This window comes from Erythrolamprus reginae, chromosome 3, assembly GCF_031021105.1.
Source record: "Erythrolamprus reginae isolate rEryReg1 chromosome 3, rEryReg1.hap1, whole genome shotgun sequence".
Classification (NCBI taxonomy): domain Eukaryota; kingdom Metazoa; phylum Chordata; class Lepidosauria; order Squamata; family Dipsadidae; genus Erythrolamprus; species Erythrolamprus reginae.
Window position 1 is genome coordinate 62262893 of NC_091952.1, and position 72089 is coordinate 62334981.

The window sequence follows — 72089 nt, forward strand, 5'->3', positions numbered from 1 at the left end:
ACATTTCCCACAGAAAATACCAGGAGCCACAAATCCACTCCATCGTGGCTGGAGAGGTTACTATTACTATTTAATACTACACCATTTGGTTCAGAATACTTTTTTCCTTGTTTTCCTTCTCTAAAATCTAGGTGTGTCTTATATTCTCAGATCTGATGTTGTTTTAAACATTAAAATAAATATTCTTTGTTGTGTGTATCATGCTACTTCAATGAATGTACTGTATTTTTCGTTCTGCTTTCAACGGGTAAGAAAATATGTAACTCAGGATTGAGCTGTTGGTTCTTGATTGTTTTCTTTCAGACAGGTAACATAATTAGTATGCACTTTTGTAAGAAAGCAACCCAACAGATCCTTCTGTCTTTCACATGAAGGTCTCCAAGTTTACTTGTCTGGGTATTTCTGCCAGTCTTGTTTTGCTGCCCAAAACTGTACAAATAGAGGAGTTCAAGTAACTAGTTAAAATAATCTTATTTTCATAAATGTATTATTTATAACTTTCCCTGTATCAATAAATGGCAAAGCAGAGGGGGGGGGGACTTGGAGAGCAAATCAGAAGCAAGTATAAAATGCTAAAACAATTTGATAAACTATATGCTTCACGGACCACAGATTGTAAAAAAAACTGAAATAGGCAATATGTCAAAAAAGAGAAAATGATAATTTGAATTTTGAGTATGATGATTTCTGCTAAAGATGGAACTTGGGTGTATTTTGTATGATTGTGTCAATCATATTCTAAAAGTCACAAAGTAAGCCAGATAAATAAAATGTCAAAGAATACTTCTTAGACTGCGTATATAGCAGCATGTTCATACTACAGCTAATCTATCTGGGGTTGATGCCAACATACTGAAAATTTGTGACCTTCAAGAGGACTGAATAAGAATCTATTTTAACAAGTTTTATCACACCATAACATATTATAAAGGACTTATTACTTTCTAATCTCCACAATATCAGGGATATATAACATCTTTCTGAACATCAAGGTCAGAAAGCACATTGTTAACAAAAGCACTTATGACAACTGAACAAAAGGCCATTTCTCTTACAAGGCCCATCACTTTGTTAATGAACCAATGCATTAAAGTACACCTGTTTCCAAGATTTATAGACATTTCAGGTATCCATTAAAGGTTTACAGACTTATTGGTTGGGTAGCTCTTTGGTATTTTGAATCTAAGTTGCAGCTGATCTAACTACATTTCTAGTGTAAAAAGGAATATACGGCAATGCTTGATTCACCAATTAGCAAGGAAAAATATATTCTAATGAATTCCTGGTGGGAAGAAGAAAAGTGCTCTCATATTCAAGCAATCCTAACTGAACAGAAGTGAAAAGGACAGGGATAACTAAGTTGTAGCTATTTTTATACCAAAGGTCAGTGAGTTGATATAACTCCTTCATCCCTGGAGTCACTTAGCATCAGGCTTGTGAGTTCTCCATTGATTTTTATCTATAGGTAGCCTTTAAAAGCTGTGATAGTGAGGCCCACATAACGGGCTTTCAAGCTATAAATATAGGTTAGAATTGAAAATAACTCTAGGGTGAGCTATGGATTATAGTGAAGTGGTTGAACATTGGCCATTTTGTTCTCTATTTGTACTTCCCTTTTTGGGAGAAAAAGGAAATAGAATAATAGAATAATGTTTTTTTTTTAATTTCAGTTATTGGATACTCAGTATAAATATTAAATGTAAGTACAGTAGTATCATTCACATGAGCACATACTTCTATGCCCCCTAAATTATTACTTTTTATATTTGCTATTGTACTCCAATAATCCTTTGGCATTTTTTCTTTTCTGTTCCCTCCTATTATTATTGAATTTTAGAGAAAAATATTTTATAAAAGAATGTTTTCACCACAACAGTTTACAAAGGAACAGTCTTTTTGTTACCAATTATCTCTTGGCTTAGGACCTTTACGTATAATATGTGGATAATAGCATGATCCACTTTATAGCACAGATAACATGGCACAATGTTTTTATTTTAGAAAAAAAGAGAGAGAAAACCACATAACCATGTAACGTTCCCTTTGCTCTCTTTTTAAAAAGAATCTGTGAAAGGAAGATAACATTTTTCATTCTCTGTTTGGTAATTTCAGTTTCAATGGACACATATTTTTCTTTAACTTAATAAATAAAAACTGGAAAATGGAAGGGATGATATATGAGGTATTTAAGATCTTGTTTTCCTTTGTATCAAATTCTATGCTGCCACTTATTAAACAATTCAAAAAGCTAAAAGTATGACCTAGCTAGTAGATCGCCATAAAACATCAGCCTTGGAGAAAGAAAGAACATCACAGATAAAATCAGTGGCAAAGCTCTTCAATGTTTTTGCCAAAGCTACACAGATACATTCTTGAAGTTATCTAAAGTCTTGAAGCCAAGCTACTATTAAAAAACAATATTTTACATGGGTGGAGGATGGGAGGATTTGGCAAATCATGGGGGAGGACAATGTTTAATAATAGACACTTTGGCATGGAAAAGAGGGAGCAGGAGTTACATAATAGACCATCAATTTCCCAGATCTACGGAGATATTTCATTCATCAAAATCAAAGATAAAGCCAAGGTGTTGTCATTAATTCTACCAAGAGGATCTATTCCAATAAAATAAAAATAACTTCTGGCATTGCCAGAGTGATCTGGTCTCTGTTACAAAGTTAATTCTGTTAACAGACTGAATGATGGCTCCCCAATAGAAGATCTTTGGTAAGCAAACATTCTAGTACAGCGATTCTCAACCTGTGGGTTGCAACCCCATTGGGGCACAAATGACCCTTTAACAGGGGTTGCCTAAGATCATCAGAAAAAACATATTTCCAATGGTCTTATGAACTGAGACACAGCTCCTCTATCCATCTTCAGGCGAGTCCACCCACATAAAAATAGACTACTGCAAAAAAAAAATCTGTACCATAAGAACTTCTGAGCATGTGCAGAGGCCAAATTTCTAACACTGTACATGTGTTGCCATCTTGTTTTTGGCTTCTTTTTTTTTGCAATTTTTTTAAAAAGAACTTTGGCATTGCGCATATGTGCATGTGCCAAGTGCATGCACACCCACGAGGCATGACCACGCAGCGCAGGAGCAAGTGAACTGGCAGCGAGATATGTTAGAACCTGCCCCTTAGTTTTCCAATAATTTTATTATTTTATGGTTGAGGGTCACCACAACATGAGGAACTTTATTAAATGGTCGTGGCATTAGGAAGGTTGGAAAGCACTGTACTAGTAAATGCTAAAGAAACTTTTCAGCATTCCTGGAAATTATGTTGGTAGGGAATTCTGGAAATTTAAATCTACATATCTTAAATTTGCCAAATTTGTATTAAAGGGAATGGGTTGGGAAGAATTTGCTTGAATACAAGGCAATAACATGCTTTTCCAGGATGCTCTTTCCAGGAAGCCAAGTGTATCGGTGGTCATTGAAATGGATGTTCAAGTGCCACCTCTATGTTGGTTGAGGAAGGCAGAAATGATACCCTTGGGTATCATTTGTTGGGGATCAATTGAAAAATTTTATATGAAAGTTTTCCAGGTGATAAAAGTAAAGGAGGCAGCAGTTTGTTAGATGATTACCAAATGTAAATATGAATTTTATTGATTTTATTTATTGATTTTGTCCATTGCATAACGAGAATTATATTGGGTATACATATAGTAAATATATAATGAAGGTTATAGAGGATATATTCATAGTAAAATATATCTAAGAAACAATAGAAGAGAAGAAATAGGAATAAAATATATCAGTGAAAGAATAGAATGAATATAAGAAAGAAGAATGGTATAGGAGATATAGGAGAGCAATAGGACAGGGCACGGAAGGCACTCTAGTGCACTTATGCACACCCCTTATATTCATTATATTGTATTGAAGATTGAAGGTATATGATACTGCACTGTCTACAAGTGGAGAAAAATAAATGTTTTATCTGAAGGAGCACTATGAAATTTAATTGGCTGCCTTCATTGTAACTATTTATGGGGGAAAGCAGAGGTCTATAGTATTTTTTTTATTCAGCAATTCCCTACTATTTCTACTGTAAAGTGCACATTTCACACATTGCAAATACTGCATGCTTCCTACATGGCACACACCCCCCCACACACAAACACATTGATTTGTCTCCCATGGAACTTCATTATATGAACTTTATCCTAAGGTCATATAAGGTTATATAATAGTAAGCAGCTCATAAGCATTGGTCATCTCATTTTACTGCTTAATAATGATGACAATCACATTTTTTTTTAATCTCCCCATAATTAAACCATAATTTCAAATGCTCCATTTGAGAAACAGGCCTCCCATTCAGTAGAGCGTTGCAGAATTGCAGTGCCCTGAACCACAGTGATCTTTTGGCCAAAACAATCAGAGGCTCATCAGAGCTTCTTCCAAGAGACTATTAAATGTGCTAATGGGAACAAGGTGTTTAAATTCATAACTCAGAAGGATTATCCAGAGTGAGATATGTTAACGCTGATGCCTCAGTTCCTATGAAAATCTCAAGTGGATGAGAATAAACAGTGGGGGGGGGGGGGAGAAGTAATACCTTTGAAGCTTCACTTTTAAAGAATATTTACATCTCCAGCCAGTGAAATATTTAACTCTTGAGAATGTTGTGCTTCTTAATATTATTATTAATAATAAATATTAAGATTTATAAACAATACAATGTAGTAAACTCAAACTCAACCCTGACAAGATGGAGTGGCTGTGGGTTTTGCCTCCCAAGGCCAATCCCATCTGTCCGTCCATTACTCTGAGGGGGAATTATTGACCCCCTCGGAGAGGGTCCGCAACTTGAGCGTCCTCTTCCATCCACAGCTAACATTGGAACATCATATTTCGGCTGTGGCGAGGAGGGCGTTTGCACAGGTTTGCCTGGTGCACCAGTTGCGGCCCTATTTGGACAGGGAGTCATTACTCACAGTCACTCATGCCCTCATCACCTCGAGATTCGACTACTGCAACGCTCTCTACATGGGGCTACCTTTGAAAAGTGTTCGGAAACTCCAGTTCGTGCAGAATGTGGCCGCGAGAGCTATCGTGGGGCTACCTAAATTCGCCCACATCTCTCCAACACTCCATGGCCTGCATTGACTGCCAATTAATTTCTGGTCAAAATTCAAAGTGTTGGTAATGACCTATAAAGCCCTACATGGTATTGGGCCAGAATACCTCCGGAGCCGTCTTCTGCCACACGAATCCCAGCAGCCGATAAGGTCCAACAGAGTTGGCCTTCTCTGGGTTCTGCCAACAAAACAATGTCACCTGGCGGGCCCCAGGGGAAGAGCCTTCTTCGTGGTGGCCCCAGCACTCTGAAATAAACTCATCCCAGATATTAGAACTGCCCCCACCCTCCTTGTCTTTCGTAAATTGCTGTATTGCCAGGCATGGGGGAATTGAGACACTTCCCCCAGGCTTATGTAGTTTATGTATGGTATGCTTGTGTTGTATGGTTTTAATGAGGGGTTTTAGATGTTTTTTAAAAAATATTAGATTTATTATATTGTATTATTGTTGTTGTGAGCTGCCCCAAGTCTGCAGAGAGGGGCGGCATACAAATCTAATAAATTATTAATTATAATTATTATTATTATTAAATAATAATTTAATATAATTACTATAATTTATAATTATGATAAATTATTCATTCTAATTTAAATACTCCACATGGAGCTGATCTAGCTAAACCTAATCACAGGATACAAGGTATTGTATAATAAATTCACCCTGCTAATATTGATTCACTTATTTTCTTGTATGGGGCATCTGTAGGGAATGTTTAAAAATTCAAAATGGCCACAGGCCAAAGTGACCATAGTCACATATCATACGTAATATAGGGCAGGATTCAATCATTTAGTCACAGCCATCATTTGGACATTTTTGACTCCACATGTGGACATCTGATTTTTGCTTCCTTCCTTGCTTATATATATATTCTATTTTAAAATCAACCTTAAAAATGTAGTTTATACAACATTTGTCCCACAAATATAAAGTGAAGTATATTTAAACTTAAGATATCATTGAGCTTACCAGAAAATAAGCATTACAAAACAATCATTATGGTAATTTAAAAAACCTGAATAATTTAAAGTAAATATTGGGAAAATGAATACCTGGCATCATTAAATAAGTTTTTCTCCCCTGTTACTGGAAAGATATCACAATCTGTCATCTCACACATTCCATTGGGGGCACCTGAACTAAAGCACCTGAAAATTTAATTGAAATGGCATAGGCCAAAACAGCTGGGAGAAATCTTCATATTCCCCATTGAAATTAAATGGGATTTAAATAAATGCTGTGTTAATATTTGTTTTGTAACGGCTCAGTTGATTCCTTCAGTAGAACAGAAGCTTTTATGTTCTACCTTTCTCACTGTTCTTGAGAAATGCTTTTGCATTTTACCTTGGTAGCATTTTCTTCTTTATAGCTTTAGGTATTAATATATTGCTTTCAGATTAAAAAGAAAAAGGGGAAAGAAAGGTAACAAGCATATCGAATACTTATGGATAAATTAATTCACCCCAATATTTAAATATGTTGTTACCTGGTCAAAAGATAATGCAAACCAGTTTACATATTATAACAATAGAATAGTGTTTTATATACAAAAAAAAAGGAAATTATATAATCAATCCACAATTAGAATCAAGAAAAATCACAAGAAAGAAAAGAAAGAGGGGAGGGAGGGAGCGAGAGGGAGAGAGAATGAGAAAGAAAGAAAGGAAGGAAGGAGGGAGGGAGGGAAGGAAGGAAGGAAGGAAGAAAGAAAGAAAGAAAGAAAAAGGGAGGGAGAGAGGGAGATGGATGGGTGGAAGAACTTCAAGGACCTTTCTTCTCAGTGTACTTTCTTTAAAAAATGAACGTGACTGAGCTGGTGTATTTTTATATTGTGTACATTTTTCAGAACAACTGCTCTACCAGTCTCTTAAAGTAGGCAAACAATCCAAAGGCTCTGAAAACATGTATCCCAGCCAGATATTATCAGGAGGTTTTAGTATTGTATATGTTACTACTCATCAGATGATGATTCCATTATACCACTAACATTATTATAGCTGCCATCTCAAACAGTTCAGTGCGGTTTTATGACCACTAAGGATCTCAGCCATTAATCATAAAATTTATGTTTTTAATGGTCAGGTTTAGAATAGTTGCAACAAGGGGAGATTTATGTTTCTTAGCTTTTCAGACAGTTAAGCAAACCCAACCTCTGGTAGCAGTAAACATGGTTATCCTTGTAGCGTTTGATTTTAAATCATTCTCAGTCCAGCAATATGGTCCAAAAAGATGTATAAATAAATACATGGAGAAAAATAGTGTTCCCATTTATCACTTGCAGGAAGTCAGTTTTGTGTGTCTTTGCTTCCTCTCACCCTTCTAATAAATAAAATATTATGACAAAGAAAGAGATTTACAAACAAATCATCACTATATTTGGCTAAATCTTCAATGGCAGTGAAAGAAAATAGCTCTGTTACTCAATAAGCTGCTTTATATACATATACACAAATGCATACAAATGATTGCAGCTGTTGTTATCACAACTTTTGAAGTAAATGCAGATGGCATGAAATAATATATGAAAGCAGCCAACAGAATTTTAATGTTCTTTGAAAGGAAATAAAATGGAAAGTATTGCTTTTGCCAGATATGTGAAAGGTATGCTTGTCTCTGCAGCCTGAGTTTGAAGAGATGAGTTGAGTTCCACATTTGCATATATTTATGCAGGCAGATTCCCCTTGTGCCCATTATTTATGTAAGGTATAAATAGCAATGGCAATCTACAAAATATTCGACAACGCGTCTGCCTAAAATAGGAAGTTTGCATTATGCAAATGTCATTTATGATGAATGAAATGCGCCAACCATCTTGAAGAGTCACAGATGTTAAGCATGCCAGAAACATGGAAAGAAGCAAAGATTGTGAGTTAATTGATGTTCACGTTACAACCCAGTTGTATAAATACAAGCAATCAGGCAGCAATGCACATTGCTAATGTTAGCTTTCCTATTAATTTTAAAAGGCTATCCATCACCTCTGTCTGGATTTGCTAAGAAGCAAGACAACAGTACAAGTCATTGTTACATGTGGATGATCAGAACTAAATCTTCTCTTAACCATTCACACCATCTTTATAAATTGGAAGATAAAACAAACCCACACATTACATCTGCAGTCAGTATATTTTCAGTATCTAATATACTGGATATTGCTTTCATCACTTGCATTTTATAAGCAAAGAAGAGAAATGTAACACTAGTAGAATATGGGGAAAAATCCATAAGTTTCCAATAAGCTATATACTACTACTACTACTACTTTGTTTTTGCCATCTTCTGCTAAAGTGTTAATTTGTTCTGAGGTTCAATGGAAAACTGTGATCTTCTCAGATAATGTGAATACTCATTATGCCTTTCAACATGCCTTATCCATTCTCCAAAGCTGTACAATTAGTCCTTGATTTACAACTACAATTGAACTCCAAATTTCTGTTGGCATTTGTTGAGTAAGTTTTGCCCCATTTTATGACCTTTCTTAAGGTCACTGTTAAGTGAATCACTGCAGTTACTTATTTTATTTATTTTATTTGTCATACAAATATAGTATTGTAGTATGTTTAAAATCATATAAATATAAAGTAGAGATAGAAAAGATAAAAAAAACATTAGGACAGGAATGGTAGGCATGAAAGTGTACTTATGCACGCCCTTTACAGACTTCTTAGAAAAGGGGAGAGGTCTATTGTAGATAATGTAAGGTTGTTATGTTAATGTAGATAATGTAACCGGGCTGTTAAGTGAATCTGGCTACCCCATTGACTTTGCTTGTTAGAAGGTTGCAAAAAGTAATCACATGCCCCAGCATGCAACAGAGGTCATAAATATGAATCTGTTGCCAAGCATCTGAATTTTGATTACATGATTGTGAGATGCTGCAAAAGTTATAACTTTGAAAACTTTTTTCATTGTCAGTTGTAAATATGAACCATCACTAAATGAACTGTTGCAAGTCAAGGACTACCTGTAAAACAAAATATTCTAAACCACAAATGTTTTAGAAAAGAGAGACAAAAATAAAAGCTCAAGATATTTCCCTTCACAAAAGACCACCATAATTGAGTTAAAAGCAATACTTTTAAAAAATAATGAAAAAAATGGGATATAGGGTGTCAGGGTAGAACAGTTTTCAACCTTTCCTGGTGATTTATCCACTTTTGATCCTCACTTGTCATTCAGTTCTCACTTGTGGCTCCTCATAGCTGTTGGCATGAGACAATTTCCACAATGTCAGTCTTGATATTTAGATATTAAAACCAAAATTTTCCTCTTTCAGCAATTTTTCTTCAGTTCATACTTATGGGTCTCTTTCCCTAGATCTAACCAAATAGGAAGGAAATCCTCAGCAGAAATTGTCAAGTATCCCGCAGACCTGGTTAAAATACTCTATCAGGAACTATCAGGAGGTTTTTAGCATGCGTGCTTAAAAAACCAACAAATGTATTATTAAATGTTTTTAAAACATTTTTGATAATTTATTTCTTTACAACATTTCTCTATTGGTATATACAGTATACACTTAACTATACATATGTTTCTGTTACTTTATTTCTATACATATCATTAATTTGTTTCTATTACATATTACTATATTTATATACAAAATTACGATCCTTCATTATGTGTCAATTTCCATTGTCCAAGTTAAGTTAAGCTAATTTTTAACCTTTTTTCCTTCTTCCACATAGAGTGGAAGGTACACACAATATCTTCCTTATCCACCTATCTTCTAACCATTTATACCAATCATTCCATATCATTCTCCTTTATCTCTCTCTGTGTGTGTGTGCGTATGTGTATGTGAATCTCTGCACACTCTAAAACTTTCCTAAACACTATTTTCCTCTGATGGTATATTGTTATTCTTCCAGTTCTGTCCGTATATTATTCTTTCTGCATTGTAATGTGTAAAATTATATATTGAGTTTCGTATGTGTGCATGTGTGCTTTATTTGAGTTGATTAAGTAGGAGTTCTATAGTAATGTAATAATAATATGTGACTTTTCTGCCATATGAGAAAATTCAGCACATTATCCATCTATCCATCCATCCATCTATCCTCCACCCATCTATCCTTACAACCATCCTTCCATCCAACCAACCATCTATCCCAAAGCATATTTTCCTTTGTATCATATTCAGATGATTAGAACTTCTTTAATTATCTAAGAGACTGAGTTTCACTCTAGGCAGAACAAAGATGCTCTCTAGTGCTTGTGGAGGTTTTGGGGGAATTGTGAATGCCGTCTAATTAATGCACAGAAAGTGTTGCAGAGAAGAAAACTGCTGAGTAGAGTTATTAGTTTCTTTCTCCCTCCTTCCCAGTTAATGTAGAATGACTCCCCATTGTCTATTCCTGCAACTCTTCAGTCATTTATTTATGTTCTCTATTTTTTAATTGAGGGAGACCTTTGCTGTTTCTGGGAGCCTAGGTCCAACAGACTTTGCTGACCCATCTCTAATATTCCACTTCTGTTTCTTGCTTGTGTATTTTCAAATCATTTATCACTGCCCCCCTGCATGTGAGATATTCACATTTGGCTAAGAATTAATAATTGATATTAAAGCATATAACCACCATAATTTCTTTGTCCAGAGTGTAAGATTTTGCTTTGCACTTGGGCCTCACTCACTCCTGGTGATTTGTGCTATAGCTTTTCCTTAATGCATCTGGGTATTGGTGGATTTATAATCCTTCTGTACCAAAAGAAAACCTAAATGCATCATTCTCTCTTGCCTCCTGAGAGCAGATATTTTTTTCCCTTCCTACTACATTACATAGATATTAAACACATTATTTTAAGGGAATGATTTCTAATCAAATTAAATTTCCATACTGAAACTTCATCTTTCCATCAGTGCTTCCAGAAATTGTCTTGGGAAAGAGTTTGTGGGTGGGTGGGGGAGAAGGTTAAGTGAAGGATGGAAAAGAGAGCTAACATAAAACAAAAAGGCATTATCATAGCCACCAATGGATAGCCCCCATTTCTTCTTTATTAGCAGTATTATGCCAAACATGATAAATTTGAGCATCAGCAGTGCAAATTTCAACATCTGTTCTGTCTGTACCCCACAGACGTGTTGACAGGTGTACTCTCTTATTCTGCATTGCTTTGGAAATGACAGATGGACTGCCAGTAAGTAAAGGATGAAAATCCACAGCTTGACAATGGGGGAGGAGGAGGTGCTCCTTAACCTTTTCATGCATTTTTGTTCATTTGGGTTTAATACTTCCCACTTCTACTAAGTTCCATCCTGCATCAAAGGTGAGATTCTATTCATTTTGGTAACTGGATATCTCCTTTTGCTCTCTGGCCTGTTTTCCCCATCCCCCTTTTATTCCTTTTCCCTTGCAATGCATAAGCTAAATGATTTTAATCTGTCAAATGTGTTTCATCATTAAGAATGCAGTAAAAATTAACATAATGTTCATCAGAAATCAACCGCTAAAGCAAATGAGGTTAAAGGTAAATTAAGAAAGCCAGCTGAATTTCTCTGGGTTTTAAAAATAATAAACTGAGGCAAGATATATACATTCTGCACTAAAATGCTTACTCTTTGGAACTGTAATTATCCAAACCTTCTTGTTAAAGGTCACAGGGCATTTTATTTGCAAACTTTATGTTAATGTGAATGTGCCTACTTACAAAAAATCTCATCTTATTCCATTGTTCAAAAAATGCTTCAGGCTGGCCAGTGAAATGCTGTAATCCAGTCATGCCCAAAGGTACTGTCATTGTATAGATAACATAATAAATCAATGTCAATTTGCAAAAAGCCCGGAATATCACAACCTCCATTACAAACTCACTGTAGCAATGTATAAAATGTTTTTAACTTTAGTGAATAACTTATTCCATTCTATTTCTAATGTTAGCGATGTAACAATAAATATGCATTCTGTTTTCATTGGAATAACATCATATCTCTAATAAGAGATATGTAACATTGGGTCAATTCCATTCTTTGTCAGTCTTAAGTAAATGCAAATCAACTGAATTTATATAGGAAAGTACAAGATGTTCCATCTGTGATGGATAGCCAAAACACTTCACACTCCTGGCCCTTTGTTATTCATATAGTAGCCTTATGGAAATTGCTTTACTTTGCACAATCTTTATTGCACTATCCTTGAATGTTTATTAAAAAAATAAGTTCCAGGCTGTTCAGTAGGGCTAATTCTCTAATAAGCATTTCTGGACAACATACATTTATGGGGGGGGGGGGGGGGCGCACAGATTCTATTTCATTCAGTTGAATATAATTTCCACTGCAGTGACCATTCAGCTGTAACTACTTACTAATTCTTACTAGGAAGGTAATAACCAAATAACTGTAGCTAATTTTATTCAAACATGATTTTATCCATTTTTCTTGAACAGCAGACATTGAAAGCAGAATTGGCACATATGTTTATTTATTTTTTATTTATTGTTAGAGTTGAAAGGGACCATGCAGGTCATCAAGTCCAACCCCCTGCCTGAGCAGGAATCCTAAAGCACCCCAGCCAAATGGCAGTCCAATCTCCTCTTGAAAGTGTCCAGAGTTGGGGAGTTCACAACCTCCCCAGGCAGGTTGTTCCACTGGTTGATCGCTCTGACTGTCAGGAAGTTCTTCCTTACTTCTAGGTTGAATCTCTCCTTGGTCAGCTTCCAGCCATTGTTCCTCGTCCAGCCCTCTGATGCTCTGGAGAATAGAGTGGTCCCCTCCTCTCTGTGGCAACCCCTCATATACCTATTTACAGCTATAATGTCCCCTCTGCCCCTCCTTTTCTCTAGGCTATCCATGCCCAGTTCCCACAATCTCTCTTCGTAAGTCTTGGTTTCAAGTCTCCTAATCATTTTGGTTGCTCTTTTCTGCACCTTCTCCAGAGTTTCAATGTCTCTTTTGAAGTGTGGTGACCAGAACAGTATGCAATGCTCCAGATGTGGTCTGACCAGGGCGTAGTAGAGTGGTATTAATACTTCCATGGTCTTGGAGTGTATCCCCCTGTTGATGCAGCTTAGGATAGTGTTGGCTTTTTTGGCCGCTGCTGCACTTTGCTGACTCATGTTTAGTTGATTATCCACCAAGACTCCAAGATTTCTTTTGCAGTCACTACTGCTAAGCGGGGTTTCTCCTAGGCTGTATGTGTGTCTAGGGTTTTTTTTACCAAGGTGAAGGACTTTGCTCTTGTCGATGTTGAACATCATGTTGTTATTGTGGGCCCATAGTGTTAATCTGTCTAGATCTTTCTTTGTATGTAGCTGACACCTCATTCATAATTAGCAACAGAGTTGGGTTCCTCCCAGTTCAGACAAAACTGGTAGCGATCCACTGGTGATGTCATGATGATGTCACAGAACCAGTTTGGCTAGTACTGGTCCATGGGAAACACCAACTGTTTTTTTTTAAATGCTTTCCAAAATTATTTTTTTAAATATTTTTTTTCAGGAATTTTTTTCTGGTTTTTTTTCTCTCTTGCACATGTACAGAAGCTGAATTTCTGGCAAAAGTTGAATTTTTGTTTTTGGCTTTTTTGGGGGGGTATTTTTTGCCATTGCGCATATGTGCACCCATGAGAAATGCCCATGTGACATGGGAGGAAGCGAATTGGCAATGAGGTAAGTGAGAACCCACCCCTGATCAGCGGATTAGACCTGATATAATTTTTGACCCTCAGTATGATCATTTTCAAATGATCTATTGTTCAGAGTAATTAGAGTTTTTAATAAGCTTTTATTACAAAAATAATTAAAATTATTAAAATCACACTGCTTTGGTCTGAGCCAAGTTAGAAATTTGAATTTCTAACTGGGCTCAGACCAAGAATGAAACTTTATTCTTTTTATGCATGAAAATGAAGAGATTCTTCCTATATCACTTAGCCAATCTATAGTATTTATTTCCATTACAGAGAATGGAAAACTAATAATGTTTGAAGTAGTATGTCTCTTATAATAGACTGCTGAATTGCCAATAGTACCAGAAGCCATTTTTTTTCCTGAACTTTCTTATTAAGTAACACTTCTATTCAATTTGGATTTCTATACACATAAGCCAATGTAATCTGCTCTCGTCTTAATGCCAACCTTTATTCTTCACCCAAAGCACACCTGTGAAGCTCTTCAGCTGTGTTTCGGCTTGTAATGTGGTCCTGAGCATGTGGAGAAGTGGTGGAACACGTATGCATCGGTAGCAAAATTCAACTGAAAACCGCCCCTGACATAAGCAGCTTTAAATCAAGACTGAATGAAGAGCAAGCTAGTTTAAAAAATCAACCCCATATTAAATTCTCCATAGTAGGTGGATCTGGTCTCTAAGAATGGGAAAAATACAGCTCTTTGCCAATCAGGACTGAGTCTGAAAAAGATATGAATAGCATTTTAATACCTCAGTTCCTCCTCTTTCGACTCAGTCCTGAGTTCCTCCTCTTTCGACTCAGTCCTGAGTTCCTCCTCTTTCGACTCAGTCCTGAGTTCCTCCTCTTTCGACTCAGTCCTGAGTTCCTCCTCTTTCGACTCAGTCCTGAGTTCCTCCTCTTTCGACTCAGTCCTGAGTTCCTCCTCTTTCGACTCAGTCCTGAGTTCCTCCTCTTTCGACTCAGTCCTGAGTTCCTCCTCTTTCGACTCAGTCCTGAGTTCCTCCTCTTTCGACTCAGTCCTGAGTTCCTCCTCTTTCGACTCAGTCCTGAGTTCCTCCTCTTTCGACTCAGTCCTGAGTTCCTCCTCTTTCGACTCAGTCCTGAGTTCCTCCTCTTTCGACTCAGTCCTGAGTTCCTCCTCTTTCGACTCAGTCCTGAGTTCCTCCTCTTTCGACTCAGTCCTGAGTTCCTCCTCTTTCGACTCAGTCCTGAGTTCCTCCTCTTTCGACTCAGTCCTGAGTTCCTCCTCTTTCGACTCAGTCCTGAGCCAGGGACACTTGCCTTACTTATCTTGCATTCAATACAGTAGTGAAAATATTTGTTTTCAATTAAAAGGCAGTAAGTGTTGGGGCCCCTTTTAACTGTTTATTCCCTGAACATGACCCCCCCCCCCCAAGCCAAGTCTTGGGTTCAAGGCAGCCAGGGCGTTAGCCCTGCTGCTACTCACCTCCCCAGCGAGTGGGAAGGATCTCCAAAACACTTTATATTTCAATTCCTGAGATTATTCATTATTTTTCAACTGACTACGGAGCATTAACAAAACAGCTACTCATCTCTTGAAATGGTGATCATTTACATTATAGACTTGTGGCTTAATTGTAGAGCCATTATTCAGTGGATATTAATTTTCCTTCTTTTATTTGTACAGATTAACAGTCCAGGCAATATAAAAATCTAAAGGCATGGAAATTCCATTTGTCTACTCTGATTAAAATAACATTTAAATCTCAATCTTTCTTTACATATTTACTCAGGTCTCTCCATATATTTATAGCAAAAGTGAGCAGAACTGTTCTGCTGACCCTAAAGACAATGTCAGTCTGCCCTGCCAGCTGTACTGCTGACCTTCACATTAGAAGGTCTGACAAGGTTCACCTGGACATAATTGTGCATACAATGCACTTTGGCCCTGCCACATTCTGGTGGCTTCCTTGAAGGCAGTTGTAATCTAATAAAGCTGGAAGGCATCAAAATAGGAAGAACTGAACTGGGCAATTGGAAAACCAGGCACACAACTGAACCATTTGGTTCTGTACCTGAAGGTCAAGAGTTCAGCCTGTGCTACATTGCAATACTAAGGATAATAACAACAGCAAAGTCAAACAAAAATATGGACTAAAAGGTATTTGGGTTTTAAAGATTCTCAGATGTTGGTGAAAGAGGCTGAGTTCAACAGTATACGTGGGTCTCAAGCGTTTGCCACCATGTTCAATACAGGTAGTCCCTGACTTATGATCATAATTGAAACAAAATTCATGTTGCTAAAGGAGTCATTTGTTAAGTGATTTTCTCCATTTTACAACTTTTCTTGCCACAGTTGATAAGTGAATCACTGGAGTTCTTAAAATAGTAGCTTGGTTGTTAAATCAATCTGGCTTTCCCATCAACTTTGCTTGTCAGAAAGCTGCAAAAGGTGATCACATGACCTGGGATGTCATAAATATGAGTCAGTTGCCAAACACCTGTATTTTATTTAAATGATCCTGGGGATGTTGCAGTGATAAGTATGAAAAACAGTCATAAGTCACTTTTTTTAGTGCTGTTGTAACTGAGCAGTCACTAAATATATTGTTATGAGTAATATATTGTTGTGAGTGACTTTACAAGTAGGACCCTTCTTTCCTCCTTCCTTCCTTCCTTCCTTCCTTCCCTCCCTCCCTCCCTTCCTTCTTTTCATCCGTCCTCCCTCCCTCCCTCTATATTTATCTTGTACTTTACAATCCTTGGAACCAACAAGAAAATTTGCTTTCACTATATATGTATTAAGATTTCTTGAAAATTTTGTATCTATGATTTTTATGTGGTTTGGTTCCCTATGTCAATAAAGATGCCTGCCTACCACAACATTTCTTGATCTTGTTCTATGCAGCAATATTTGATTGCACATGGACATGGAAATTCTTCCAAAACTGATAGATGTTATGAAACAGTAGTACTCATTTGCACTTCTGTAATTTGTGCAATCCTGTTTTTCAATTAAAAATGTTTTTCATGAAAATGTATTGTGTTATTGAAGTGGAGCTACTTAGAAATATGCATTTTATCAAATTTATGTGTAAAATGTGTAAAATGCACCCATTTTTGTAATGAAAAGGGAAAGGAAGTGGGGGAAAAGTGAAATATTGATAGAACAAAACTCTACATTTAAAATTCATCAAAATATAAAATGTCAGGAAAGGCTCTAATGCTGGAAAAGGTAAGAGGACGGAAAAGAAGAGAATTACCAGAAGTAAGGTAGATAGGCATAATTACGCTGTTGAACGGATGCACCATTAGAAGTCCTGAAGGATCAGATTAGGAACAGAATGTCATGAAGAAAAAATAAGCTATATGAGTACTAATTCTATATCTGTTTGATGGCATGTAATCTACCTGAGAATATGAGCTAAAATTAAAGGGGAGTAAAATCAAACAAATGGTTTTAAGGACTAGAAAGCATAAATTTGCTTCATTTTATTTTCCTTCATTAAATGCAAATCACACAAGCATAGAAGAAATAAGGATTGCATAAATGTCTTCTTGCTTTAATGATATACAATATCTGAAAGACAATTTACGGCATAACTGGTTAATAGTGTAATCGTTCAACAGGTAATCTATTCATTCTAAGAAATAACGTGGCAGATGAGTTCCTATAAAGAAGTACCTGTTTTATTTTTTCATTTTGTTTTATGTGAATTGAGATGGAAAGCATCCCTGCATGTTTTCCTACTTTAACATGTTTAATTCAAAGGAACACAATGATTATTTATTTATTTATTTATTTATTGGATTTGTATGCCGCCCCTCTCCAGAGACTCGGGGCGGCTAACAGCGACAATCAAACAGTGTACAATAGTAATTTGGTATTGATGATTAAAAATCAATTAATATAAAAACCAAACATACATACATACATACCATGCATAGAATTGTAAAGGCCTAGGGGGAAAGAGGATCTCAATTCCCCCATTGCCTGGCGGCAGAGGTGGGTTTTAAGTTGTTTACGAAAGGCAAGGAGGGTGGGGGCAGTTCTAATCTCTGGGGGGAGTTGGTTCCAGAGGGCTGGGGCCACCACAGAGAAGGCTCTTCCCCTGGGTCCCGCCAGGCGACATTGCTTAGTTGACGGGACCCGGAGAAGATCCACTCTGTGGGACCTAACTGGTCACTGGGATTCATGCAGCAGAAGGCGGTCCCTGAGATAATCTGGTCCGGTGCCCTGAAGGGCTTTATAGGTCATAACCAACACTTTGAATTGTGACCGGAAACTGATCGGCAACCAATGCAGACTGCGGAGTGTTGGTGTAACATGGGCATATTTGGGAAAGCCCATGATTGCTCTCGCAGCTGCATTCTGCACGATCTGAAGTTTCCGAACATTTTTCAAAGGTAGCCCCATGTAGAGAGCGTTACAGTAGTCAAGCCTCGAGGTGATGAGGGCATGAGTGACTGTGAGCAGTGACTCCCGGTCCAAGTAGGGTCGCAACTGGTGCACAAGGCGAACCTGGGCAAACGTCCCCCTCGCCACAGCTGAAAGATGTTTCTCTAATGTCTAGCTTTCATATCCAATCTGATATTAAGCCTGAAAAAACCCCAAAGTGGGTTATATGACTTAACTGCATGCAGTAAAGCTCCTTGTGGCCCCGTCATGGCAGAGTTATGAAAGAGCTGTTACCCTGTCATGGTGGTACTGTGCAGAGCAAAGGGCCCCTGTATTTGCCTTTGGGTGGCAACAGCATTCCAATTTCATTGTGCATTTGTTGTGGTCTCCAGCAAAGAGGGTTGGGAAAAAACAGCAGAGGTGGATCTTGGGGAGTGGGACCCATTATCCTAAACCTGTCCTTCCTCCACCCTCATCTGCGAGGCAAAAAGAAAGAAGTGTCGTGATTTGTGAGTGTCAAGTGTCTTTGGGGGCACCCGGGGATTATATTTTCTGGCCACTTTGGACCAAGTTTCAGGATGTGTATGCATGCCTGTGTGAGTGTGCAGCTGCTTGGGATGATGCTTTTCTGAAGTGCATGCAGTGATCTAAGGCAGCAATCTTTTGGCACTGTGATGAAACAGCTTGAATGTCACTCCTTTTACAACACAAAGTTTACTTTTGCAGAAACAGAGAGAACATGGCTGAATTTCCTTGCAACTATTCTCTGGGTGAGTGGGTTGGGAAGCATAGTTCCCTCTAAACTGAGCAGTGAGCAATCGCTCACTTAAAAATCATCATCAACTCAGAGTTTTCCAAACCTGCCCAGAAGCCGAGAGGGAAAGAGTGAGAGGGAAGGAGAGAGAGAGGAAGAGAGGAAGAGAGAGAAACAGATAGAAAAAAGAGAGGAAGGAAAAGAGAAAGAAAAAGAATGGGAGTAAGGAAGAGAGAAAGAAAATCAAAATCTAGTTTGAAACTAGCTCAACTATTTAAGTGGCATTTTGATATTGATAGAGTTTGCCTATTATGAGCTCACTGTTATAGACACACAGTATTTATTTATTTATTTATTTATTTTTTTCTGTGCCGCCCAGTCCTGAAGGGACTGCTGCTCAGACACTATACTTTTCTGCCCACCCCCCAAAAAAATTAGAGGGAACACTTTTGGGAAGTAGAGGTGGGGAGTGGGGGAGATGGAGGAAGGGGGGGGAGAGAAAAGAGAGAGGAAGGAAGGAAGGAACAGACAGAAAGAGAGATAAGAGAGAAAGAGGGAAAGAGAGAGATATGAGAGAGTGGGGAGGTAGGGAGATAAAGAAGGAGAAAGAGAGAGGAAAAAGAGACATGGGGGAGAAGGGGGTAGGGAAAGAAAGAGTGAGAGAAAGAGAGATGAGAAAGGGAAAGAGTTGAGAGGGAGGGAGAGAAAGGAAGAGAAAGAGAAAAATGAGAGAAAGAGATAAATGACTGGGAGAGAGGAAAATAGAAGGAAATAAAGATGAGAGAGAGAGAAAACGAGATGACAGGGGTGGAGGGAGGGAGGGAGAGGGAGGGAGAAAGGGAGAGAGGGATTAAAAGAAAGACAGGGACAGATGAGTGGAAGAGAGAGAGAAAGAGATGACAGGGAGGGAGAGGGAGAAAGGGAGAGGGGGGAGGGGGGAGAAATAGGAATCACAAAACCTGGGTAGGCATAGCTGGGAGGGGGGGGTCATGTGAATGAGTGGGATTGAGTGACATCAAGTTGGTCATGCCCACCCAGGTTTTGTGGCTCCATGTGTTTTGTTATCTGGGGGAAATGGATCCAAATGGCTCTTTGGTTGCAGACCCCTGGCTTAGATAAATGGTTAAATAGTAGGATGGCTGGCAGGTGGGGATATCTGACTCTCCTTAATAAATTCCCTGGGTTTTAGGAGAAGACAATAAGTTACAAAAATTGTTTATACGTTTTGATGGAGGTAGGTAGTTTCTTTCTTTCTTTCTTTCTTTCTTTCTTTCTTTCTTTCTTTCTTTCTTTCTTTCTTTCTTTCTTTCCTTTCCTTTCCTTTTCCTTCCTTCCTTCCTTCCTTCCTTCCTATCTATCTATCTATCTATCTATCTATCTATCTATCTATCTATCTATATCTTTGTATACCACCAATACATGCTCGACAAAACAAATAAATAAATTAAATAAAAACATCTTCCTTTTTTATCATATATATGTATGTGTGTGTCATATATATGTGTGTGTGCATGTATGTACATACCCACAAATTCTTTACTATGTTCTTTTTTTCCTTTAATTTCTATTTCTTTTTCTATCTTTTCTTGTTTTCCTCCTTTTCTGCTTCCAATCTTTCTGTTTATTCTTTGATTTTTTTAAATTTGTTGTAATTGCTATTGTTATAATCTTAAAACAATTACTAAAAATCCCAGGGGATGTTAATAATAGGAGCACTTTGTATTCCAAATGTTCCTACTCTTATTTTCACTCACCCAAAAGTGCAACTATCATGCCAATAAGCGGATGTTTCCATTGGGAGTGATTTGGGGCCTCCCCCCCCCCTTTAAAAAAAATTCATCTGGAAATTGCTTGGGTCGGAAAATGCTGGCACAGTGAGATGAGTGCAATAAGTGAATTCAGTCAATGCATTATTTTATTCCCTATTTTTTTGTGGAAAAGCACAATAATGGAATAATTTTAATCTAGTTTATAGACAGTTTAATTGCTTTTTGGCTCACTATAAATATGTGTTGTCAATCATTAGAATTGACCTTGGCTTTGCTATATTTTATGTTCTCTCCAGTGAAAAACATCTTCAGAATTAAACCATTTTGCCCACTGACTTTAAGCTGTAGTCATTTTTTTTCTTGAAACACCACATTATGACTTAATACACCATAATGCTTCAATGTAACCACTATTTGAATAGTATTTAGAATAGGTAGGTCATTCCATTTATATTTTCTCTCACCTTATTTTTTTATATTTCCTCTTTTTTATTATTATTATTATTATTATTATTATTATTATTATTATTATTATTAATTGGATTTGTATGCCGCCCCCTCTCCGCAGACTTGGGGCGGCTAACAACAATGATGGATATCTTGGATATTTTTATTTGTAATTGGATTTATTTTAAAACAAAAGTAAAATAAATCTATTTTAATTATTATATTGCTATACTTTCAGTTAAACTTAGCTTAAATTATTTAGCCTTGAAGCCCTTTGAAGTGGACAAAAATTCATAGTTTACTATTCTGTTAAAACAAATGTGCAGCAACATTCCTCGGGGTTTATTTCTAATGATAAATATATATTATACTAGTACAATAAAATCTTGCTTTGTCTATGTACCATATTCAATGGCGCTTATTTCTGAGAAATTAGGAAATAACAATTTTCTTTATAATGTGAGCTTTAATGTTAAATTATACGTTGGTGGCTTGTAACCTACAGATATTTTGGATGGAGGAGAGGAGAGATTTGGGTGGGAGAAAAGGTGAGTAGATTCATCCAAGGAAAATTTCATAACTAAAGTTTGTGTGCAAGCAGAAATAATCCTTCCTAGACCCCAGTCCTAAGAAGCTACTTTTCTTGGAGCCGGCTGTGACAAGAATAAAGATACACAAGAAGGGTCAACTCCATATGTTGCATATCCAACAGTTTGATGGAGTGAAATTGTAATTTACAGGGGAAGTATTAACAATTCATTTTCTTTATGCCAGTCCTCCCATGAATATGTGGCTGTTATTATGCATTTTGGAGTGCTTTTAGGAATAAGAATGATTGGTCTGTATGTGTCTGGGTCAGCTTTGACTATTGTGTCTATGAAAATGGGGGTTGAAATGGATTGGCAAGGAGATAACAAGGTTGGATAAGGAGATGCCAAGTGGTTTCCCCACAGTCTAATCCTCGCTCATGGTCAGATTGTTAATGATTCCCAACATAGTATTTCCATCCATCCTCTGTGTTAAAGCCAATATAAAATTCAGGGAAATTCAGATAAACTCTCAAGAATAGAATATGCTATGTTTTCAAATAAATAGTTCTAAGTTAGCCTAGAGATAATGTGTTGTGCTGATGAAGATGATTATGATATAAAAAATAAGAATCCTTCCAGTTGAATTTGATTCTTGGAACTGCCATATATTTTTCTTGCCAATAAGATGGAAGCCATTTCCTATTGCCTTCATCCAAAGTACTGTGCTTTTAAATTTTCGCCAGCCTCTAATATTCAGATTTGTTAACTTCAATAAAGATCAGTTAGGTACTGTTCTTTTTTCTACAGATAAATAAATGGATGCCACTGCCAATATTTATCCCATTTCTTGTGTTTTAAAGACTACTGTAGAAGAGCAACTGATCTACCTGTCTCTGGATCAAAAAAACAAGAGGAAATCCTTGTAAAAGCATCAATACTTCTTGCTTCTGATAATTGCATATTTATCATTCATGTACACAGCGACAGGCCACCATTCCCAGCACCACTGGAATGGGGACAGGAGTGCATGTGCATGGTGCTGGATTCAGCTTCTGTGCATGCGCAAAAACCAAATTTCTGCCATTTCCAGCTCTTTTTTTGCTTCTGCAAAGGCACAGAAGCAAAAAAGCCGAAGACAGCAAAAATCAGATAAGTTACACCCACCACTTGCCCTCCCCATTTGCCCACACACCGTGAGAGACCCTAGTGCTCCCCCCTGCCGCCTACCTTACCTTTCTCTCCAGTGCTTGCATGACAGCTTCTCCCTCACCGTGCTGAGAAGATGGCATGTGGCATGGGGAGGAGGCTGGATGGCGCCAAGCTCCAGCCACGTGGCCTGTTCTGTTCTCTTCCACACTGTTCCCAAAGACTCACTCGGGCCGCCATCGCTGCGCCGAGAAATGCCTGCAGTGGAGAAGAACAGAAAGCAGGCCATGCGGACAGAGCTTGGACAAGCCACTGTTGCTGCTGGCCCGAGCTGGCACTCTAGGTGCCGCATTGAGATTTGGCTGTTTCGCATGTGCAGCAGCTGAAATCTCATGTGGACGTCCTTCTGACAGCAAGATTTGGGCAAAAATTGCTGGTAATTTTTACCGGAATTGTACCAATTGCACTTTCACAGCGCATGCATGCCTGGTGGCAATGAAGCTAGGCTATGTACTCAATTTCCACCACCGGAACAGCATTCCTGCCATTTAAGGGCCTCTACAGCAGAAATAGGAAAATGTGACTTCTGTGCCCATGTATCTTACCGGGGAATTAGGAGAAACCTGTATTTGACATATGAACATGTTTTTCAAATCTCCAAACATTTATATTCTCTTGTCCTATCTAACACTGCTTTCCTATGAATTCCCGTTACTCTTTACATGTCCCTTATAGAATAGAATAGAGCAGAACAGAACAGAACGGAACAGAACAGAACCGAATAGCATTCTTTATTGGCAAGTGTGATTGGACATACAAGGAATTTGTCTTTGGTGCATACGCTCTCATTGTATATATAAATGTACTCATGGTTTAGTCCCTCCTCTTCCGCCTATATTTCTGGACCATTCCAATTTCTATTTTGCCTTTTACATAGATATTATAAAATGACGCACTTTCCATATCATGCCCATATGCTCAGCCATTTACTGTGGCTTTTCCTTACTTTATTTCAACTCAACTCAATCTTTCCCTCCTACCTTCACATGCTGCTTTTTTCCAGTTTCCTCCTTCCTTTATCTGCAGAAAGGCAGTATATTTTCCATCCATTCTCAAAAGGGATGGTAAGGGAAACAGGGAAGGAACCTTGAAGCAAGTTTATTTTTCTTTTCTTTAGACAAGGGAGCTGTGATATGGTGATCTGTTTCTTATTTGTACCCGGACTATCATTAAGTGTTTACCTTATGATTCTTGACAATCTTATCATTTATTTTATGAACAGAGAGCATATGCACCAAAGACAAATTCCTTATGTGTCCAATCACACTTGGCCAATAAAATTCTATTCTATTCTGTTCTTTTATAGTCAGAAAGAAAGCAGAAGCTGTATTTCCCTTCCTTTTTAGAACAGATGGAAAAAACAATTTACTTTACTTTTTTTTTAAAAAAACAATACTTCTTTCATCAGAAAAAGAGGCTCTGAAATAGAGTCTCTGTGTCATATTTATTTATTTATTTTATTTATTTATTGGATTTGTATGCCGCCCCTCTCCGGAGACTCAGGGAGGCTAACAACAGTAATAAAACAATGTACAATAATAATCCAATAAATACTAAAAATGATTTAAAAACCCATTAATATAAAAAACCAAACATACATACAGACATACCACACATGAAATTGTAAAGGCCCAGGGGGAAAGAGCATCTCAATTCCCCCATGCCTGGCAGCAGAGGTGGGTTTTAAGGAGCTTACGAAAGGCAAGGAGGGTGGGGGCAATTCTAATCTCTTTTCAGATTAAGAAATAGCTAGAATCCCACCTCACTACTAATCCTATTAAAAAAATTGTCTTACATAAGAAATATTCATTTTTTTAAAAAAAATCTCATTATGTCTGGTTTTAGAAATAATTTTAAGGAAAGAAGATTGTCTGTTAATGTTATGCATAGTTTACAAATATTTTCATTTACATCAGTATCATTTTTTTAAAATATCCCAATTAATAAAAACAAGTGCATGGAGATGGGAAGGGAGGTGTTGTATTGTTTCCTTCCTCACAAACATCCTTATATCTAGAAATTTCTGTTCAATCTGATAGGCATAATCAGCATAATCAACATTTTGTGATTGTTGAAAATGTACTGTTACACCTAGAATTTTGGATCTGTTAGAAGTTCAACGTAAACTAGTCTATGATTCGTTTTTTCAAAAGAAGATATTATCATCATCATCATCATCATCATCATCATCATCATCATCATCATCGCTATCTGTAGAAGGAAAAAGAAGCTGATTAGCATTGCTAAACATAGAAACATAGAAACATAGATGTCTGATGGCAGAAAACGACCTCATGGTCCATCTAGTCTGCCCTTATACTATTTTCTGTATTTTATCTTAGGATGAATATATGTTTATCCCAGGCATGTTTAAATTCAGTTACTGTGGATTTATCTATCACGTCTGCTGGAAGTTTATTCCAAGGATCTACTACTCTTTCAGTAAAATAATATTTTCTCATGTTGCTTTTAATCTTTCCCCCAATTAACTTCAGATTGTGTCCCCTTGTTCTTGTGTTCACTTTCCTACTAAAAACATTTCCCTCCTGGACCTTATTTAACCCTTTAATATATTTAAATGTTTCGATCATGTCCCCCCCTTTTCCTTCTGTCCTCCAGACTATATGACACTGGATAGGCCTCCATATGAGAACTGTGCAGTTCAGTTTAAAGATAAGGAAGGGGGAGAAAATGAGGGCACGAGTGTCTCAGCAGATTCACAGGTCAACGGGTCTTAATCTCCTCCATTATAGTAGGAGGTATTTTCTTTCTCTCTAAATGATAATCATTATTTCTCAATGTGCTTCTATCCATATAGATTAATTTATGCTCATTGGATGCAAATCTGTATCCTTTTCTCCTTTTTGTGTGCAATGCATGTCCTTGTTTTTGGCACTGCATAAATAGCCATGGTAATCTCAACTGGCACTCTTGCAAGCTGTCTCAGGAGAGCCTTTGCCCTTATAGTTGGCTTACAAATGTTTGAAATAAATCAATTAAATTAGTTTCTGAAAGGGGAAGGAAATTATATTGTGTTTCATGCTGCCACTAATCCTTCTGTTCTTCTAATGCTTTTAAGAGCAGTTTTCTATTTTATGCAAGTCAGTGATTATTGAATTTCTACTTCTTTGGCTCTGCACATAATTTTTATTGTGTTATTTTATAATATACTTGTGTGGGTGGTAAATACACACTCATAAACATTCAGAATTATACACATTCACACACACACACACACAGAGCGTCTTTAACTTAGGAACATAAGCCTACAAATACAAACATATGCATTTAAATGAATGAAATTATTTTCAGAAGAAAACCTGAGGCAATATCACTTGGTATAAAGCTGGTATAAAACTAATGGTCCCTGGTTCGATATCCACGGCTGATAGTTAAGCACTGGATTATATCTTTCAAGTGAAAGGATGACTACAATAGCTAAATATGTGTATGTTATATAACTATCACACAGACCAAAATATTTTCTCAGTCAGAAGAGATAGGGTCACCTTCTGAATATTTATCCCTACTACAATACAATGTTCTTTGGAAAGCTCCAGAGCCAATATTAACCCATGCTGACCCTGCTCAGCTTGTGGGATCTGTCAAAATCACAACACTACAGGGCACATCTGAAGTCTGAAAAATAGGCATTTTGTCAAGATGTCAACAACACACATGTCAATGAAAAGACCACTCTTTCCATTGGAAAATCTGAATTCATTGATATGGCTCATTTTGTTACTTTTATTTCTATGGGATAAGCTTGAGCGCAGTTATAAAGAGTTGGGTTTTCAAACAATATAAAAGCTCCTAAAAGGGATTAGGATTACTTATTTTGAGAGTTGCACAAATGTAAGCAAAGAGCCTTTTCATATTACTCTGTAACCTATTGCTTAAAAAGGGGAAACAAATATCAGAATGGAAATATATAATTTAAACCATACAAAGAAGTTCTGATCTTTGGAAACTGTTGTTCTGAAAAGAGATTCTTAAAATAGTTTATTAGATCTTGAAAACAATGACTAATACTCTTTCTTTATACCTGTACAATTAGCACAGCCACTCTCCCCAAGGCTGTGTACTCTCACCACTTCTTTTCTTTCCATATACCAATGACTGCATTTCAAATAATCCATCTGTTAAACTACCAAAGTTTGCAGATGATAGTGATTGGTCTCGTTCGAGACAATGATGAAACTACATACAGACGGGAGCTTGAACAACTGGCCTTGTGGTGCGACCAGAACAATCTAGAACTGAACACATTCAGAACCATAGAAATGGTGGCAGACTTTAGGAGAAACCCTTCCATCCGTCCACCTTTCTCATTACTAGACAACACAGTATCAACAGTAGAGACCTCCAATTTTCTAGGTTTTATCATATCTCAAGTCCTAACATCAAAAACGTCATCAAAAAAGCACAACAAAGAATGTTCTTTCTGCACCAACTCAGGAAGCTTAAACTGCCCAAGGAACTGCTGATACAGTTCTACAGAGGTATCATTAAGCCTGTCATCTGCACCTCTATAATTGTTTGGTTCTGCAACCCAACAAGACTAACACAGACTTCAGAGGATAATCAGAACTGCAGAAAAAGCAATTGCTGTCAACCTGCCTTCCATTGAGGATCTGTATACTGCATGAGTCAAAAAGAAGGCTGTAAAAATATTTACTGACCCCATGCATCCTGGAGATAAACTGTTTCAACTCTTATCCTCAAAATGTCACTATAGACCACTGTACACCAAGACAACTAGACACAAGAACAGTTAGTTTCCAAACGCCATCATTCTGCTAAACAAATAATCCCCTCAACACTGTCAAACTATTTACTAAGTCTGCACTACCTTATTGCTAGTTCTTTCTCATCATTCCTATCACCCGTCTCCTCCCACTTATGACTGCATGACTGTAACTTGTTGCTTGTATCCTTACGATTTCTATTAATATTGATTGTTTCTTCATTTCTTATTTGACCCCATGATAATCATTGTCTCATGATTTTTGACAAAGGGATATTTTCATTTATGTACGCTGACAGCATATGCACCAAAGACAAATTGATTGTGTGTCCAATCACACTTGGCCAATAAGGAATTCTATTCTATTCTATTCCATTCTATTCTATTCTACTCTATTCTAATTCTAATTCTATATATTTGTGAATACTGACATCTCCTCTAATTAGCCTTGCCCAGGAGTCAGTTCTCAATTACCTCATTGCCAGTTTTGCTGAATCTTCGGAGATGGGTGGCATACAAGTCTAATAAATTATTATTATTATTAATTATTATTATTATTGCTTCCTCCTGCACTGCATGGCTGCACACACATTGTGTGCTGTGTGGCTGCTTCAAGCATGCACAGTGCCAAAATCTTGGCTTCTGTGCATGCCTTAGGCACCACCATTACAGGCAGTTCAGAGGTGTGGCCAGCTGGCAATTGCTCCCAGTTCGGCGAGCAGGGGGAAATTCCCACTACTGATTCTATAAAACCAGTCCAAACCAGGAACAACTCGCCTCTGCCTCATATAAAACTCTCAAATTCTAGAATAGAATGTTTGCCTCTGCCTTATGCCTCTGCCTTATATAAAACTCTCAAATTCTTTCCCGTACCTACATCAGTGCTTCTAAAAAGCTTTTCCCTTGATCACACCGTATGTGGCATATGTTTTTTTCATTTTGTTTCTTGAAATAACATATAAAATATTTCACTGAGCACATGTAGTATATCCATAATTCAACTTTCTCCTAATGGCAGAAAATGCATCCCATGACAACTGCAATGGCCTGAGTATAAGATTTATTAAAATTGATTAGTGGACACAGAAGTAAGTTCAGAAAATATCATTATTAGGCAACTACATTATCCTACAAACCTCTAAAGAGTGCCCTCTTCTAAGAGTTTCTGGATCCTGCTGCCTAACTTCATTGCTATCATTTTAGGACAAACTATGTATTTTATTTAATCAAACATATGAATAATGATCGGAGTAAGGAACTGAAACATAGTCAATTACATGTCATGTTCTAATGCCTGATCAGAAACTTGCTTGCTTCTGTTGCCTCCTATGTTTCTCATGAATATCTTTATCTGATGGATTCTTCCTTAGACAGCCACAAAAAATGCCTATGCATGATGATTCCCTTAGCATAAAATTTCAGCACCAAATGCATCAGCAAAATGTGAACCATTTACTCATTAAACCTTTTATTCTAAAGACCAGACCAGATACCTGCAGGTGGTCAGAAATATGTGGAGGTTTCTGAGGAAGAGAAATAGTTGTCCTGCCTCCCATTGCCAGTAATCTTGATCTGTTCCCAGGCACAAATTTCTCATTCCTTTGTAAGATGTTTGCCCTTCAGGGCATGCATGGACTGGCTACAGAACAAATGATCAAGTAACTTTTCAGTTTTTACCATAATAAAAAGATGAAACCTCTACAGGCACCTTTTCAATGAACTCTCAAAACCTAAGGCAATATGCCTTTGAAACATGGTCAATCTATTAAATGCAATTTTTCAATTCTGGAATTTGCATATTTTGAGAGGATGCATATTGTAGATTCTTTTCCTGGCAAAGCAGAGTGATGTTACCTTTTGTTAAGGAGCGTGCAGAATGACCTTTGAGTTATCAAGGACATGCACAGAGGAAATATGGAATTCCAGTAGATATCCAGGAGATTTGAGTCACACAAAACAGATACATTAGAGTTCCATTAGTGTTTACTTTAGAAATAGCATAGTCAAATTAAACAGTCTGATCATACCCCTTCAAATCAGTCAATATCTCTCAATACAATAATAATATTACAAACCTGTCTTTGTCTTACATATCATTACAGCTTAGAAATACATCAAACTATCATCGAACACACAGACCTTACTATAGCAGTCACAGTGAACCAGCAGAAAGAGCAGAGAGAGCAGACAATCATGCTTTCTGGCTCCCCCTTATGGCAATCTGCAACACTACCATTTAAAGCAATAGTACTTCAATACATACAGTGAAACCATCCATTGTTAGCTTGTTTATATATTGCAAATCCAAGTGCCTTGTACAGAGTACTAACACCTTGCAAAGCTTCAAGTAAATTCAGGTACAAGCAGATAAACGAGCAGTCGATTACAACATGCTGACTATATAAGAATCCTGTATTAACATGTATGCAACTTGAAAGTGAAGAGAAAATGTGTTCTGGAGATTTGTGTCAGCATAGACTGAGCATAAAATAAGGCTGCATATTAACTTAGAATTTTGTTTACACCATAAGAGTACTTTATGACTGATCTGCACATGGTTTGTATATAAATCCTACAGTGCAAAAAGCACATACACATTTTTAGAGACAATGAACAGCAAACAGAAATTAATTTTAATTAATTTCTTGTCAAAAGATTACCGTGATGGAAAATGATATGCTTTCCAATAGATCATCATTGTCATCATCATCCGCCTATGCTAAATCTATAATGTTTGCAATATTGTGTTACCATGAAAATTCATTTTAACAGACTGAGAGAATAAGTCCATTCTTTGAAAAACTCAAAGCATGCATCAACAAAACATTACAGGAATAACTGTTGCTAATTGCAAGTTGTTGTTGAGAAACATGGAAAAGTAATGGAAGAGAGATCAGATTAAACAATTAAGAGACAAAAAGCCCATTGGCAGCTTATCTTACCCATGTCAATTTAGCCCAGTTGTCAAAAAGAAATCTAGGAAAAAATATTCCACATTATCCAGAAAAATTATATCTTGATGAACTTACTATAAATGTGTCAACAAAAGACATTTCTCTTGAAGTGTCCAAGAAATTAAGCATAGTACTATAATTAAAGATATTGTACTGAAATCACCAATGGCCAGTAGTCTATAAAACCACCAAACATTTCCAATTCATTTCAGCCATAAACTAGGGGTAAATAGTTTTTGCCTAATTGCCTAATATCCTATCCTTATTTAAATTCAATTATCACATACCTGGAATGCATACATTCCTGTAGTAATGTTTTACCCTAAATTTCAAATGTTAGTTAGGTACAGAAGGACACTTTTTAGAGGGGGAAAACTATATTTATATATTTTACCAGGCCCAAGCAATGACCTTAATGAAAGCCTGAAGGTAATGCTGTTGTGGAGTTAAATGATAATAAATGGTTCTTGCTTGGTTACCCAGTGAGTAACAATTAATAATATTTGAGTTCCTGCTGGCTCCTATCCCCAGGAGATTAATGTTATTTCCACCTCCTGCCATGCATTTTGTAATATTAACATAAAGTTTCTATTGAATAGAAGTTTGATCTATTTCTGTTTATTTTATTCTTATGTTCTGACAAAAAGGAGTCAGAAAATGTACATAATTAATGACTTGAGTTTAATGCCTCTCCTGAAATCCCTGAACTATTCAGATGAGCTAATTACATCAATAGCTGTACCAGCCAGGTAAAACACTTAGTGAACTTTCTGAGCCAACATTATTCACCTTGTAGGTTGGTATTTTTTTAACTCTAGTCACTTATGGGGACCAGACTAAACTTAGGTCAGATGGAATACAGGAGGGAATATGTTCCAGGCCTTCAGTTAGTGGTAGAACAATGCTATGATTGCTATGCAATATAATAACAAATAACAAATTGTGTTCAATTTTTGCATATAATACCATTCATTATTATACAATTTCTGTAACACTTTTAAATTATCAGTGCATAACTATAAGGATAGCCATCATCCAAACAATCTTATGAACAGTGTGTTTGTGTTTCTTATCTATTTCTAATCATCTATCTGTCTTGGGTGAGGAAACTAAAAATTATACTCTACTAAAAATTATACTCTACCTAAAAAAAAACCAAGCTCAACAATCAATACATTGGAGTATTTGTGATCTCATCCTTTAGTCTGCCCAGTGAAAATTATGCCTGATTTAATTTTTCTTCTTCTATTATTAATTGTCACATTTGAAATGAATCTTATTTATTTTAATTATTATTTTATTAGGTACAGTTAATTCAAATGGTTTGCACTCAGTAAATTATACAGAAATAAAAGCATAGTAATAACAATAAAATATTAAACTAGGAAAGACAAATGAAAAAGAGAATAAGCAAATAATATACCTTATAATATATTTTTAAAAAATTCATGACCAAAGGTTCTATAAAATATATTGTTCATTGATTTACTAATTATTCAAATAAAAATTGAGAAAATCATATAATATTTTTGAAGTCAAAAGTTCAAAAAATGGCATCTATTTTCCAAATGCAAGTAATCTGCCATAGGGGGCAAAAAAGAAGAGGCAAATACAATTGAATACTACAAAAAAAAAAACCAACAAAAGACTAAATTATAGGCATCAACCATTCAACCCTAGATTTTAAATAGCTATGAACTCTCTATAGGTGAACTCTTTTTTTTCTAATTGATTATTTTTTCTTTTTAAAATACTTTCTGTCACAAAATCCTATCTTACTATTTGGTAGAATTATTTCCACTTTCATTTCTATGGCAGAGAACTTAGATTATTGGTATGATAAAGACATGTTTTAGGAAATATTCTAAAAGAGCTTTACCTGCACTTCTTTATTGTGAAAATTCCTTACCTAGCTCTCCAAAGCTAGGTAAGGAATGAAACATTGTTAAGCATATTCTATTTGCATGAATTGTTGAAGAATGCTGTATTTGCCTCTCTTATCATAACACAAAGGGCATAGAGATTGTTGATGAAAGTGAAAACAGGCATAGCAAAACCTGAATCATGATAACACTTTCATATAAAGTTTATTGCAAGAAGAGAATAATAGAACAGACCTTGGGGAAACATTTCTGGTTGCGTATAATGTGAGGTAGAATGAGAGATTCAACTTAACATATGAAAATATGCATAATTGCGATAGATACTATATAAACAGCAGCACAAAAGTAACTACATTTATAGCCTACTAATTCATCTCTGCTGTCTTGCATTGCAGAGCAAGATTTTAATAAGGGAAGCTGTTCGCCATTATATTTTCACTGAGGCTTCCACTGGTGAATGTAAATAATGTTAAGTTTTAGGAAGTTGATAGCTATAAAGCCTATTCTTTAAATAGAAAGTATTCTTTTTTTATTCAGAAAGTTAAAATACAAATTCAAAAGCAAACAAACAAACAAAAAAAGATAAAATATGAAACATGTTTTTCATTTAAAAGGACAAAAACCATAAACATATATATATAAATGGAAAAGTATTCTTAATATACTTTAAAGTGGCCTAACCAACCTTACTTTTTATATTTTAGGGTTTTGGGGGGTGGCGATGGAGGGAGCCCATTCACCTAGATTTCTATTTAAAGTCTTGTTTTTAATTTCTTAAAAGAATCTTACATACATAATTGGGCTGCCTTTTCAGTATTTAATTAAACGCAATTACATCCAACATGATACTCCAATGCAAGAGTTGTTATATATGTTCTCTGAATTTGATCAAATTTCAAAACTTAAAAGAGCCCAAAATCCAATGTTATACAATGCAGATGAAGATGCATGGATGGATGAAAATAAAGAAATGATCAAAACACAAACTGAACATGATCATCACCATCTACAGTTTATCAACTGTAACTATTATAGTGCTGTTAATGACTTATTTTCTTTTTTTTTCTTCCCTGGGATTTTTTTAATTGGCAAGAGACTCTTGGCAGTGAGATAGATTTTCCCTCGGATAAAGTAAACTTGTAATTTCTAATATAAGAACAATACTGTTTGCCAACGCAGAAGAAATTTGTTTAATAAGGGCTAATCAGATTCTACATTAATGAGAGAAAAAGACGATGCTAATCAACATCTAGGCAACTCTCTAGGTTGCAGGCCTATTAAACTTCATAAAAATATAATGACTAAAAGAGCAAAACTGTTTATAAGGAGTCTCCAGCGGCAAAGGCAGGGTCTTGAGCACTACTCAAATCTCATTACACTGAATTAGCCTCACCTCAAACAGAAACTTAGTGAGATGTTTTTTTCCTACCAGGCCTTGCATCTTTCTGCTCGAAAGTCTCTTCAGAGTATTTCTTTGCTGCCCTGCTTTTTAGACTCCCTTCTTACTTTATTTTCATCTTGACTGGTTCAATGTTAATTAATGAAATTGGTTTTCTTTAAAAGCTTTTGGGAAATACCAATGCATTTTGAGGTCTTCATTGGTTTAAGACAAGGTTCCTGTGTACACTTAGCAGAAACTATTTTGTAATAAACTATGGCCAGTATAAAAGCAAGTTCTGCTATAAACTACAATATGTTGTAGTTTTTAGATAGTGTGCTTTTAAAAACCTACAGCCATGGTTGGTTGCAGTGCAAAGCAATTTGTGAAACTTTGATTTGGTTATAAATTTTAAAGATGCATAACGTGGAATTTGTAATAAAGATTGTTGGATTTATTCAAAACAAAAAAGTAGATGACAAAACAGAAACAGAATTAAAATTATCCTTTTCTAAGGTAAATTGCATTGGTTATACTTTTTTCTCAACCTTTTCTTAGAATCCATTTTTAATGTTAATATGATATTTGTTCCTTTAATAGCATCCAGTGCAAGAAATGTTTCAAAGGTCAGCTTTGTCAACTGTTACTTCAAGTAGTTCGGTTCAGAATTCTTTGTAGGCATAATTGGTATAGGTTTTGGAATAAAAAGTCTAATCTTTTTTGATGGAAATTGAATTATGTATTTATAACAAAGTTCCATATTATTCTTAATTACCAAAGATTCCCACAGACAATATGGTTTGGAAACTTAGCTATATTAATATATCATTTCAATTATCATACTTTTGACACATTATGAAATGATCCAGCTCTTTGAAAAGTCTGTAATGATGGTGGGAAAATGGAACAAAAGAAAAGAACAGCAATAGTGACAATGGGTGGACTGTTAGAAGACCTGAAACACCAAGTTGAGGACAGAACCTTCTGAAGAAAATCCATCTATATAGTTTCCACCAACTTAATAGCACATAATAAAATATGTCACCTCAGGAAACTAATTTGCTCTCTCAAGCATATTATTTTCCAAAAGCCTGTACCAGCAGTACTTTTCAAATAAATATTAATTGCTAAGTTTCATTCTCTTGCTCCCAACTTCTCAGGGAAGGACTGGCTGAGTTATGCTTTTTAAACAATGTAGAATTGTTCTTTTTGCTTTTGAAAATCCAAATACTTAACAGACATATCAGAATGAGTTAATATGCTACATTCTGATGGCCACACTATTCAAATTTATCTATCTATCTATCTATCTATCTATCTATCTATCTATCTATCTATCTATCATCTATCTATCTATCTATCTATCATCTATCTATCTATCTATCTATCTATCTATCTATCTATCTATCTATCTATCATCTATCTATTTATTTGACTTGTATGACCTCTCAAATGGAGTAGCAATTATGAGAGTCAAATCTGAAGAATACCCAGGTTAGACAACCCTGGAGTGGAATGTCTTAAATAAAGATTAAATTCATTTCTACGGTGCTTAAAATCACATTCATAATTAAATATTTTGGTATAGTTCTTTAATTAATTCCTAATCAGTTTAGCAGTTTAGTCTATTTTTTACTATCATCCTCCGTCTGTTTTCTTCATGTTCTTTTGAACCTTTGCCCCCCTATTAAGAAAGCATTTGTTGTTGTTTTTTCCAAATCTGTATTTATATTATAAAATTCTGGACTATAGCCACAAAGAATGTGATGCATGCTAATAAGGTAGGATTGTATAGGATCAGGTAGGTAGATAACACTGAATTGAACCATTTCATTTATTTTTATATATCTCCGGGACCGCCTTCTGCCGCACGAATCCCAGCGACCGATTAAGTTCCACAGAGTTGGCCTTCTCCAGGTCCCGTTGATTAAACAATGTCAGCTGGTGGGTCCCAGGGGAAGAGCCTTCTCTGTGGTGGTCCTGACCCTATGGAACCAGTTCCCCCCTGAGATTAGAATTGCCTCCACCCTCCTTGCCTTTCGTAAACTCCTTAAAACCCACCTCTGCCATCAGGCATGTGGAAACTGAAATAACTTCCCCAGGCCTATATTTTTTATGTATGGTGTGTTGTGTGCATGTTGTTAAATTATGGGTTTTTAATTTAAATTATTAGATTTGTATTACATATTGTTTTGCTACTATTGTTGTGAGCCACCCCGAGTCTACGGAGAGAGGCGGCATACAAATTTAATTATTATTATTAATAATAATAATAATAATAATAATAATAACAACAACAACAACAACAACAATTGTAATGTCTAGATCAGTGATTCCCAACCATATTTTGCCCATGCCCCACCTAAGCATCTCTAAAATCCTGATGCCCCCCCCCCCGAGATATCATTCTTACTATTCAAAAAGTGAACTCCTACTCATGTGGAGGAAGCCTAAAATGTCATTAACTTGGTTTAAACAAGGTTCCAATTGCCCCCATTAAAATCAAATTTCCCCCTCTGTTGGGCATAGGTGCCACATTGGTAACCAGTGGTGTAGATTTAGTCTGATTTTTGCCCCACTCTATTTTCTTCAGTTGCTTGTTATTATGGTCATTCTTTAGACTGGCATTTAAATAGTTGAATAAGTATAGTGGGGCTTTTTTGTATATTGCTAAATGGTAGCAAAATTACTTATTCTGTTTAAAAACGTAAACTCAGATGCTGTTTGCAAAATGATCCACGGCTTAGCATGATGAATAAACCCACTCACTGAAGAATCTCATGTAATATTTGGATAAAATTAATCCATGGAAAGCTTTCTGGGGGCCATATCCATACATATCAATTTTCTGGCACTCTAGTCATTATTTGGATGACAGAAGAAATTGTGTAATCATCAAAAATACACATATTCCCCCTCCCCTTAAACAGCTGATCCCCCCCTTTCTCTTCCCCATAGGAATGGTACTCTTATAGGATTGTACATATAGTGAAAACAATTGTCAGAATTGGCAATGATACATCTTCAGTTGGGAACCTATTTCCATATAACTTCCTGGCTGCCTACACTCCCAAAGCAGTAAATCCTTAAATAAATAAGGGACATGGGATACCAGCTCCTCAATAATGGACTTCGAGTCTGCAACAACTAGACTGCCTCTCTCAAGGAAAAAAAATGTTATAGATACTTGATAGCCGTCAGTCCATTTAATACATTAATTACTCTATGCTCCACAGAGTGGTTGCTGTATCTTATCAGAAGCTTTCTAAGAAATTAATTCTTTCTCATTTCCCCTCCAATTTTAAACAGCACCAGATAAGACTGCCTATGACCTTGGATATCCTTGCAGCATATCTATATTGCCAAATAGCTCTTAACTCTTTGTTTTGAAAATACCAGATGTGTGGGTGCACATTTAATTGGCATGTATAATTTATCAGAAGTAAAAAGATTGCTGAATTAACACTAATGTAAGATCTACATTTGCAACCAAAGGGATATCTACACAGGAAATTAAGTCAGTATAAAAGTTTGGGATGCTTTCTCAAGAAAGAAAGAAAAAATAATAATTGAGTTTCCAAACACTTGTATTCCCACAAAGCAAGAATTCCCAACTTCTGAGGACAATTCATAGCCTTAAACTGTTATATGATTGCCAGTAAATATTACATTATCTAGAAAGTCTTTGTATGGTGGTTGAAGCTACCAAATCTAGCTCTATAATAAGTTGAGGTATGTCACAAAGGAAACTCAAACTTATCAACATTAGGTATTTTATTTATTTTCTCACCTGCAGAAATTCCAGTGACTACACAATGTAATGTTTCTATATCTTTTCACTTCTATCTGGCAGATATCCAGATTGTTGCATCTTAGATCTGTCACCCCTTAACAGGCTGAAATAATATGCACTATACATCCTGGGTGTATTTCTATAATGTATCACGAGGCCATTATCTGAATTCACATAATATGTTGAACTATACACTAATGAAATGAGCTGGGTTTGCATCATACACAAAGCCAAAAGCAACAACAAAATAATTTTAACAAGCTCTCAAGATTAGCAGATTGTGGGAATAATGTTTAACCTAGATAAGTATATGTATGTTGCATGATCATATTCTTTGAAATGTTTAAATATATTTATACTATGTAAATATATTTATATATTGATCTGCAAATATTGTACAGCTAGTTGGAATGTTGATAATTACTGGAACATGGTTATGAAGAAATTACATTATTTTTCTAAGTGAAATAATATTTATGTTGCTGGTTCTATCTTTAACACTTTAAAGTTGCACTAGAAAGCTTGGAGAGATGTTATTATGAGCCTATGCATCATGGTTTTAATTGTGGTTTGTTAAATAAACCACAATGACTGCATGGTAAGAACACTATATTGTATTTATTTTATTTACTTATTTATTGGATTTGTATGCCGCCCCTCTCTGAGGACTTGGAGCGGCTCAGAATCTTAGCATGATATATCATTCCAATCATTGAAGCAACAAATTCTACAATTTCTGTATATAAAATTATTCATCATATTTCATCTCAGCCTACTGTCTTGCAATGTGAAAATGACTAAAAAATCCACCCCCAAAAAATAATTATTTCAGTTAAATAAGGGTCATTTTATTAAATTAACATAAATTTAAATAACGTAACTTTAAATACGTAAATTTAAATATTTAAATTCAACATAACTAAGGACCTGCAGAGGCCAAAACTAATGGGGCGGAAATTCCTACCAGAAACTTCCTTGGCAACATTGGGCAAAAAATCCTTGCTGAACCAGGTGAAGGTAGCCACCTTCACCTGTATCCCAAGCCACGCCCCTTAGTCATGTGGGAGGAGCTCACCCTCCAATCCCTGTGGGAAATTGGATCTGGTGATTCCCATGGACATCTCTCTCCAATCCCCAACGTTGTTCCAACCTCTAGTTCCTGGAGAGAGGCGGTGCAGATCCGGGCATCGGATGAAGCCACTGAGTGGGGGAACCTTCCTTCAAAACAGCCTATGGCCAATGATGCTAAAGGTCATGTACCAAACATGATGAATTTTATCCCATGTTTTGATAATCTTCTAAAAAGCCAGGATTGTGGGACACTGCTAAATCACCAGCTTTATGGATGGTGCTCCATACAGTAAAGGAAACCATGTGAAAGAGAAGGGACCTGGACCATGTCTACCCTATCTGATTTGACAGGATGAACAGTGGTTCTATTATTTGGTGAGGATGGAGGATTTATGCTGGGAACAATTACAAAAATATTTTCATCATTCCAGAACCAGAAAATGAAAAGGCGATCTATTCCATTAACTGTTATCAATGTAGTCTATTTCTCCAATTCACCCCTTTTCTATTTCTTCTGACACTGAACTCTTGGAGAGATAAAGGGCATGGAACTTTCTAAGGACTGGGGAAGAGAATTTCCAAAACTGATTCTGTGAATTTGGACTTCTCCTCTGTGGTCTCTGTGGAAAGATTCTAAAAATGTAGTGTACTGTATAAACCACTGATTTCAGTAGATATTTATGCTGCAAAGACTTGAATTACAAAATGCAAACAGAGATTGCATAACTTCTGTTACCATAAAGCAGTGTAAATGCCATGTGGTTTGAAGAAAAAAGAGGGTTACATACATCTCAGCTACTATGTTTATAGAGAATAAAATATTAAAGCAAATCTTAAAGATTCCTACCTTGAACTTTGCAAGTCCAAAGTGAGCTATGTGATATTCCAAGGTTCCTGTTTGCTGTCTGCTACACATGAAAACAAATCTACTGTTTTGGGGGTCCCTTTTGTTATTTATAATGAAGTGATGATCTGAGTTCAGACTTTATTTCAAAATAAGCTAAAATATATTTGGAATAGAAAATGTGGCTTGAGCCTTGGGTCAGATCAGCATTTTCATAGAAACACTAACACCATCTTTTCTCCTTGTATAGGATTTATCTTGTATTCTGCTGGGTTAAAAGTATTAATGAAAAACAAACACCAGGATGAAAGGAATATGAAATGTGGAATGCGGAATATAGAATATAGAATATAAACTAGACTAGACTAGAACAGAAGAGGGCAGAACAGAACAGAATAGATTGTGGGCACTTTTGATAACTATGCAGCAAATTTTAAAAATAAAAGTAAAAACATATTTTTTTTTAAACAGTACATACATTTTAATGTCTTAAATTTAGAACTAAGAAGCAGGATTTAGCTATTTGCATAGAACTACTCTAATAGCTATAAGCAACTTTTGGTTGTATGGAGAAAGTCTTAGCATCTTAACCACAAGATGAAGAAACAATTTATTTCCTTTCTATGCTTTATTCTTTTGAATATATGTTCAAATTAAATTGCTAAGTGAGAGAGAAATCAGTTTTTAAACTTTGGAATTTGTGCATGTAATAATAAAGAGATAAATATTGATGTCTTGCTAGATTTTCTGATGCATATTCTACTTTTGGCATATTCCTATTTTCTCAGCCAAAGGATCTGGATACCAACTATAGCATGCATAGAAATAAAAGAATCCAATTCAACTGGTTATTTCTGTGAGTTCCAACCAGTAATGGACTGCTACCCCACGGGGGGGGGGGGGGGATGCAGTGTGGATAGTAAGTTTATGCACTATTTATTGAATACTTAATAGTTTTTTTATTGTCATTTCTTCTCTAGGACCTAGCATGATCCTTAATTACTTTTAAAATGGGAAATAATTAAATAGTATGTTTTTACCCATAAATGCTTTAATCATCTTAATCATTATCTAGAACTGAACTTTTATAGCAATTAAAGAAAATTGAGATACCTGCCTAATCTGTTATCACACTGAACCTTATGGATTCAGTACAAAATCTTAAAATGTTACTGTGCTCCTCAACAAATCATTTGTCCTTTTTGGGGCTATCTAAATAATGTGTCTTAATCAACTTAAAAAGAGTCCAGGTACCTATTGGAAAAGTTATCTTGGTCGGTAAGCCACTCCCACGCAATCACATGACCTTTAAGCAACTCCCGAGTCACATGATTGTCAATCCACTCCTACCCAGTCACATGACCATCAAACCACACACACAAAATAAGCCACGCTCACAGTGTGGCAGTAAAATTTTGGGCAGCCCATCACTGGTTCCAATGGCCCAAAGAAAATATGGCATTATTAAGTAGAACTGGATTTCATGTATATTCCTTAAATGTGTTTTATAAGAACCAATATGGTACAGAGGTTAAGGTATCAAGCTAGAATCTGTGATACTGCCTAGCACAAAACTAGCTGTTAACTGTGGGCCTGTCACTTTCCCTCAGCCTAGGAAGAAGGCACCAGCACTTCTGAGAAACCTTGCCAAAAACGTAAAGGTAGTAAGCAGGAATCAATACTGAGTTGAATGCTTGTACATATACACAGGCAAATAATGGTACTTTAGTTTGTTTTACTAGCTATTTCCACTATTCGCACTACTTAAAATATATGAACATAATGAATCAAGATGCAAAGTTACAATTAGAGAAAACTCTAAGACTGCCAATAATTGAAATCCAAAGTATATAAAGGGGTCGGTGGGGGGCATTTCCATCAGTTGTCATTTTGGAAACCAAATAGGTGGTTTGGGGCATATTGCAAAAAACAAATAATTTTTTTGCACATGCTAATGAGTCTTTATTGGCAGTGATTGCTAATGAAATATACTCTAAAATTATTGGTGAACATGAACATGTTTTTATAAACTGTCAATAAAATAAGATAAATGTGCTAAATGTTATTGTAAATACTCAGGCAAAGATTTTTATTTGTTAGTGGATGCTAGTGAGCATTCTTCTTGAATTTACTAATCATGGTCACAATTTCTATAATCCTACTATATTTTATATGAGAAGTGTCATATGTACATACACACACGCATTCCCCTATTAATAGCCTCTTGCTCGAAGTGCTAAAGCCCACTGCAAAAATATCGCCAAAAAGGCTTCTAGAGTTGTTAACCTTATCCTATGTAGCTTCTACTCCGGCAATCTCACACTACTCACCAGAGCCTACAAAACTTTTGCCAGACCAATCCTTGAATACAATTCATCTGTCTGGAACCCATACCACATCTCGGACATCAACACTCTAGAAAATGTCCAAAGATACTTCACCAGAAGAGCCCTTCACTCTTCCACTCGAAACAGAATGACCTATGAAAGCAGACTATCAATCCTAGGTCTAGAAAGCTTAGAACTATGACGCCTAAAACATGATCTAAGTATTGCCCACAAAATCATATGCTGCAACATCCTGCCTGTCAATGACTACTTCAGCTTCAACCGCAACAACGCAAGAGCACGCAACAAATTCAAACTTAATATTAATTGCTCCAAGCTTGACTGTAAAAAATATGACTTTAGCAATCAAGTTGTCGAAGCGTGGAACTCATTACCTGACTCAGTAGTGTCAACATTTTTCCCTTAGACTATCCACGATTGACCTCTCCAGGTTCCTAAGAGGTCAGTAAGGGGTGTACATAAGTACACTAGCCTGCCTTTCGTCCCCTGTCCAATTGTCTCTCCTTATCTCATATATCATATATCTTTTCTTCCTTTCATATATCTTCTCTTCTACTTTTATATCTTTTCTTTATATATAATACTTCATGTCTATCCTCTTCAATATGTATTGTGTATTGGACAAAATAAACAAACAAACAAACAAATAAATAAATAAATGTCAGGAAATTTTATGATATAAATTACTGATTTTCAGAACAGGCCTTAAAGTAAAAGGCTGAATATTTGAACACTTTGCTGAGCCACAATGTTAAAGCTATCTCATGCAAGTGAATGTATAAACCATTAATTTCAACTGTTATGTGTTAACAGAAGTAAATAGGTTTCGGTTCTAAAAGTATGTTACCTAAAAATAGATAAAAATGATTGGGATGACCTGAAGCAAAATGCCAGGGGAGAAGGTGTATTAGAACCTTTTTCAAATTACCATTTTAACCTTAAAGTTGAATGTTTCTGTGTACGAATTGGAAAAGATTAAAATCTAAGTGTGAAAAAAAGTTAAACAGTAATAATCATTATCTTGAGAATTCAGCAGTTTTTGTCTAAAGATGCCACTGATATATTTTCATTTTATTCTGAATGTATACAGAGAAGTTGTAAAAATAAATGATTTAACTTTCCGGAGACAGGGAAATGACGTCTCTACCTTTCACACATTCTAACCACAAGATCAATAAATTGCATTATATGAATTACTTGTCCACTCTCTATTGAGACAGAATGTCTCCACCATATTTGACTGCATAATGGATATTGCAATTTAGCCATCAATTGAGAAGGGATGACATTACAGTCAGAATTTCTATGATAAAAAGGGAGAGGATAAGCAAGTATAAAAGCACAAGACATAAAAACTACAGAATTGGTAGATTTAGTGTTCATTGTTAAAATAGTAATGAGTCTTTGGAGAAGGGTGGCATATAAGTCCAATTAATAAAATAAATAAAATAAATGATCTAAGTATCACAGAATATTAGTAACAAAGTGACAATGAACAAAAACACTTTACCTTATACAGTGGTACCTCGGTACTCAAACGCTTCCTTTCTCGTACATTTCGGATATCGAACAAAATTTTTGGCAAAAATTTGCTTCGGTATCTGAACAAAAATTCAGATACCGAACAGCCAGAGAAAATTTTGTTCATTATCCGAAATGTAATCCCGGCAGCTCCTCATGGAGTACCTCACCACCTTCACGAGCAAGAGCGGCCGCCTGCTGAGGGGCACTGCCAACCGTCTCTGGGGCACCGTCCCCGGTGTGGGGAGCCTCCACCAAGTCCACTTCCAGGATCCCCAACACGACGGGGTTCCCTCGCCGCCCGCTTGGCAAGATAACTTGGTCCCAGTTGGGCCGGCGGGTTTCGGGAGGGAGGGAGTAGAATGTTTTCCTTTGTAGCTGGTCAGTCAGAAGGAAACAAAACATCCATCCCTCGCTTCCCCCCCTCCCTCGTGGGGGGACCCAGAATGCGCGACTCCTAAAAAGTTGTGTTTCCCAGCCTTTTGTGGAGGGCACTCAGCAGCGCCGGGAACGTCAGCAGCTTCCCTTTCTCATGTGATGTTCCCGGCGCTGCTGCTGCTTGAAGGAAAGCCGCCCTCGCTGAGAAGGAGAAAGTTGGTGTAGCTGCTTAAAGGGAAGAAGGAGCCCCCGAAACTGCCGGTATTGCAGCTGCCCCCACCCTTCCTCAGATCTTTATCCCATAGGAAATAAAGGAAATAGGGGCTGGAAACCAATTAAACCCATTTCCATTATTTCCTATGGGATAAATTAATTCGGTACTCGACCAAATCGGTTCTCGACCACACTTCTGGAACGAATTGTGGTCGAGAACCAAGGTACCACTGTAATAGTATTATACAATGTGATCGTGCATTTTAGTATAGAATTTAAACATATACCGCTTCACAGTGCTTTACCACCCTCTCTAAGCGGTTTACAGAGAGTAAAAGCATATTGCCCCCAACAATCTGGGTCCTCATTTTACTGACCTTGGAAGGATGGAAGGCTGAGTCAACCTTTAGCCTACTGAGATTTGATTGCCAAACTGCATGTTGGAAGTAGCTTGTAGTAATGCACTATAACCACTGCACCAACAAAGCTCTTTTTCATTTTGATTTTTTTTCTTTTTGAAGCTATTTCTTTACCTACAGCAATAAAATAATGCTTTTAAAAGGAGATAATCTCTGTTTTTAGAAACCATAAATATTTACTCTCCCTTAAAAAGATTTTCACTGCTCAGCCTGGCTGTGAGGTCAAATAAATATATCAAGAACAATAACAGTAACATCACAAAACATGTGCCTTCATAAAATACATTTCACAAGGAAAATAAGGAACTAAGCAAAATTTATATACTACAGTATTAGGAAATGCAACTGTTTAAACAGAATATTTTTCTAAACATATTTTATTGTCTGAAATTTTTGAGGAGACTCCTTTCATCTCTTCATCATTTATATTAAATTAATCAAATAGTTTATCTTGACAATAATTGCTTTTTAAACTATTACAGATCTCTTCCCACTTGGTCACTAATGTCAATACAGTAGTCCCTCACCTATCGCTGGTGTTACGTTCCAGACCTGGCCGCGATAGGTGAAATCCGCGATGGGGAATTTATCGACTGATAGTACTTATTTAAGTATTTATATTGTAATTGTTTGGTAAGTTTTCATTGTTTTAAGTGTTTATAAACCCTTCCCACACAGTATTTATTTTAGATACAGTATTTAAATACAGTATTTACAATTTTAGATATATTTTTTTTTAAAAAACCTGCCGATCGAGTTCGGCGGGCTGTTTAAATCTGCCGATCGACTTCCTCAGAAACCCGCGATGAAGTGAAGCCGCAGTAGGTGAAGCATGGTATAGCGAGGGACTACTGTATTGACATTGATGTGCTTAAACAAAGAGGGCAATAGAACTGGAAGAGCGATATTTTTGGGGAATTTATTATAAATTGTCCCCATTGTTCCTATTATAGAGGAAAAAAATTCACATATTTTCTCCCTTGTGTCTATCAAGGTAGATAAATGGATAATTTGAGCAGCTAATGTGATTAATGTGGTTTATGATGCTGGGAGAAAGATACAGTGAACCTTGTATTTAAATATTGTCTTACTCCTATGTTGATTAACTACCATTTTTAATTTTGAATAGTCCTGATCCAGAATGGTTAGGTCTGGTCTGTGCCATGGCTTCTTTATAGTATGCCGCCTTCAAATTACAAGTTATAATATGGCTTCGTTTTAGCAGACCTTAGTTAAGGCTGAATATATTTTAAGGCTTAGGTTAATAGGTAAACCATGACTGATAAAAAAGGAGCTTTTAATTTCTTCCATTGGTGAGGACAGAATGAAAGCCTTCTACCTTAAGTGACTGGAAAAACAATGAAATGGTGCACAGCTAATTTTATTACCCAAACATGCCCAGGGAAAAGTAGTAATAGAGAAATAAAATAATAAATAAACAAAGTATCTGCCAGACTTTAAGGCAGCAAATTTCCATTTAGAGGGCCAGTGTTTTACCCAATGTATTATTACAGCTTTCCTGCTGAAAGTACAATATATTAGGAAACATGTTCACCATTGTCTCTGCTGAGAGGGTTCTTTTCTCTGCAAAATAGCCCAGTGAACTGCTGAAGTCAGCCTGTAACAAAGTAAAAGAGGCAGGAGATAGGGGATAAGGGAATAAGTGGGGAAATAGTTTAGAATCACAGGAGGAAAATTCATTCAGAGAATAAATTTGCAATGGAAAGGTAAGTTAAGTACAAAGCAATGCCTGTTCTACCAGGCCTTCAAAATATGGTTGCTACCCAATTTCAACAATGCGTCAAGTAAGCAGTGCCAATGAGTCTGCAGTCAAATAGATTAATCTAGAAATGTCTTTATTTATATTTATTAGTTAATATTAATTATCACTGGTATAATTAATTTTCTGACACTTGGATAACTGTGATTTGGGGATCTTTCTGCTAAATCAGGATTGCTAAGACCTCAGGTTTTCTCAACTGATGTGAGGCAAAGTCCAACTTTTAAAATCAGCACATAAACTTTTTCATTACTGACAATAAACCAATTAATTATGCTTCAAGTAAGCACAAAATTGAGATTTGTAGTGCCAAGTAAAATGAGATTAACATTGTACCCTGAGTAAGTTTGCTGTCACCTAAATTTCTATGAATATGAGCAGCTGATTTGTTCTTCAGTATCATAACAAGGTACTTTTTCTTTTCAAGCCTGATGCTTTTCAGTTATATGTTAATCGGCCAGTAACTTTTCATAATACTCCTTTGGTTTTTGAAAGTCATTGCAGTTAAAGACAATGTTCAGACAATAAGTGCATAACTAGCACTTCTAAATTTAACTATTAAAGTTCATGAGATTTTTAGGTGTCTGTCTCTAGCAACACAGTTTGCAAACAAGCAGTTATAACCTATGTGTGACATATCTCTGTGTTCTCTCACATTTATATTATTTTTATAAATGTGTGTTCAGCATAAAGTTACTCAGTTATCATAGCTCTTTTCTCTTTAAAGAGGATTACAACAGCAGTAAAACTGATTCTTGGCTTGAGTCAAATGGATCACTTGAAAAAGATGAAGATAGTGGCTTTGTAAACAACTCTCTTCTACAAAACTCCATATATATCACTGTAATTGCCAAAACCTTTTGTAGCACAAGAACTAAAGTGAATACAGGATAAATCATAGAGGCACTGAGTATTATTCAAGAAAACACATAAACAACTGCAAACAATCTACAGATATGCTGAGGTTGTTATAGATGATACAATATTTGCTTGTTGAATTTTTTCCCAACCCAATACCATATATTATTTGAATGTTTACAGGATGTGGGGAAAAGGAAGACTAAAATAGCAGTATGTAGCACAGGAAGAAGGCACAATATAAATTGTATCAAAATTACTATTCCAATATAAATATGACCATTTAGAATTCTTCAAGTCTAAAATGAATAAATAAATAATAAATAATACACAATCTGAGTTCTGGAAAAGGGGCAGTCTTTGTCAAGGCACTTGGGGTAGTCAACAACTTTTCTCCAATTTATAGATAGGCCTGACTTTAAACATAAGGCATGAAAAACGGTATCTTCTCCAGGCAATGAAACCAGGATATGGAAGTCTGGTATAAATGTGGAAGGTTGACCCAAATATGTTTTTAATGGATTTGAATAATTAAGGTTTTTTTTATTACTGCTTACTCCCTAAAATTCTTAGGTAGATGGTGTTGTGTTTGGGCCTGGGCCAGCCGTTGCTCCCACAGATGGGAGAGACGTGGCACACACTGAATGCGAAAGCCTGGCTCACAGCCAGGAAGACGTGGCAGACAGCCAGGAGGACGAGGCCACTGGTACGCAGGATTCAGCAGACAGCCCAGGGGATTTGGCATACAGTCCCTCAGGCAGTCTTTCGTCTCTGGATTCTTCTGCAGATCAATATATTGATCTGCGTAGCAGAAGAGCTATGCAGAGAAGGGGTCGACTGAAGGAGTATTACAAGTCATCATAGTAGCACCTGTGCTGGGTGTGGTTCTTATACTAAGGGCTGGGTGTGGTTTACTTAATGAGGGCTAAAGGGATAAAAGGGAACAGAGGCCCAAGGCAAACTGTGGCTGTTTATCTGTGTTATTTTGTGGTTCCTGCTCTGAAGTTTCTGTTCCGTGCCGTTGGAGTTTTCAACCCAGCTTTTTCAGACAAGTGGGAGGTGAAAACTCTGGGACTTGCTGTTTGCTTCAAAGATTCAAAAGGACTCCTGAAACGTCTTTGCTCATTCCAAGTTGTCTTTGTTTGTTTTTTCCTGTGTTTTTGTATGCGGCTGAAGTAAGCCTTGCACTATCATTGTTTTTGGACACTAAGAACTGTTTTGAGTAACCCTTTTTTGTTTATTTAATACAAGTTTTCTGATTAGTAGAGCACGTGTGTTTTATTTCTTTTCCTTGGACTATTACGCATTGCCTGAGCCAGTCAGGCAGAACAGATGGGTAGCTATAAAATGGATTAAATAGATAGTCCTCAACTTATGATTGTAACTGGGCCTGAAATTACAGTAGTAAGTTTTGCGGATCACTAAGAAGTTCATCGCATGTCTGTGATGAATTTTACAACCTTTTTGTTGTGGTCATTATGTAAATTCCAGGGTCAAGAGTACTCAGGAAATAAACACTAGTTTCGTGAAAAAAAATATTGTAATTTTTTTTTAAAAAAAAATAATTTTTTTATTGATTTTTAACAATTTAAAATCACACAACATAAAACAGTGCGTAGTGAATTGTGAATTGTGCCCACCACCCCGACATATACACATTCCCCACCACCAAATTGGGGGTATTTCTTGTATAATCCACTTAACCCAAGAGCAATATATCTGTTTACATATTATAGAGTGATTCCAGTTTATTTCTTGTAGCTTGGTCTCGGATTCTGCTCGTCATATATTGTCTTACCTTGTCCCACCGTCCCATCAGCTGTCCCAACTCAGTTTCATTATCCAAATTTATCCTTTTTTCCATAATTTCAAATTGAATATGGTCCACCATGTACCTATACCAATTTTGCATTGTCCATTTTGTCGCATCCTTCCAACCCAAAACTATTACTGCCTGAGCGCTTTCTATTGCTGCTTTTTTTATTTCTCTAAATTCTCCCATCGCATTACTTTTTACTAGTACTGCCATTTCCTTAGTGATTGTCCATTGTATATTTAACATTCTATTGATATCCTCTTTCACTTTTTGCCAAAATTCCTGCACTATCGGGCATTCCCAAAACATATGCATAAACACTCCTTTATCTTGACAACCATGCCAACAATTCCCCCTGACATTCTGCTGAAAATGTGCAAATTGAACGGGAGTAAAATACCACTTATGTAATATTTTCCTTCTCATTTCCCTAATTCTTGTATTTTTAATTTTCCTTATATCTTCTACTATATTTTCCATTTCTTGTACCTCTACTAATATCTCATTTTGCCACCATTTAGTCAATCCATCAATCGTGTCCCCATCTGACTGCACTAGCAGTTTGTATATATTAGTTGCTTGCGCCTTTATCCCCTCACTTTTTTCTCTTATTATTTTCTCTAACCCTGTCTCCTCCCGCCATAATACTTCTTTATTCTCCCTTTCATTTAGATATTTACATATTGCATTTATTTGTAGCCACCTTCCCTTACCTAACCACCATTCTATACGATTTCTACTTGGCCTGCCATCCTTCTCATATAACTGTTCTATCTTAGTTATCCCTCTTCCCTTCAACTCTCCTATAACCCTATTTAAATTAATTTCGTTTTCTCTATTTATTACATAAAGCGATGACAGTTTAGATTTATATAATCCTATTTTCCCTTGCCATTTTTTCCAAATTTCCATAGTCCCTTTCATTGGGCCTATTAATTTACCTATATCACTCCTATTCCACTTCCTAAAAATTAAAGATCAATGCAGCAAATGGCGAGATATCTGAAGAAGAGGAAAGAAAAATCATGTATTTTAGCATTGAGGGACACTAGTGGAGTGGTTAGATATGGTAATGACCAGTTAGAGGAGATAATGAGGAAATATTATGAAGATTTGTATAAAGAGGAGCAAGTGAAGATAGGAGTCCTCAAGGTTGGGAAAATAGTAAGTGAAGAAGATAAACAAATTTTGAACGCAGAAATTACACAAGATGAAATTGCTAGAGTAATTAAAGGGTTAAAACAAGCCAAAGCACCGGGCCCAGATGGGTTTACAGGGGAATTCTATAAAACTTATGTGAATGTGTTGTTGCCGCATTTGGGGAAATTGTTTAATAATATATTGTTAAATCGTGATATCCCGCAGACATGGAAGCTTTCAGAAATTGTTACCATTCCGAAGATGGGTCGAGATTTAAGAGAGCCTGGGTCTTACCATCCGTTCAGTTTGGCAAATCAGGATTATAAAATATTTATGAAAATACTGGCAAATAGATTAGAATTTTTTTTACCAAAAATAATTGAAGAGGATCAATATGGATTCGTGAAGGGAAGGAAAATAAGTGAACCAATTAGAAATGTAATGAATGTGATGCACCATGCTACCGCTACTAAAAGGAAATTGGGAATTTTGAAATTAGATGTGTATAAAGCGTTCGATAAAGTTAACCATAGTTATTTATATAAATTATGTAATGAATTAAATATGGGGGGAAAATTTTGTGAAACTATAAAAGAGATTTATAAAGGAAATGAAGCATATATAAGAGTGAATGGACAAAGAACGCAGAGTATTAAAATATTAAACGGCACCAAGCAGGGATGCCCTTTGTCTCCAAAATTATTCGTAATAGCAATAGAGATCTTAGCTAATAAGATAAGACAAGATAATACTTGGGCAGAATATAGAATAGGGGAATTAGAAATGAAAATAAATTTATTTGCGGATGATGCAATTATATTGACCCAGACCCCGATGGAGATGATTAAAGGTATAATAAATAATTTACAAGAGTTTAAGCAGGAATCGGGACTGTCGGTTAATATGGAAAAATCAGAGATTATGTGTTTAAATATAGATCCGAGAGAACAGATAGAAATTAGGAAAGAATCAGGGTTGAAATTAGGACTTAAAAAAATAAAATATTTGGGAATTTGGTTATTGAAAAACCCAGTGAAAATTGAAGAGATTAATTATAGATTAATATGGAGGAAAATGTTGAAACAGATGAGCTGGAAAGATAAAAAGCTAAGGAGACTCTCTAAAATAAGAGCTTTAAAAATGATGATAGCTCCCAAGATAATGTACCTATTTCAGGTGCTGTCGGGGGGCTATCGGTATGTAAGGTTAAAGAGTGGGACAAAAAACTAAATTATTGGATTGAAGAAGACAAGAGACCAAGAATAAGAAAAAAGTGGTTAATTGCGAATGAAAAAGAGGGGGGATGGGGAGTTCCATGTTTGGAGCTGTATAGGGAAGCTTTTCAAATGGAAAGGTTAATGGAGTTGCAATTAGGTGAAAATAAATGGGCGAAATTGGAAAAACAGATAAACGGGATGAACAATAGAGAAAAAAAATATTGTAAATTGAGGTCACATGACTACATCCTCACAACCACAAAAGTTCATGTTAGCAGATCAATAATTGTTTAAGAAAAAATATCAAGAACAAAAGGGTAAGTTCAATAAAGGCAGTATTACAAATTTCCACAGAGCTGGTGCTCAGCTTTTTGCTGTATCCCTAAGAAATTTAGAATCAGAAAGAGTTAGAAAGTTGGAAAGGACATATGAATGCATGGAGAAAGATCACCTCTCAGTAATAAGATAAAACAAGGTCTCCTCTGTGTCAGAATTAATACCTTACAACTACCCAAACACATTCATACTGTGTTTGTGGAAGAATGTGGAAGTGGTCTGCCATTGTCCTTTTTCAGGGTTGGAATTTCCTGGTGGCCTTCTTTCCAAGTTGGACCCTTCCAAATTCTTAAATATTAGCCAGTATTGGTTGACTACTGCCACCTGCTGCAAACTTCAGAAATAAAGTTCAACAACAACAGTCACTAAAATAAATTCTTAAGCACTTTTAGCAAGGATTAGAAAGGGTTTCCTTTCTCAGAAACGAAAAAAAGCTATTGATCACCTGAACACAAATTTCAGTATATGATTCATTATTTAGTCCTCTTTAAAAAAATACTTTGAACTGCATTTCTCTTTATCAATGTCCATGATATTTCTAAAATACATATTTGTATCTATAACTATAGCTCTTATCATCTATGCGTGTACCATTTATATCTACATATATATAATATATCATATCTATCTCTATATAATTATCTTTATATTAGCTAGTCATTATATCTTTATGGCATTGGTTTTTCCCCATGGCAATTCTAAAAATAAAGTTACTTGCTTTTATACACTTTTTAAAAATCCTATTATTTTTTAAGGCTCCAACACTGGCATTCATATTGAATCCCTGACTTAGGTTTGGATAATAAGGTTACTTCAAGAAAAGATGTGCAGCAAGATAATTATGGAATCCAATTGCGAAACTAATTAAAGAAATAAAACACTTCCAATTTCCTCACTATTCATTTTGAATTGGTCATTCAAACAATGACTGCTTTTCATGGATTGATATTAATGCCAATTTTAGCAGTTGATAGATAGACCTGAAGATTGGTGATCTATGATCAACTTGTAATCAGAATTCTCATTCTAGAACAGGGGCGTTAAACATGCAGCCCATGGGCCGGATGAATCATGCACTGCTCATGCCTGTCCCCAGTTTAGCAAAGGAGCAAAGGTCACAATAAATCACATGATGACAATGTGATGCCATGATTTTTACATCCCTATTCAGTTTTCTCTCTAAGCTGAGTTGTGCGCTGTAGCGCAGGAGATTTAAAGAAGATTGCAATTCTAGCGCAGAGGACCGACCTCTGTGCTAGAATTGGCAAACAGTTGCTGAGATTTTAAATTCCCGTGCTACAGCGCACAGTAAAGGCAGAAAGGCGGGAAAGAAAGGGGCCAATTGCAGGCCTGCTTTCCTTCCTGCCCCTTTAACCCTTTCTCCTTCCAGCTAGGGTGGTTAAGCCCCTTACCATGGGGGGGATCCACTGGACTTCCGCCAGCCCGATGTCCATTTGCGGGGGTGGGGGTGGATCTGCCGGACCTATGATGTCCATCTGTGGGAGGAAGGGCAGATCCACTGACCCCGCCAGCCCAATGTCCATCCGCGAGGGTGGATCCGCTGGACCGACAATGTCCATTTGTGGAGGGGAGGATGGATCCACTGGCCCCATCAGCACAATGTCTGTCTGCAGGGGTGGGAGGGCAGATCCGCCAGTCTGACAATGTCTGTTTGTGGAGGGGATGGCGGATCCACCAGCACTGCCAGCCGGATGTCCATCTGCGGGGGTGGGGCCCCCGGATCCACCAGACCGACAATGTCCATACATGGGGGGGGCAACGACCGGGGCCCGCTGAAAGGCAAGCGGCTTAGTGGTGTGGCCTGCCGGTGAGCTTCGTGCCATCCATGGGGGGGAGCACTGATGCCAAATGCGGTCCATCCGTGGTGGGGGACAGGGCAGGCACAGGATGCCCCAGGAGAGAAAGAGGAAGGGTGAGAAAGGAAAGAGTGAGAAAGGGAGGGAGAGAAAGGAAAGAGAGAAAGGGAGAGAAAGAGGGAATGAAGGAGGGAGAGAAAGAGTGAGAGATAGAAAGGATTTATTTATTTAATCTGTCTATCTATCTATCTATCTATCTATCTATCTATCTATCTATCTATCTATCTATCTATCTATGAGTTCTATGCCACACAGTCTCGAAGGGACTGCCGCTCAGACACTATACTTTTCCACCCACACCGAAAAGAAATTAGAGGGAACACTGCCCCTGTTCTAGGTCAACAGAATTTGTGAAGGCAAGTACGGGGGGGGGGGGAAGCAGTAGAGTCATACTGAAAAAATAAACATTTTTTAGCTATCCTTCCAATTAAAAGTATACACCATTGATTTAACATTGACTTTAAGTAGATATCAATTGGTCCTTGGTTCTTTTCCTTTCTATTTCTCAGTCAAAATGCACAACCAAGAAGACAACGGTCTACAAGAAAAAAAAATACATATTTGGCCATTTTAAATCACAATGTTGGGACTGGTGAAAACAACTTCTCTGGTTATTAAAATGATAGCAATATCAAAATATTTTTGTAAGGACAAAGTGGGCAGAGTTCTCTCTATATTCTCTTGGTGACTGGAGCTTTCTTTTGGGTTTGTTGTTTTAATTCTTGGCAGGTATCATCATTCTAAAAACATTGGGCTAAGAGCCACCTGTTAATTGTATTTTCTACAAGGCCTATGAATCTTTATGGGTCCAGAGGTGTTGGAATAAATAATGACAAAGTCAGAACTTACTGTTTTGTTTCCGTTAATTTTATTTCCTTTTGTTAAAATAAAATGAAATAAAGCCATACAGGGCATAACAGGCCTCATGGCTGATATTCATGGCAACATTATTCAAACTGGGAAACATAAATTACAATTTTACTTAATAGCTCTACTTTTTGCTTATGCAAGCTTTCCAGGCAGCTTATGGCAATAACAGAAAATATAAACCATGACATTAAAATCAATATAATTAAAATTAAAATCAACTGAAAGTAATCAACAGTTAAAAGCTAGATCAAAGTTATAGATTTTTTTTCCATTTTAAACACTAAGGCCAGGGACAAGCCCATTAAGGAAAGCATTCCATGGATTGGGATCTTCATAGATCCCAATCCATGGAATTTAGGTTAGTTGCAATCAAAAATAACTCTCAGCAGCTGCCATGGTTCTAAGGCAACCTGCAGTGCAATTTAAAATGTTGTGAGCTGCCCCGAGTCCACAGAGAGGAGCGGCATACAAATCCAATAAATAATTATATTGTATTATATTATATTGTATTATAAAAATTCAGCATTGATCTAAAATAAAGTCTCAGCTAGAAAATGAAATAATTCAGGTTTGAAATCCTTCGGAATATAATCAGGGGGGAAGCCAGCCTGATTTTAATTGGAAGACTATTCCATGGTGCTGCAGTGGTTAGAACATGGTATTACAGGCTAATTCTGCTGACTGCCAGGTGATAAAAGTGCAGTAGTGTTACTGGGTCAAGGTTGATTCAGCCTTCCATCCTTCCGAGGTGGGTAAAATGAGGGCTCAGATTGTTGGGGGTAATATGCTGATTCTGTAAATCGCTTAGAGAGAAACACAGAAACTTAGAAGACTGACGGCAGAAAAAGACCTCATGGTCCATCTAGTCTGCCCTTATACTATTTCCTGTATTTTATCTTACAATGGATATATGTTTATCCCAGGCATGTTTCAATTAAGTAACTGTGGATTTACCAACCACGTCTGCTGGAAGTTTGTTCCAAGGATCTACTACTCTTTCAGTGAAATAATATTTTCTCACGTTGCTTTTGATCTTTCCCCCAACTAACTTCAGATTGTGTCCCCTTGTTCTTGTGTTCACTTTCCTATTAAAAACACTTCCCTCCTGAACCTTATTTAACCCTTTAACATATTTAAATGTTTCGATCATGTCCCCTCTTTTCCTTCTGTCCTCCAGACTATACAGATTGAGTTCATTAAGTCTTTCCTGATACGTTTTATGCTTAAGACCTTCCACCATTCTTGTAGCTCGTCTTTGGACCCATTCAATTTTGTCAATATCTTTTTGTAGGTGAGGTCTCCAGAACTGAACACAGTATTCCAAATGTGGTCTCACCAGCGCTCTATATACGGGGATCACAATCTCCCTCTTCCTGCTTGTTATACCTTGTTATACCTCTAGCTATGCAGCCAAGCATCCCACTGTAAAGCATTGTGAAGTGGTAAAAAAAAAAGTCTAAAGTGTTATGGCTATTCTTATTCCAAAGGCTGGTATTGCTAATTGGACTTTACTTCCCAGAAGTGGAAGAATATAACATTTATGCCATCATGATCTTACAGTTTGAACCTCTCCTGGTCGGAGTATGGAGTCCTGCATACCAGATAGCTCCAATTCTTGCAGTGGGGTGTCTTCAGAAGAACTCCTGCTGATCTAAGTAACTGAGCAAGTTCATAGTAGGAAAGGGGATGCTTTCCTCATACAATCAGGCTTTAAGCCATTGAAAGCTTTAAAATATAAGGTCAAAGTCAACTTCATAAAGTGTGCCCAGTGGGCAATTGGCAGAAACTATAGACTTTTTTTTTCAGAAGAGGCTTCATTATGATCCTCACATTTGCACCAGTTGCATCTTAGCAATCAGGTGACCTACCAATCTGAATTTAATTATCATAGGGCACAAATTCTCAAAATGTTGATCACATTCCCTTGGGGGATTGGGAGCAAATTTAAAGGAATTGGTTTCTGCATGCAAAGTTTAACTAAGCAAAGTTCACAGTGAATTCCAATACATATATTTTTTTTAGGTGTCATTTTTTCTCTCCTCTCCATATTGTCTTCACCTTCAGGTGAAGACCCAAAAAATTTGAGATTTTATTTATTTATTGGATTAATATGCCGCCTCTCTCCGAGGACTCTCTGTGCCCCAAAACAGGAGATTTAAAAACACAAGTTCTGCTTTGTCTGCTTCTCTTTGATGCATTAGTAGGTGTGCAGTGATTCCCAGAATGTTGATTCCCAGAAGAAAATCCACTTGGCAAAAGAGTCAAAGAAAGCTGTCGTAGCAGTAGCAATGCCTTCAAGCATGCTGGAGGAAGAAATGGAGGCAGGCATCATATTGGTCCAGTGGCATACAACTTACTTCTTACTCTTAAATCCTTGATTTCTCCAACTTGGGTTTTCAAACATGCTCCTGTTCGCAGCATGGTTTCCTGGGGAATATCAAACACCTACCACTTGGTGGAGGAATAACCCCATGCTTATAATAATGCCTGGTGTTCTGAGCAATATCCTTCAATCTCAGATCAAAGCCCTTCAGAAAGAATCCCTCTTATCAAAGAAGATATGTTGCCCAACATACTGTCAATTGTGACAGGGAGGGAGGGGAAGAGGAAAATTTAAGTAATGCAGTTTTGCCTTTGTTCAATAGCTAGTTGTGGATTTCATCTCCTAAATTAGAATGTGGTTTTTCCTCTCTCTTTTTTTTTCTGAACACAGACACACACCACCTAAGGCCGTTCAAAGTAGGACTGCCAGAATTAATATCCCAGGTAATGTTTTAGTGTCAATTTGTGCCTTTTTCCTTGTTGGAAATTGCTGCTGCAAACAATTCAGTGAAGGAGAATAGGCAGTTGCTTACCTTTGATTGGCAGAGAATAGTGGCTGCAGAAGGATGAGCTCTAAGTCTTATTGCCTACAGCACTACCTTAATTTGTGTTTGTGGGGGAAAAGAGAAAATTACATTTTCAAGAGTACAGACCTCCAAAACAGTAAGCTTAGTCATGATTAATCTAAAATGAACCACTCTAAAGGATTGATAAAGGCCCTCAGCGGCAGGCTGGCCTACCTTTTTGAAGCCATGATTTATGGTCCTTCTTCCTATCCCTGGTCTATCCTGAATGTACAGTGTATAGAAACCAGCCACAATCTCCTATGACTCTTGACTTGCAATTTCCTTGTCCATAGAATAATACCAGAAAATTGCTCAAACAGGGTGTTGTGATTCAGCCTGAGGCTGCTCAGGGACCAGCTGTGTCTCTGCTGGTTCCATGCCCGGAGGAGGAGGACAGCGAAGAGGAGGGGGCTGAACAGTCGGACGGGGGAGAAGAAAGTCAGGAATGGGACGAAGGAGAACAGCATGAGAGCCCCGGGGGGGGGGGGGGCTCTCCCCAGCTAGTAGCTTGGAGTCATTAGGTGATGACGCATAAGCCGTCATTGACATGCGACAGACACGTTCAGATCAAAGAAAGGAGCAATTAAAGAAGTCTTATCAGCACTGACTTAGGAACAGCTGGGCTTGAGTGTGGTCCTCCTTATCAGGGTTTAAAAGGCAGGCAAGCCCTTGAAGCCATGTGGAGTGTTATCTATTGGAGTTACGGTGTCCTGCTTTGTTCTCAACGTCTCTGTTCCTGGCTTGTGGCCCAGCAGTTTGGAAGACCCGTGGGAGGTGTAGGTCTGCTATCTACAGCCTCGTCTTGGCAGCAAGAATCCTGTATTGCTGCATGGACTTTTGTCTTCGTGGATATATCTGAAGATACAGCGTTTCCCTGTTTGTAAGGACATTTTCTGTTACCTGTGTTTTTCTTGAATTTTATAAACTGCCTTTGCCTTTTACCGGTGTGTCTGGCTTCTCTTTTTGGTTGGTCTTGGCTTCTGGAGTGACCCAGACAGAACACAGGGTAGCCAACTAAAACCTATTTAGAAATGATGATCTGAAACATACAAGGTGAAGTCTCAAGAAAGCAAGATGGGTGACATATAAATTTAACAAATAAATAAATTGTGACAAGACAAGACACCTAACAGATACTATGCAAACTTCCTGGCTTGTACAGGAAAGATATTACCATATTGTAGCAAACATTTGTCCAAGCACTCATGAACTCATTGCATATATATGGCATATACATATTATACTTATTAATTACAGACTGAATTATTGATTCATTTAGTCCAGCAATGACCCATCTTTTCAAGTTCCCAGATGGAGTTTTCTCCCAGCTGCATTTCCTGCGATTCTTTCACAGGAAATTTTCAGCATGCAATGAATGTGCTCCTTCCAGTGAACTTGAATCTCATGCAGTCCTGAACATCATCTGGTGCTCAGTCAAATGAAGAAATAGAATGGATGACCCTGACAATAATAGATAGCTGTGGCAGATGTTTTGCTATGATTATCACAGCATTTTTTTTCAACTGCCACAACTGCAAAAATTGCTGCCAACGATGGTAGTTTCATTCACACATAATTTTTGTTTTTGCACATGATTGCCCAAATGCAAGATTTACACTTTTCTAACAAGCGTATTATTTGAACTATCCCAACATAGTATTTTGCTGATATTATTAGGAAATCTGAATGCCTTTAATGTGATTGATTTCACAAAATCAAAATAACACGTTTGTCACTTTGAATCTGTTATGCTCATTTGTGCGCCAGGTATTATGGACATCTAGAGTATTCAGCATATTTGGAGGAGTTATTGCTTCACATGTGGCTCACCATTCATGCCATGTTTGCTGCCATCCGCCCAGCTTCAGCACCCAGCCAGCAGGGAAAGACAAAACAGAGTGAGAGCGAGAGGGAGAGAGAGAAATGTTCCTTAGTTGGGTCATGAAAAGTCTACAAAAAAGCTACCAAGCTCATAGTGCCCCACAGAGCTCACTTGTAACACTGATGAAGTTCCTAAGTAAGTATTCTAAGTGTTCTGTCGGGCACTCCGGTAGAATCCTCCCAAAAATTCACAGGTACAAATGTCAGACACACACACGTTTGAAAATTCAAAACAATGTTCTTTATAATGAAAATTCACTTAAACTAAGCCCTCTTTTGGTATAGCAAAGAGCACTCGTCTCCAAACAAACTGGTAATTTATGCAAGTTCCTTATCAGTTCTGCGATACTTAGCTTGCAGCTGTGAGGCAATTCAAAGTGCTTCTTTCACAAAGTGAAACACACTTTGCTCTGGTTTAGTTTCAAAGCAGGGAAAAATCAGCACACAAAAAGTCAGTCAGTAAAGCAGTCATGAAACACAACGATCAGATAATCCTCCACAATGGCCAAACCCACAGGCTGCTATTTACAGCAGCCTCACTAATTACCACAGCCCCACCCAACCACAGGTGGACTCATTTTCTTTGATAATAATCTCTCAGTTGTTGTTGCCTATGCATCGCTCTCCGCATGTGTGGCTGCATCATTAACTCTTGTTCTGAATCCAAGGAGGAGCTAGATAATTGATCTCATTCTGAGCTGTCTGCCACACTCTCCTCCTCCCTGTCACTCATGTCTTCTTGGTCAGAGGAGCCTTCATCTTCAGATTCCACCGGGGGGAAACCAGGCCTCCAGCATGTGGATGTCTCCTCCATGTCCACAGTCCTTGGGGCAGGAGCTGGGCCAGAGCTAACCACAACACTAAGTAAGTAATCTAAATAAGTAATCTATTAGGAAGCATCAAGCTCTACGATCCCGCAGTTTCCCCAACTCCATCCATAGACTGGAACCCTACAAACACGCTCTGATGTTGCTCTGAGATGTAGAAGACAAGTTGATGGCCATAATGTTTGTACCCTTGTCTTAAGGCAACTGAATATATTTCCTCCCCATGAGTAGCATAAGAGTTTAGAGGAGTCTCATCTTTCAAAAATTATTGTGGATAATTTTCAGTTTAATCTGTCTCAGCAAAGTCCCAGGAACCCCCATATCCAGATCAGAGCACTGTAAGCACATAAGCCAAATCAATTTGGCTAGCAAAATAAAACTGCAAAGTGGCATAAAACTCAAGTAAAAGCAGACAGAGGCAGACATAAGCAGCAGGCAAGAATTTATGGCTTATAACTTTGCACAGCTACTGGAAACAATATCGTGGATAATTAGAATGAACAGCCCCAAAGGAAGTTGCCTTTGGTTATCCCAGCTTTATTTTTTTTAAGATAACAGAACAGCAGTGGGAAGTAAAATACCAAGTGATGTCTCATCTATTATGCGCCATAAAGAAAACTATTTAGTGAATGGAGATGATGTATCCAACAAGCATAGTATTGATTTTCCATCATTAACTTCTGTCCTACTAAACAGCCCACCATTTTCCAGCTTTGAAATGTACCTGACTCCATTCTGATCTGTTATTGCCCCACACATTAATAGCCTCACCTCAGTTTTCCATGCAGTCAACAATGGCATTTTTAATTGGAAACCAAAAGATATTTTAGCCCTTTAAGCAGCAGCTTCCACCTACATTATATTAGCTGAACACAATATTTTGTGGTCAAGCTATAGTCTGGAGTGAATCAAATACACTGACTGGTTACTTTGAATCAGACATAAACGTAATGCTTACATGCTTTGCACACATGAACTCGTGCACAGTGCTGAAAAATCCAGGGGGGAGGAAATGCCAAAAACAAGATGGAGACCACATGCACAGTGCCAGAAACTTGGCTTCTGCACATGCTCAGAAGAATTTTTAAAAAATCATTTTTTTAATGGATGGTGGCACCCTTGGATTGGCACTGACCAAGCCATTTCCATGATGTCATTGTGACATCACTGGCAGGGCTCTACCAGTTTGGGCAAACAGGTCCAAACCAGGAGGAACCCATCGCTGTAGTGGCTGTAGTGACAGGCAATGTTGAGCATGGATGAAAGATCAGAGGTTGCATTTGGACTATATTGATCCAGCAGGCAACTGTTGTAGATCAGAGCCAATTATTGATTCAGCAACTATCAAAGAAACATAGAAACATAGAAGACTGACGGCAGAAAAAGACCTCATGGTCCATCTAGTCTGCCCTTATACTATTTCCTGTGTTTTATCTTAGGATGGATATATGTTTATTCCAGGCATGTTTAAATTCAGTTACTGTGGATTTACCAACCACGTCTGCTGGAAGTTTGTTCCAAGGATCTACTACTCTTTCAGTGAAATAATATTTCCTCATGTTGCTTTTGATCTTTCCCCCAACTAACTTCAGATTGTGTCCCCTTGTTCTTGTGTTCACTTTCCTATTAAAAACACTTCCCTCCTGAACCTTATTTAACCCTTTAACATATTTAAATGTCTCGATCATGTCCCCCCTTTTCCTTCTGTCCTCCAGACTATACAGATTGAGTTCATTAAGTCTTTCCTGATACGTTTTATGCTTAAGACCTTCCACCATTCTTGTAGCCTGTCTTTGGACCCGTTCAATTTTGTCAATATCTTTTTGTAGGTGAGGTCTCCAGAACTGAACACAGTATTCCAAATGTGGTCTCACCAGCGCGCTATATAAGGGGATCACAATCTCCCTCTTCCTGCTTGTTATACCTCTAGCTATGCAGCCAAGCATCCTACTTGCTTTTCCTACTGCCCGATCACTATCAAGAGATTTAGTCTGGTACCTCAACAAAGTGGACTGAAAGGGCTTTGGTATTGATATTAGCCCTTCAGTCAGAGATGTACTGTCTTTTCAGGAGAAATGTCTCTGGATGTAGGCTGAGGATTACATACAACCAGAGGTTTGGGTCATGATAGGATCTAAATCTAAATTGATTAAGTATTCACAAATTTTGAGAAATGTCAAGAGGGAAAAGTCAGAATAAGAGAAGTTTGCATGTGGTGTCAATTTTTAAAGGAGACATAAGTTCTTCTTTGTTGGATGCATGGGAACAGAAGTGTGATTTCCATTTGTTGAGAACATTTTAATTTGGATTTAGCCTTATCAGAGGGTTGGCTTGATGTTATTCTGTGTCTCTGTGATTGTTGCTATTCATGCCAGCATTTGAGTCTGCTGTCTGGTTTTGTGTTGCACTTGCTTCAGTTCACATATCATTGAAGTTATCAATGCATGATACAACAAGGGATTTTGATTTTCAACTGGCTTGTCAGTAAGCTAGGTACTCACAAGGGCTGAAAGGAAATGACAGCCCAAAGTCACCCAGTCAGCTTCAATGCCTAAGGGAAGACTAACAGCAAGTAATTACTTTTACAAACTCACACATACACACGAATATGTATATGTATATGTATCCCACTACACATATACAATATATATATTACGCTGTTATATGCTATTTAATTAGAAGATCATGTGGTTATTTCTTTTAAGTTATGAAATATTATGGTTTGAATAATCTTGATTACTCTGCTGGGAATAATGGCCATGAAAGAATGAAAGATGCTGGTTCCAACTAATCTCATTACTGGAAAGAAACTGACAAATTGTATTTGTAGGGAACTACATCTTCTTGGCGGTATTGCCAAAAGGAAGATGCTAACTAGAAAAGAATAATGCTATTGTCCACCAAATTTTGGGATCACATCCACAGAATTGCCATGTAATTAATAATCAAACTTCCTTAATTAATTATGTGCCAATGACTTAAATTGTTTTGTCTTCTGCTTTGCATATTGCTTCTATAAACATGACAATAAAATTAATTTAGTAAATCCTAGGATTTAAAAATGCATCACTCAATTAAGAAGCAGCCCCCCAAAAAAACTTTTTTGCAATTAACATCCACTTATACATTTTACTATTTAAAATAATCATTTTTAAAAATAAAATATTTTATTTTCATAGCTGACCCATTCCTTCTTAAGGGTTACAATTATAGTATTTTGCGTAGTTTTGCACTGCCTGCTTTTTGATCATTAGTGTCTTTGTTTCACATTACACATTAACTGAAAAGCAATACACAATTTGAAGTTCAGTAATGCTGGAGAATTGGAAAATATTTAGATGTGATATTGGAAAATGCCTAGATGACCAAGTGGCTTATAAATGATTTGCATTACTCACAACAAACTTATACATGCCTTGTCAGAAGTTAATGCATCTGAGATCAATGGGCAACTATATATAGGCCTGACCTGCAGTCAAAGATACTCATTTATCAAGATGTTTCCTTCAAATAGAAATAGGAAATAAAGCCAACCATTTGGGGATTCTGTCAGCACTCACTTGCTAAGTGTAGACAACATATCGTAAGATGATTTCTATTAGGTTTTTGAATTAACTGTGTGTGGATCATTAATTATTCTCCAATAACAATATGAGGCACCTCCATTAGTGTCTGTTGTCCAGCCAGTTTGTAATGGGTGGAGAAATAGTTGGAATACAATAAAGTACACACAATTTATTGGCTGTCACCATTACACCATTACACTATATATATATATATTGAAATACTGGTATCCATCGATGTTGATCTCTGAGAGCCATTCACAAAATCACTCTTAGGCTTGTAATTACAGCTAGCTCCGTGGAATTGCATGGAGAGGAGGAATTTAGGCAGTAGCCATTCATAAAATTTGCAGTTTATTAAAATTTTACTAGAAATAATAATTGAGAAAGAAACTGATGCTGACCAGGAACCAATCTGAAACAAAACCCATGATCTAATCTCTTTGCCTTTTACATTTTTACATTGTTAAGAATGCAGAATTTCTCATTTGGTGAATCATACTATAATTATCCTATTTAGTTCCTTGGATATTTCTGCTTATTTGTTCTTCTCAGAAACCAAAGGAACTGAGTGGCTGTTTATCTCAGCCTATCCAAATCTCATGCATCCTTTGCACAAAACTCTAGGCAGCACTGGGCTTATCAGATTTCTCCAAGGGGGAAAAAATCTAATTGTTTTCCAACTTTCTCTTTGCTCCTTTTTTTCTTTTTAATCAACTTTTCTTTTGTAGATTTTTTAAAAAACGGAATACACTATTTTAAACATCTGAATTTGACAGTATAAACATAGTGCACCATGCGAATTGAGAAGCTCTTAGGCAAACTGAAAAGAGTTGATAACTTTGGAGCCTGCCTTCTTTTTAAGGCCACAGCTTCAGGCTCTGTCACTTGTGTCTTTGCTGTCAAATGCAATCCCAAAGCAACCCATTTGCTCTTGTATATATCTGAAATCCCTTTGCTTTGCCACAATCACAGTCTATTACAGCTGATGTGATCTAACATGACACATCACTTAAAAAACATTGAACAGAGATCTTTTTTATTAAAAGACACAGTTTTAAAGCTAGTTATTCTTTCTTTGAAGTAACAAATCCATCAGCAAGCAACATAAATCATAGAATGATGGTGCTGAGGAATCAGGGTCTGGAGTTAACTCCACACTAGATAATTCTGTTGCATTGACTCAAAAGGATATCAGTGAAAGGACTAAATTCAGTTTGTCTAGATCCTAGGTTTACATGAGCAAAATAAATAAATGCAGAACTGTAATTTTGTAGATAAGCAATCATGACTGATTGATCATTGATTAATCAAATGCTGTCAATTTGGTTTTTAGCCTGGCCTTTTTGGTCTCAATAGAATGGAATGGAACGGAACGGAACAAAACAGAACAGAACAGAATAGAATAGGAGTATATACTGTTCAAATACAAAAAGAATCAGAATACCAAATACAAGCTGAATAGACAAACCTTGCATATGACCTTCACTCTGTCAAAGACATTGGAATACTCATATTAAATAACCTAAGTGCCAAAACCCTGTGCAACAACATCACCAAAAAGGCTTCAGGAACCCACGCTGCATATTGGACATAAATACATTAGAAAGTGTCCAGAGATACTTTACGAGAAGAGCCCTCCACTCCTTACTTTCAGCAGAATATCTTATGCAACCAGGCTTCAAATCCTGGGCTTAGAAAGCTTAGAACTAGGTCGCCTTCAGCACAACCTAAGCATAGATCATAAAATTATCTTCCTGTCATTCTTCCTGTCAATGACTACTTCAGCTTCAAACATAACAATACATGAGCACACAGCAGATAAAAACTCGAAGTGAAACACTCCAAACTTGACATCCCTGGTCAATACATGTAGGTCTTCACAGATATTACAGATGACATATTCAATTCAATCCAATTCAATTTATTAGATTTGTATGCCGCCCCTCTCCGAAGACTCGGAGCGGCTCAAAACAATGTGTTGCAGTATTTATATGACATATGATGTTGCAGTACTTATGAGTTTATCCAGGTCTACAGTGGTATCTTAAAAAATATTCCAGTCCATGCAGTCAAAGCAAGCCTGTAGCTTTAACTTTGCCTCTTAAGTCCAACTCCTCACTGATTTAATTGTTGGTTTTGTGGCTTTAAATCTTTGTCTATAAGCAGGTACCAGATACAAGGTACAATCATGCAATGATCAGAGTGGCGCACAGCTGCTCATGATGAGGACCAATAAGCATATTTCATTGTTGTGTAGCAGTGGTCTAAAGTATTCTTGCCTCTGGTGAGACAATTGACATGCTGAAAATATTTTGGAAGCTCTTTCTTTAAGTTACCTTTATTAAAATCACATAGAACCATGATGGCAAACCTTTGGCATGCGTGCCACAGGTGACACGCAGAGCCATTTGGGAGGGCACACAAGACTTTTCCATGTTTCAGCTCCAGCACATATTCATGCACTGGCCAGCTGATTTTCAGCCCTGGGAAGGGCCATTTCATCCTCCATATGCTTCAGGGAAGCATGAAGGCAAAAATAAATCCCCCAATGGAAAAACCAGAAGTTCAGAAAAATGCATTTCCGGTTTGCCTATTTAGACATTTTTTTCCCACCTATTAGCAATGATGGGTTCATACCAATGTAATCTGGAGTGCCACAGTGGTGTCTCCTGAGACGAAGCTTCTCAGTTGTTCTTTGGATGAAGACATCAAGATGAGCACAGGCCAGAGGGCTTCTTCCGACACGGAGACACTGGGGAAAAAGATTGAAGGGAGCAGAGTGTTTTTAATCCTCTTATTCCCGAGTCTGTTTAAAATTTCCACCTTTCACCTCTTCACCTCTGCCACTTGCTTTTGGTGTTCCATAGTTCTTGAGAATTAGTTTCCTCCTATATTAGAATCTCCTCCATGTTTGTAAAGACAGGTGGGAATGAGGTAACAGAAAGCTGCTTCTTAAATAAATGTTCCTTAATTCTTAGCAGATGATCTTCTGAGTATGAAAGTTAGACAATTGCAGAAGATAACAGAAAATAAAGAAACCATTTGAAAGCATTTCACCAAAGCAGCCTTTGTCGGTACCATCTTGGATGCTACTAATGGTATGCTACTAATGGTACTAATGGTATATTAGTTGCTCTTGTAATAGAGGGTGGTTAAGAAATATAAGGTTTAAATAAATATAATATAATTATATCAATTAATTAATGTATATTAATTAAATATATCAAACACAGAGCTATCTCTTTCTTAGAGAAGAATCTTCTGGGAGTTGCTGATTAATACAGAGGAAGAAGACAATTTTGATAATTTTATGTGAAAGCTGTGAGGATGTTCATTTTATAGTTCCTGTCTATTAATATCAAATCAAATAAATTGTTATAGATCCAGTTTCTGTGGCCCACTGAAATAAAGTTTAAATTAACCAGAAATTGGGGTTATATATATGTTTCTTTTTCAAGCATTCAATCACACTGATATACCAGAACCACAAGAGCAATTTCATTCTTGGCATAATCAAAGGCATTTGCGACATCCGGGAATCTACCAAGGTAGCAATTTTCTAGATAATCAACTTAATGTCTTCATTCTAAGTGCATTTATACATGTAAGTTAATTAGGGAAGTTAATTTTCACAAATGGCAGAGAATCTACATTTTCCAGCAGAGCTTTGTCACTCTGCCAATTGCAAGTTCAAGATAGACAAAGCAATTTAACTTCCCGTATATTTTATAGGAATTTTATTCTAGGCTGTAGAATAAGACCAATCACATCAGACCAATTTAAAAATAGTCAGTTAATACATAGGGAGTGAGAAATTATAGACCTAGCATGTTCCACTACCCAATTTCCTGCATTAAATTGAATGTTATAGCATAATTTAGAGAGAGAAAGAGAGAGAGAGAGATTAAACCATTTTACCTATGCATTTCTGTTATGGAAATCTATTTATGGAGTAGTGGGTTCTACTTACCTTTGCTACTAGCTTGGGAATGGGAGTGCATGTGCAATGCTTTTGCGCATGCAGAGCATTTTTTTATTTTAAAACAAAGGGTTGTTTTGTTTTGTTTTTAAATTATTTTATTTGTAAGCTGGCCAATCTCTCTCTGGTTCCAACGGTTCATCCAAACATCAGTCCTGCTCAAAATCTTAGTCTGGTTGCCCCAGCTCCAGAGCAGTCATTGAAAGATGGCCACCACCCCATCACCAGTTTGAAGAGCTTTTTTCTGACCTGCTGAGGAGCTTGCCTTACTCCCCACAATCTTCTGAAATGCCTCTTCTTATTCACCATCTCTTTAGGATGGCTCCGGTCTAAAGACCCCATGACAGCAGTTAATCCAGCTGGGTTTTCGTAAAACTTGTCAGAAGTCTGCTATTTTCCCAGACATGTGGACTTTAACTCCCAGAATTCCTGAGGTAGCCTGATTGGCTCAGGAATTCTGGGAGTTGAAGTCCACAAGTCAGAGAAGAGCCAACTTTGCCTACTCCTGTCCCAGACAGTCTCACCGAAATGCTTCCAGTTTCTCTCTGCAGAGTGTTTTTGATGATATCCAGGTGGGTGGGTGGAACCTCCCGCCGCCACCACTATTGGTTTGAAGAAATGGTCCAAACTGTTAACAACCCACCATCTATCCAAACAAAGCCTGATATGGTTTTGATATGGGAAAGCTTGAAAAATACAAGTGTCAGTTACATATATGACAGGACAGTTTGGATATTAACCAGTTCTAATTCAGGTTTTTGAACCAAACTCTAAGCATACCAAATGGCCCTGAACCATAATGTAATTTTGGAAGTTTTTCTATCATTTTTAAATAGACATTCTTCTCATAAAGGCCTTCACCTGAATGTGATCATAATCATCAGTGAACCTCCAAACTATTCATCAAGAAGATTTATTTATTTATTTATTAGATTTGTATGCCGCCCCTCTCCGTAGACTCCGTAGACTCCGTGGCCTCTCTAATAATCTCTTGGCTTTGACATCTAGCAGACTCCTGACAGACTAAGATTTTTATGGGCCTTAAGAAGAATATGTCCCACTATAGCTTTCCTGACAATCAGAAATATTACGGTCAACTGAGAACAAATATTCAGTACACCGATTGTGATTCTAACCAGGGTCAGGTTTAATCTTGCTATGCAAAAAGATGAAGTTATTGCTTTGTCAGCATTTTCCCATAAAGTCTTTCCTATAAAATATGGATGTCAAACTCACAGCATCATGTTATCATGTTGTGATATTCTTGTGATTCTTTTCTCCCTTTGCGGAACAGGGGTGAGCGTGGCCTGTATGTGATACATCCAGCCCAGGGGCTGCCAATTTGACTATAAAATGTTTTATTTGCAGAGCTATTTCTTAAAAATAATATTGTGGTCAGTCAAATGTAAATTTCTTCATTGCAAAGGTGATCAAGATTGAAGTGTAAGACAGCTAGATGGTTGCACTCTTAACTGGAAAATAAAACAGGTACATAAATTGATCGAAGAAATTAGCTATGCAGTTATACTACACACACTCAAAATATATTCTTGTCTATAAATTCAGTACATATATTCTGAAACAAAATACTAAACATGTCATTACATAGTATTTTCATAAATCCATTCTTTTTGTTCTTTGTGGCAGTGGAACCAAAGCAGGCTACTTTTTAAAAATGCTCATTATTTCATTTGGTCCTTCCTTCCTTCCTTCCTTCCTTCCTTCCTTCCTTCCTTCCTTCCTTCCTTCCTTCCTTCCTTCCTTCCTTTCCACCTTCCTATAGTTGATACCAGGGAATATCTCAGCAAGAGTTGACAATCTATTTTCTCTGGTTGGGCAACATCTTTCAAAGTCCAAGACAAATGTTTGATGTCAAAAAGAAAAATGTCCCGGAAAGTAAAAACATAGGATGTGAAGTTAAACCTGCAATACTGTGCAATATTATGGAAGGAGATGGAAAAGGCTCAAGTTCACTTAAACATCTTTTACTATAACTTTATTTTTGAAAGGATTTGTTCAGACAAAGCAAATCACTTCCTTGCAAAGTTTCTGAAAAAGTAGCTATGGAATAAATATCAATAGCATATTGTCCAATGCCTAAATCCCCTGGGTGAGTTTCAAAAGTTTCATAAGAATCATAGAATCACTGAACTGAAAAAAAAAAGTTTAGTTAGCATCATGTTTAATTGTAACATTTCAAATCCAAGGGTTTGCATCACAGCCTTTAAACCAGAAAAAAAAAAGTTCTGTCATTAGAGTGACCATAGACAAGGAATATAGTTTCATTTATTTCCATAATCTTGGAAGGTAGGAAGATACATAACTCAGCTATGTATCAGTAATAAATCACATTCAAGGCAAACTCACTATTTTGAAGTTTCTGCTGTAATAATTATCATAAAAGTTTAAAACAAAAGCATCCCTGAGTTATCAATAAAAAGGGAGAATTGGTGGACTGTGAAGACATCACTTTTTAAGCCGCCCTGAGTCCTTCGGAACTGGGTGGCATAGAAGTCGAATAAATAATAATCTGATTATAAATTCTAGGAAAATAATGGTACAACTAATTCTTCCTTCCTTCCCCCACTATCCAGCCAGAACAGATGAAGCTTATTGGATGACAAGCACATCTTCCTCAAGGAAAAATACATAATTCAGTTGCTTTTTGAAAAAGCTCCTTTGAGAAAACCATGACCTGAAGACTGAGAATCTCTACAGACATAATGACACAACAGCTTCCCAAAGCTGCAGCTGTGACTGTAGTCTACATTGTAAAATATGGATGTCAGGAATCTAAGACTTGTATAATAATGAAAAATCAAACCCTTTCCTTTTATAGCTAAAAATATAGCTGAGCTAAAAGAAACTGACTTGCCTATCCAGGGAACAAGACAGTATGTGTTCATATGTCTTCAGAGGGACCTCACAACAAAGATTATGCTGTGGCCTAGAGGTGGAGCTCTTGTCTCACAATCAGGAGCTTGTGAGTTCAATCCTTGATAGAGACAGATGTAAGGTCTCCTGCTTGGGCAGGGGGTTGGACTAGATAATCTGCAAGGTCCCAACTCTATTAATCGGTTAAATACCAAATCATAAAAAATTCAGATTAAAAAAAAATAGGTAATTTTTTTAAAGGAGGAAACTTATATAGTTATGGAAATAGTTGTGAAAAATTCTGGATTCAGTTCCCAAAGATACTCTAAGGGATGAAAGTAAATATAAGTATAGATATCTAACTGTGATCTATCAGTGATAGCCTTGTGTCTCCCCTTGTGTCTCCCCTTGCCAAATCCATATGGCAGATGTGAAGGGCATCTAGATGGTATTAGGAAAAGACATGGCTACTTCTAAAGAGCTACCAACAGTTGCTAGGTTTGCACCCATTTTGTTTTCCAAATTACCTACTTTCTAAATCTCTTTCAAAGCACTGAAAAATCCTATTTCTAAGCATATGTCAATGAATTATATCAGCTTGTTCTTTGGTAATAAGAGCAATGAAAAATATGTATGTCTTCAGTTATTGCATTTATTTATTTATTTATTTATCTATCTATCTATCTATCTATCTATCTATCTATCTATCTATCTATCTATCTATTTATTTATTTATTTATTTATTAGATTTGAATGCCGCCCCTCTCCGAAGACTCGGGGCGGCTAACAACAATAAAGAAGACAATGTAACAAATCTAATATTAAAAATAATCTAAAAAGCCCCAATTTAAGAGACCAATCATACAAACAAGCATACCATGTATAAATTCTATAAGCCTAGGGGGAAGGGAAAAAATTCAATTCCCCCATGCCTGATGACAGAGGTGGGTTTTAAGGAGCTTGTGAAAGGCAAGGAGGGTGGGGGCAACTCTGATATCTGGGGGGAGCTGGGTCCCACCAAATGACATTGTTTAGTTGATGGGACCCAGAGAAGGCCAACTCTGTGGCGGCCCCGACCCCCTGGAACCTAACTGGTCGCTGGGATTCGTGCGGCAGAAGGCGGTCTCGGAGATATTCTGGTCCGATGCCATGAAGGGCTTTATAGGTCATAACCAACACTTTGAATTGTGACCGGAAATTGATCGGCAACCAATGCAGACTGCGGAGTGTTGGTGTAACATGGGCATGCCTTGGGAAGCCCATGATTGCTCTCGCAGCTGCATTCTGCATGATCTGAAGTTTCCGAACACATCTATGGATGTCACCAGGTGACCTTGTTTAAAATTACCTAGAACCTTTTTGGGAGCAGAAGAAGGAGAAAGAGTTAACACAGATCTTCGTGAGCACATTTCTAGGCATCTGAAATAATAAAATAAGAGCAAGCGATTTCTTATCCTGCTGGATGAGAACATTTTTAAAATATTCCTGGAAGGGTGGGAGATAGGAGATGGGAAGAGGTCCACCAAGCCTGTTCAACAGATGGCTTCAGGGAGAAGTGATGACCCCTACTGTATTGGCAGAAATCTCATTTTGTAGCACTGAATTCCAATCTATAGTATTTTAAATTTTCATCTTAACATTGTGATTATCTTTAGTGCTTTTAAAAATGTGAATACAGTTTATCAGATAAATTTTACACAATTTTATCAAAGCAACAAAGCAACTTTGTTATAATAATTAATAATAATTCTAACGCAGTAGAATATAAAACATAAAATATGCAAGTATTTCAAGAAAGAAGACTAGACTTGTAATGTCATTTAACTTTAGGAAGTTCAGAGCA